The sequence below is a fragment of the Arachis hypogaea genome, chromosome 11 (assembly GCF_003086295.3).
Source record: "Arachis hypogaea cultivar Tifrunner chromosome 11, arahy.Tifrunner.gnm2.J5K5, whole genome shotgun sequence".
In the NCBI taxonomy this organism is placed as follows: domain Eukaryota; kingdom Viridiplantae; phylum Streptophyta; class Magnoliopsida; order Fabales; family Fabaceae; genus Arachis; species Arachis hypogaea.
In genome coordinates, this window is record NC_092046.1 from 15380333 (window position 1) to 15452421 (window position 72089).

General features: G+C 35.0%; 2 protein-coding genes and 1 pseudogene across 6 annotated transcripts; 1 reads left to right on the forward strand and 2 right to left on the reverse strand.

The window, feature by feature from the left end:
• The first annotated feature begins 25007 nt into the window (after positions 1-25007).
• On the forward strand, positions 25008-28851 carry LOC112720381 (imidazoleglycerol-phosphate dehydratase, chloroplastic). Of its 4 annotated transcripts, none has more exons than XM_025771310.3 (10): positions 25008-25455; positions 25746-25842; positions 25934-26217; positions 26315-26439; positions 26680-26784; positions 27050-27142; positions 27578-27652; positions 27858-27920; positions 28226-28335; positions 28608-28851. In XM_025771310.3, the coding sequence occupies exons 3-10, from the start codon at positions 25983-25985 to the stop codon at positions 28633-28635; spliced, it is 834 nt and encodes a 277-aa protein (XP_025627095.1). In that variant the 5' UTR covers positions 25008-25455; positions 25746-25842; positions 25934-25982; the 3' UTR covers positions 28636-28851. The 4 variants fall into 4 exon arrangements, with proteins under 4 accessions (XP_025627095.1, XP_025627094.1, XP_025627096.1 ...); XM_025771309.3 differs by having other exon boundaries at positions 25009-25455; positions 25928-26217; XM_025771311.3 differs by having other exon boundaries at positions 25009-25455; positions 25749-25842; positions 25928-26217.
• Positions 28852-29244: 393 nt separating this feature from the next.
• LOC112720382 (photosystem II D1 precursor processing protein PSB27-H2, chloroplastic-like) lies at positions 29245-30201 on the reverse strand (annotated as a pseudogene).
• Positions 30202-34775: 4574 nt separating this feature from the next.
• On the reverse strand, positions 34776-39510 carry LOC112720384 (protein NUCLEAR FUSION DEFECTIVE 4). 2 transcript variants are annotated; one of them, XR_011867342.1, is made up of 4 exons: positions 38866-39510; positions 36092-37023; positions 34902-35995; positions 34776-34809 (listed from the first exon to the last, which is right to left on the reverse strand). XR_011867342.1 is itself a non-coding variant. In XM_025771313.3 (3 exons), exons 1-3 carry the CDS (start codon positions 39205-39207, stop codon positions 35479-35481), a joined length of 1791 nt encoding a protein of 596 aa, XP_025627098.1. In that variant the 5' UTR covers positions 39208-39510; the 3' UTR covers positions 34776-35478. The 2 variants fall into 2 exon arrangements, 1 of the variants encoding a protein (XP_025627098.1); XM_025771313.3 differs by having other exon boundaries at positions 34776-35995.
• Positions 39511-72089: the final 32579 nt, after the last annotated feature.

A 72089-nucleotide genomic window follows, 5' to 3' on the forward strand; every position in this document is an offset into this window, starting at 1 on the left:
CTGTGCATACTACTTATTTTATTATCATTATTTGTCTTTCAAGAAAATGGCAAGGATATATAATGAAGATGTATGCCTTGCGAATAGTGCAAGTTCGCACACCATTCTCAAAAGTGATATATATATATATATATATATATATATATATATATATATATATATATATATATATATTTTACCCATCTTGTGCCAAAAAAAGAATATGTTAATACTATTATCGGCTCAGGCAATGTGATTGAAGGCTCCGGAAGAGCTATAATTTTGTTTCCTGGAGGAACAAAATTTATAATAAATAATGCACTATTGTCTACTAAGTCTCTGAGGAACTTATTGAGTTTCAAAGATATTTGTCGAAATGGATATCATATTGAAACAATGAATGAGGAAAATCATAAGTATTTATGTATTACAACTCATGATTCAAATAAGAAAGTTATATTAGAAAAGTTCCCCTCACTTTCATCTGGGTTGTATTATACCAAGATTAGTGCAATTGAATCACATGACATTGTAAACTAGAAGTTTACTAGCCCAAATAAATTCATAACTTGGCATGATAGATTGGGTCATCCGGGAACAACCATGATGAGGAGAATTATTGAAAACTCTCATGGACATTCACTAAAGAACCAGAAGATTCTTAAAACTAGTGAATTTTGTTGTGCTGCATGTTCTCAGGGAAAGTTGATTTTAAGGCCATCACCAGTAAAGATTGGATTTGAGTCCCCTGAATTTCTAGAAAGGATTCAAGGTGATATATGTGGACCTATTCATCCACCATGTGGATCTTTTAGATATTTTATGGTCCTAATAGACGCATCTTCGAGATGGTCACATGTGTGCTTATTATCTTCTCGCAACCTGGCATTTGCGAAATTATTGGCTCAAATTATTCGATTAAAAGCATAATTTCCAGAAAATCCAATCAAAGCAATTCACCTTGATAATGCTGGTAAATTTACTTCCCAAGCTTTTGATGCCTATTGTATGGCTAATGGAATAAGTGTTGAACATCCAGTAGCTCATGTTCACACATAAAATTGGCTAGCAGAATCACTTATTAAGTGCCTCCAATTAATTGCTAGACCCTTACTTATGAGAACAAATCTCCCAACTTCGGTTTGGGGGCATGCTATTTTACATGCCGCAGCACTTATTCGATTGAGGCCAACGAGTTACCATCAGTTCTCTCCTATGCAATTAGCATTTGGCCAGCAGCCAAATGTTTCCCATTTAAGAATATTTGGGTGTGCGATATATGTTCCCATTGCACCACCTAATCGCACCAAAATGGGACCCCAAAGAAAATTGAAAATATATGTTGGATATGATTCTCCCTCTATAGTGAGGTATCTTGAGATACAAACTGGAGATGTATTTAAAGCCCGGTTTGCAGATTGTCATTTTGATGAATCAAAATTCCCAACATTAGGGGGAGAGAATAAGCTTCCTGAAAAGGAACTTAATTGGAATGCATCATCCTTGATGCATTTAGATCCTCAATCAGGGCAATGTGAACTAGAAGTTCAAAAGATTATACATTTGCAAAGAATAGCAAATGGATTGCCTGATGCATTTTTCGATACAAAGAGGATAACCAAATCTTATATACTAGTGGAAAATTCCCCAATTCGAATTGATGTCCCAGCTGGACAAATTCCCACTGAAGCAAATACACGCCAGAAGCGTGGCAGGCCTGTCGGTTCCGAAGACAAAAATCCTCGAAAGCGAAAAGAGGTAAATACTATTCCTGTTGGAAAAGACATAGTAGAGACACATGCAGTTGTCCAAAACTCTGATATAATTTTAACGCCAGAAGACGTTCAGGTACCTGAAAATTTTGAAAATGACGAGATCTCGATAAATTATGTCTTTACAGGAGAGAAATTGGACAGAAATAAGACAATTGTCAATGAAATATTTGCATATAATGTGGCATTAAATATCATGCATGAAAGTAAGGATCTTGAGCCAAGATCAGTCGAAGAATGTCGACAAAGGAATGATTGGTTAAAATGGGAAGAAGCCATGAAGGCTAAGTTAGACTCACTTACAAAATGTGAAGTCTTTGGACCTGTAGTCCTTACACCAGAAGATGTAAAACATGTTGGATACCGATGGGTATTTGTGAGAAAACGAAATGAGAAAAATGAAGTTGTGCGCTACAAATCCCGACTTGTGGCACAAGATTTTTCACAAAGGGCCGGTATAGATTATGAAGAAACGTATTCTCCTGTAGTGGATGCGATAATATTGCGTTATTTGGTCAGTTTATCTGCATATCATAAACTGCATATGCATTTAATGGATGTGGTAACAGCCTATATATACGGCTCATTAGATCGGGATATCTATATGAAAGTCCCTGAAGGACTAAAGATATCTAAACCACCCAATGAATATTCGCAAGGGTTATACTCAGTCGAATTGCAAAGATCTTTATATGGTCTAAAGCAATCTGGACGAATATGGTATAATCATCTTACTGAGTATCTGGCCAAAAATGGATTCAAGAATGATGATATTTGTCCATGTGTTTTCATAAAGAAATCTGCATCTAGATTCATTATAATTGATGTGTACGTTGATGATTTAAATATCATTGGAACTCTTGAAAAGATTCCAACAATTATAAAAACTCTAAAAGAAGAGTTTGAGATGAAAGATCTTAGAAGGACTAAATTTTGTCTCGGCCTGCAGATTGAGCATATAAAAAATGGGATCTTTATTCATCAAACAACATACACAGAGAAGATCTTGAAAAGATTTTATATGGATAAGTCACATCCCTTAAGTACCCCAATGATTGTAAGATCCTTGGATGTGGAGAAGGATCAATTCCGTCCTAAAGAAGAGAATGAAGATATCCTTGGTCCTGAAGTACCATATCTTAGTGCCATTGGAGCGCTAATGTATCTTGCTAATAATACACGACCCGATATATCATTTGCTGTGAATTTACTAGCAAGGTATAGTTCCTCTCCAACCAGAAAACATTGGAGTGGAATCAAGCAAATCTTTCGATATCTTCATGGGACGGTTGATATGGGATTGTTTTATCCATATGGATCTAAGTCACAATTAGTTCGCTATGCAGATGCTGGATACTTGTCTGATCCACATAAAGGGAGATCTCAAACAGGATACCTGTTCACATATGGTGGAACAGCTATATCATGGAGGTCCACGAAACAGACGATTGCTGCAACATCCTCTAATCATGCCGAAATACTAGCGATTCATGAAGCAAGTCACGAGTGTTTTTGGATCCAGAGTTTGATCCAATATATTCTGTCATCACGTGGACTGATTGATCATAAGATAGCTCCAACTGTCCTGTTTGAAGATAATACAGCATGCATTGCTCAACTTAAAGGCGGATACATCAAAGGTGATAGAACAAAGCACATTTCTCCCAAATTCTTCTTCACTCATGATCTTCAAAATCAAGGGACAATTGATGTCCAACAGATTCGCTCAAGTGACAATCTGGCAGATTTATTTACAAAGTCTCTCCCAAAATTCTCCTTTGAAAGATTGGTACGTGAGATTGGGATGTGCCGATTTCGAGACATGAAATAATGTCAGTAAGAGGGGGAGACTGTACTCTTTTTTTCTTGGTCAGATTTTTTTCCATTGGATTTTTCTTGACAAGGTTTTTAATGAGACAGTCCCCATCACTAAAGGATATTGTACTCTTTTTACTTCACTAAGGTTTTTTCCCACTGAGTTTTTCTTTAGTAAGGTTTTAATGAGAAATAATCCTAAATGGTCATCAAAGGGGGAGTGTTGTGATAAGTTCAAAGGACGTGGATGCCTATTCAATATGGGCGGCTCATTTTCCCTATGAGAAATGAAGCTCCCAAGTCAAAATGAAATTAAATGAAGTTTTGAATGCTTGGACTTTTGTATCTATATATAGGAGGCTAAAGCCTCAGGAGACATATAGCAATAAGAATATTAAAATATTCTTCACTCTCTCTCTTTCTCCTATACTATTCTCTCTTATATTCTTTACTACAATATTATTAAATATATCTATTAATATAGTAATTCTAGTGATCATTACTACTACTAAAACTATCTAATTATATTTCTATACATTATATTTGTTACCTCTTTTTTATTTATTTATTTAGTTATTTTACAACAAATCAAAACAGTTCTACAAACCGAATAAAACGAAAATTACAATTTACAACACAAGTTGTCTTCACCAACCACAATTCGCATAATGACAAACCACCAAAGATTTCCCCACTATTTTATTTCTTCAAACTTCATACCATCACTGAATTTTGAACCCCCAAAAAACGGTAAATATAAAATCTTCGGCTCATTGAAATATTCAGCGTTCAATAGATCATAAGATTTAATTTCTGTGCATTCTTGGTTAGTTGTAAAATAATCTTACACAAATATCTAATAATGTATCATATATCCCATCCATGAAAATATTCGAGTTAACAATTTATTATTCTATACATAATATAAACAAAAATATTTAATTAGGTGATAATAATTTTTTGAGGATGTTTTCATAAAGATACAAAAAACATCTTTTTGTAAAGACGCTTACGTATCGTCATATTATTGAACGTTTTAATAAATTAATTTTTAAATTTTTTAACTAATTAAAATAAAATCGATTTTTTTATCAGATTGATTCCATTAAAAATTTAAAATCGGTCAAAAAACCAGTCGAACCGACGATTAATTGGTGAACTGTCAGAACTGACCGATTTTTTAAGAGTTTTTCGGTTTATTATATCCTCCAAAATGGTGTCGTTTCATAGTTTATTAAAAAAAACCCAAAATGGCTACCCAAGACTAGGGGTGTTCAAATCCAAACCGATCCAAATTAAACCGCTCATCCAATCCGATCCAAACCGAAAACCGATTAAAACCGCACTAATTCGGATTTGATTGGATTCTATTTTTTGCAAACCGCTGGATTGGATCGGATTTCGAATCAACTTTTTATAACCGAGCCAATCCAATCCAAACCGCATAATGTGTTATAATATTATTATTTTATTATTATATTTACAATTATTCTTATAACATGTTCAATTTGTTATACATTTTTTTATTATTCATGTATTATTATTATTTAATAAATATTTTATGTTCAAAATGTTATTTATTTATTTATTGTAACTAACCTATAATTTTATTTCTATTGTTATGTCATCGTTAGCTTTTTAAGATATTGTTAAGACTTGTTATGTCATTGTTGATTATTTAAAATTTGATGTTGAGACTTGTTATATGTATTTAATTTTTTATTTTTTATTTAAAAAACCGCAAATCCAAACCGATCCAAACCGCTTGTAATCGGATCGGATCGGATCGGATTTACAAAAAAATTTCATCCAATCCAAACCGTACCACACATAAATTAAGCGTTCGGATCGGATGAATTTTTTCCTTAAAACCGAACCAAACCACTCCCTCTCCCTCTTCCTCTCCCTCTCCCTCCTCCCTAGTCCCCTCCTCTTTGAAACTGAAGAAATTGAAATTGAAAGAAAAAAACCCTAGCCACCCACAGCCACCGCAGTCACCCACAGCCACCCAACCCGTGGCCACCGCAACCCCCACAGCCCTGCATCGTTGTCATCGTCGAACCCTTCTCTCCCTTCTCTCTCTGTCTACCTCTTTGTCTCTCTGTCGCTGGTCCTCGCCGTGGGTCGTCGTCGCCGCTTCTCTACTCCTCGCCGTGGGTCGTCGTCGCCGCTTCTCTGCTCCTCGCCGTGGGTTGGCGTCGCTGCTTCTCTGCTCCTCGTCGTGGGTCGTCGCTGGTACTCCCTTTCTCCCCAGCGTCGTTTTTGCTTCTCCCGTCCTTGTCCTTTCTGCGTCTCTTCTCCACACCATGTCTCGCTGTCGTTGCTTCTCTTTTCCGTGTGGTGTCTCGCAATCGCAGTTTATCTCCGGCCAAAATTTTCAAATTCTCAACCCTCTGGTCTCAAGTCTCACACTAACTATCTCTGACTCTATTCATCTAAAATCTGAAATTTATTTTGAATATACATATGTATTATTGATGATTCTGAGTTTTGAGATATTAATTTTTGAATTTTTATTTGACTTCTGTGTTGATGAGTTATAAATTCAATTGTTTAATTTATTAATTCTGCTGAGATTGATTTTTAAATCCAATCTGTTGTACTTGTTATTTTGGTGAATTGTTTTGCTGTTATTGATTCAAAATAAAAACATTGCCATAATTCTATCTTGTGTTGTTTATGCTGATTTATTCTGATTTTGGATTGGTGATTTTGGTTGCTGATTTTCAATCCAATCTGTTGTACTTGTTATTTTGGTAAATTGTTCTGCTGTTATTAATTCAAAATAAAAACATTGCTACAATTCTATCTTGTGTTGTTTATGCTGATTTATTCTGATTTTGGATTGGTGCTTGTGGTTGCTGATTTTCTGATTCTGAATTGTTGATGGTGTTATGGTGCATGCTTCATTGCATTGTGCTGGATGACTGGAATTTTTCTAATATTGAGATGTTTATGGTTGATTCTGACTGCTTTGCTTATGCTGGAATTTTTTGTTTATACTTTTTTTTTTATATTTTGTTGTTGAATATTTGTGAGTTTTTAATAATAAATTATGAAAAATTATATATTTCTGTTTATCTTCTTAGGCATTATTAGTACAAGAAATTTTCAAATTTCAACTCAAGATATGGTCCATGGTCTAAGACTTAACATAATGGGAATCTTTTTTGCTTTAGCTCTCTATCCGTATGTACTTATCATTATTATTCACTAGTCACTACAAAGTACAAACCAATTTATTTCTATCTCTGCAACTGTCTCTCTAACCGTACTCTCTCATTTAACTTTGCTTTTGGGTCCATTCTACCATGAAAAATGTATACAGAGAGAGTGATGATGGTTTATCAGTGGCTAAGAGAAAGGGGGGAGGTTGAATCTTAGCCCCCTTTTTTTTGCTTATTAACACTTGCTGGCCTTTGAAATAACTTCTGGAGACTTTTTGCTTTTTGTCTCATACCTAGCTAGCCACGAGACTTTTTCTTTTTATCTTGTAACCAGGCAAGAGGTATTTTTCAGTTTTATCTCCTACGCAGCAGAAACAGAAATGGAGTAGAAGAGAGAGAAAGAATCACACCACGAAGTATCCTGGTTCAGCTGCCAAGTGCAGTGCAGCCTACATCCAGTCTCCATCACAACAATGATGGAATTTCACTATAATCATCATGATTACATACACCAATTCTCCCTAGGAACTACCCTTCCTATTCGGGACAAGTCCAGAATCTAACCCCAATCCTGAACTTGACTTGGTCACCTACCAAGCTTTCAACTGCTAAGTGCTAACCCAACTTGCAAGGGGATTCCCACAGAATTATGAAACACAACACAGATGTACAAAGGACCTCTAGGACATCTATGGCTTTTTCTTTTAATTTTGTATACTCTGCCTTTTTCCGCTCTATGACTTTTTCTTACAAACCTCACTGTTTGCCTTTTTCCATGAGACTCAAGACAGACAAAACTAAACAGAAAAATTACAAAATGAAAAACATTGAAGGAGAAGAACTTCTGTTAGCTTGGGTAGCTATGAGAACTCTATGCTTTCACTCTTTTCTCCTTGCCTCAAGCCCTGGCTGTTCTCCCTTATTTATAGAAGGGGAAGCCTCCACGGTTGAAACTGTTAAACCAAGCTAATCTTCTTCTTCTTCAAACCAAAACCGGTTCAGCCAAAGAGAGAGGAGAGGAAACCGAATGCTATAACCAACATGCAATTACCTCTGTGTCTTCCCTTCTCACCAAGATCCATCAATCCGAGCCTTCCATCTTGACTTGCTCCCCAAGAAGGATTCCTAGCCCTTGATGAGTTCTTGATGCTTGACAGCTCCTCCTGCTCTTATCCTCTGCCTCATCCTCCACGTAACTACAGTAGCTACCTCCTGTGGTGGTTGAGCAAAGGTAGAGACGAGCCATGCTTCCAAGGGATCTTCTTCCTCTGACCGAAGTGGATTTCTTCCATTTTTGGGTATGGAAGACTTGAGACTTCTTCACTTCACCTTACCATAAGTGGCAAAGATCTCAGCCACACCATACATCAGATTTTCTTTTTCTTGATGCCATCATCACAATGGCCTTGCTACTAGCTTCTTCTTCTTTCTGATAGCTTGCCTTAGCTTCCATATTTTCTCTGTGAAGTGACCGAAAGTTTTGAGAGAGAAGAGAGAAAACTTTCAATGTAAATGAAGAATGAAATTAAAAATGAATTAATTTTCCACTTCCTTTGCTTAGTAACGTGTGAAGCAATAAAAGCAATCAAATCAATTTCAAACTTTCTCTTTCATCTTTCCAATGCTATTGATGCTAGTTGAATAAATTTGAAATCCACTAAATGATGAAGATGGATATCCGTTGCAAACATTCTTTGCTTTCTCTCTTAATTTTCGGACCAAGCTATTTGGTCTTGCACCAAGATTTATTTTTGGGCTTGTTTGCCATAATTCTGGCCCAATTAACAAAATATTGCTTCAACCATAACAACTTAAACATTTTTGCACAAGGCTGAATTTTTTTTTACTTCATATTGGGCTTGCTAATTTTTCTTTCTTTTGGCCCAATTATAAAATCTGCAAGTAACAAAATTATTAATTAGCAAATATGAATTAGAATTCAAATTAATAATTTTGTAATTAATTATGTTAATAATGTTTGATCATCATCAATTTAATTTGGAATTTTTCAAACTCATCAATCTCCCCCTTCATGACAAACATTATTAAAAATTGAAATGGAAAGAGTAAGGATTAAAAGTACTCCATTTGAAGATTAGGATTCCTCTCCCTTTCCAACTGTTACATAGCTCCTCCTTAATATATGCCTTTTTATCAAGAGAAGCATTACCTGTAATATTTTTATCAAGCCTAAAGCCACCATGTATCAACATATGGTATTTTGAAATGTTGAATGGCTTGATTTATGAGCAGAAGTAAAGTGATAAACAAAAATCATTTGTTATCATATAAATAATTTTTTGCTCAATAATAAATAAAATGCTTGAGTACAGAGTACATAGCAACCAAAAAAATACAATTGATAAATCCCAAACAATTTGCTGCCAAAAAATTTGATTTAATGAACAATATTTTCCAGCCATCATATCAGAGCAAAAATTATCAGTTTATAGCAAGGAAAATATTTTCAATTAAACATAATCATATCAGAGCGCAAAAGAAATTATCCAACATATCAAAACAATCATAACATTACTAAGTTCCAAATACAGCAAGCATTTCAACAAAACAGATCATTGGAACATAAAGCATGTTAGCAAAACATATCATAATCATTGGAACATAGAGATTATGCACAGGGGTGATCATAAATCAAAAATGATTTTAGCCCCTGTTTTTCAATTTTTCCAACTTTTTCTCCCTCTTTTGTCATCAATGGGGAACCTGCAAGAACAAATGATAATGATATGCAATTAAATAGAACCAGAACCAGAATATCCAAGAGTGTTAACAAAATAACAATGGTTCAGAGTATCCACCAGCCTAAAAAATACCAAAATAATCTAAACAGAACCAGAGTTTAATAAGAAACCAATAGATCAATCATCAGACAGATTATACTCAGAACCGTATGCATCATCCGCATCGGCAGCTCCCATCTCTCGTTCAAGATTCTGAAGCATCAGATTCACTCTCTCTTTGCATTTGATCCATGCTTTTTCATTCTCATACGCCTGTTTTCGAGCAGCCTTGGAGGATTGTATCATCAATGTTGACATATTGGAGAATTCAGTGAGAGCATCTTTGACGGTTTTTGCCACCTTTGCTGGCTCGGCAGGGCGACTTTTGAGATCACTATCAGACAATACAGTTGGTACAGAGCGTTTTCCTTTGTTGCCTTTCATAGAGCCCGAAACTCCTCCTCCCTTTATTGTGGAAATTTTATTTTCTACATCCTCATTTGTCAGATCAACATTAAAATACTCAAAGATGCATGTAAGAAAGATTCTATAGGGAAGATTAGCCTTTTTGTTACTTCTAACACACTCCCACATGTGTCTCACCATGAGATATGCAAAAGAGATAGGAGATGAAGTAATAATAGCAAAAAGTACTAAAGTATCAGAAACGATTACTCTGTGGTATGAACCACTCTGAGGCATCAGAATGTGAGTGATGATTCTGTGGAGAAGCGCTCTTTCAGGACCAAGTGCCTTGTGAGTCAGAATCGTGCCATCCAAAGCAGAGAAGTTTTCGCAAGTTTGATTCAAAGAAATCTGGTAAGTGACCCCTACTTGTGAGTCCCATTTTTCAATCATGTAAGCAACTACGCCTTCATCAACATAACCCAAGGCAGCGCTGATTGTTTCTCTGTGCAGAGATAGATGAACCCGCTTGACATACGAATGGATTGCACCATCAATAAGCCTCTTGTTCGCATAGAACTCGCGAACCAGGGCAGGGTACACAGGTTTCTGAATGCTGAACAAGGGAGTCTACTTCAGATTTTCAAATAGAGTAACAACGTTGATGCCTTTGGCAGTAAGAGATTCCAAGTTCACTATGTGGGATGCACATAAGTGACGCTTCTTCAGAACTTCATTATGGAGCTCATATGAGGCACATGAGTTAAATCTGGCTGGATCAAAGTGTGAGTGCCCTTTGTTGTATTTATTTTTGAAATCCAGTGATTCTAAATTCGGTGGTTCCTTGGTGTTATGCAGAACGTAACCTTTTGCGCACTGTGAACTGCGCCCAGCAGAGGGTCGATGGGTAGACTTCCTTGGTGGAGAGTGAGGTAGAGAGGACTGAGACAACTCTTCTTCTTCTTCCACAACCGGTTCTTTATCCTTTCCAATCTTTTTCCTGGATGAAGTTTTCTGAGCAATCACCTTTCTTCTCATAGTTTTGGTTTGTTTAGAGGAAGGTGAAGGAGATGAAGAAGATGTGGAATGTATGTGAATATGTGTGTGAGTTTGAGGAGTTGAAAATGGAGGATTTTTGGGTAGAGGGGTTCGGCTACTCTTCCTTGGAGCAACTTTCTTTTTCATGTTATGAAAAATGGGGAAGGGAGAGGGAAGATGGAGAGAGGCCGAAGAGATTGGAGAGAGGTGGGAGGTTATGGGAGCATTAAATGCTGAGTGGAGAGAGAAGATGATGTGGTTAATGACCATTAAGTGGCGCGGTTATCAACAAGGAAAGATTTAAAAATTAAAACTAAAAGGTTAGCTCCTAGAATCAAGGGATGAGGGAAGGGAAAATATTTGATTTGACAACAACTCCTTCCTACAAGATTTGATATGACAGCTTCCTAAAAGATATGATTAAAAAAATGAGGAATTTAAAAGAAACAAAATCGGGTCAGAATTATGGATGGACAAAGAGGATTTGGTTGGGCCCATGATCATTAATATCTGAATGAGTCTCTCCCTGTATCAATGCCAGTTCATCACGTCCTCAAATTTGTCTCTTGCTTTCCTACGAGACAAAATCAACAGAATCAGAAAATTCACAACTTATCAATAGAATTTAATTATATCATTCCCAAGCTGTTCCTGAATGAACAGAATCTATCCTCACACAAAGGTTTAGTGAAAATATCAGCAAATTGTTCTTCGGATTTCACAAATTGAATGTCAATAGTATCCTTTTGCACATGTTCTCTGATAAAATGATATCTAATTTTAATGTGCTTAGTTCTTGAGTGTAACACAGGATTTTTTGAGATGTTTATTGCACTCATATTATCACAAAACAAAGGGATACTATTGATTTTCAATTTATAATCCTCTAACTGAGTTTTCAACCAAATTAATTGTGAACAAGCAGAGGCAGATATATATTCAGCTTCGGCTGTGGATAGAGCTACTGTGGCTTGTTTCTTGCTTGACCACATATTAAGTGAGCTTCCAAGGAAGCAACACATTCCGGATGTGCTCCTTCTATCCACCCGATCTCCCGCATAATCTGCATCACAAAATCCTACTGCACAAAAGTCATCAGATTTTGGATACCATAACCCATAATCACATGTTCCCTTAATATATCTAATGATTCTTTTGACGGCTGTAAGGTGGGATTCTTTTGGTGAGATTGAAATCTTGAACATACACCCACACTTTGAACTATGTCCGGTCTAGTGGAGGTAAGATACATGAGTGAACCTATCATTCCTCTATACCGTGTTTCATCCACATCTTTGCCATCATTATCCTTTTTAAGCTTAGTGTTTGGATGCATTGGTGTTCCCATAGGTTTGGAATTTTCTAGGCCAAATTTCTTGATTAATTCTTTAGCATATTTTCCTTGGTGAATAAAAGTGCCACTAGGAGTTTGTTTAATTTGGAGACCAAGAAAATATGTTAGTTCTCCCATTAAACTCATCTCAAACTCACTAGTCATGAGTTTTCCAAACTCTTCACACAAGGATTCATTGGCCGATCCAAACACTATATCATCCACATACACTTGAACAAGAAGAATATCATCATTAGATACTTTAATAAATAAAGTAGTATCGGTGGTACCCATTTGAAAGTGATTTTTCAATAGGAAGGCACTAAGCCTTTCATACCAAGCTCTTGGAGCTTGCCTAAGGCCATAAAGGGCCTTCAAAAGTTTAAAAACATGGTTTGGAAATTCTTTATTTTCAAAACCGGGGGGTTGTGCCACAAATACTTCTCTATCTATAAAGCCATTAAGGAAAGCACATTTGACATCCATTTGGAATATTTTAAAGCCTTTATGGCCAGCATAGGCAAGAAGCAACCTAATTGTTCCATTCTTGCTACCGGAGTAAAAGACTCATCAAAATCAATACCCTCTTCTTGATCATAACCTTGGGCCACTAATCTAGCCTTGTTACGAACAACCTTACCATCCTCACCCAATTTATTTTTGAAAACCCACTTAGTACCCGTTACCTTCTTACCATTCGGATGAGGTACTAGTGTCCAAACCTCATTCTTGTCAAATTGAGCTAGCTCTTCTTGCATGGCTTTGACCCAAGAGGGGTCTTCAAGAGCTTGCTTCACATTATTAGGCTCCATTTGTGACAAGAAAGCAAAATTGCTTTGTTCGGCTTGCTTTTTGGTAGAGGATCTTGTTGTTACTCCTTGGGAAGGATCACCTATGATAAAATCGTGGGGTAACCCCTCATAGACTTCTATTCTCTTGGTTTTTGGAGCAAGGTTGAGCTTTGATGAGCTTCAGCAGGTTGTTCTGTTCCAGATTCTCTTACTGGCTCAGGAGACAAAACAGAAATATCTCCTCCATCCTGATGAGACAAAATTGGACGGACAGGTTCTTCACTTGGGACAGCATTGGGATTTTGTTGACTTGGTTGATGGTTCATTTCTGCTTTACTACCTGTATCATCATCTAAAGGGGCACTGAGAATTGAATTAGTATCACAAAAAGACACATATATGGATTCCTCTATGGTCCTATGTTCTTTGAGATAAATTCTAAATGCTTTGGTAGTGGTAGAGTATCCAACAAACATTCCTTCATAGGATTTTGGATCAAATTTACCAAGATTCTCTTCATTGTTAAGTACAAAGCATTTGCATCCAAAAATGTGGAAATACTTAAGATTTGGTGGGGTTCCTTTCCATAGCACATAAGGCGTTTTCTTTAAACCCTTCCTAATGATTGTCCTATTCAAAATATAACAAGCTGTATTTACAACTTCAGCCCACAAAAATTTTGGAACATCATTTTCACAAAGCATAGCCCTAGTCATCTCTTGAAGGCTTCTATTCCTTCTTTCAACCATTTTATTGAGGAGTTCTAGGACATAAAAAGTTATGTGCAATTCCAAAACCTTCACAAAATTTTTCAAAGTCTTGATTTTCAAATTCTTTTCCATGATCACTTCTTAAGTGGGCAATTTTCAAATCTTTTTCATTTTGAACTCTTTTACAAAGGGTTGAGAAAGCATGGAAAGCATCATTCTTATGAGCAAGGAAGAGTACCCAACCGAATCTAGAGTAATCATCTACCACTACCAATCCATAATGTTTACCTCCTAAACTTTGTGTTCTTGTTAGACCAAAAAGATCAATATGCAACATTTCCAATGGCCTTTTGGTAGAGATTCCATCTTTTGGTTTAAAAGAGGATTTTACTTGTTTGCCTAATTGACAAGCATCACAAGTAATATCCTTATCAAATTTAATATTAGGAATTCCTCTTACCAAGTTTTTCTTAACAAGCTTAGAAATTTGGTACATGCTTGCATGACCCAATTTCTTATGCCATAGCCATTTTTCAGATTCAAGGGAGGTAAAACATGTTAACTTTTGATCTTTTAAATCCTCAAGAGTCAAACCATACACATTGTTACATCTCTTAGCTTCAAACAAAATATTCCCTGATTTTTCAAAAATAACCAAGCAAACCAATTTCTTAAAAATGACTTCATATCCAATATCACATAATTGGCTAATACTTAGTAAATTGTGTTTCAGCCCATCAACAAGTAGAACATCATTTATAAAAGAAGAAAAGCTTTTACCAACTTTGCCTATTGCCACTATCTTTCCTTTGCCATTATCACCGAAAGTGACAAACCCTCCATCATATTCATCAAGCTTAATGAAGAAGGTTGCCTTTCCGGTCATATGCCTAGAGCATCCGCTTTCCATATACCACATATTGTCCTTCCGCTTGGATGCTAGGCATACCTACAAAGTGAGCTCAAGTGACCTTAGGTATCTAAATCTTCTTGGATCCTTTCACGTTAAACCATCTTCTTTGTCCCAAACCATTGTAATCAAAAACAATTTTGCAAACTTTGTTACTAATCATTTTTTCACCAAAGAAACATTGAATGGGAAAGTGGCCATTCCAATTGCATAATCTACAAAATTTTGGAGTTGCTGTTTTGCTAAAGCTTGTTGGATTTTGAAACCTTGTATCATTAGAAGATGAAGCCACATTTTCAAAAGAAGGTTTTTAACAAATTTGAAAGTTTTGTGAAAACCCAAGCTAGCTTTATCATAAAGAGGTTTTTGACTAGCCAAGATTTGATTTAGATTTTCAGAACTTTGAGTGAACTTGGCTAAGTCTTCTTTGAGCCTTTTGACCTCTTTAAGCAACTCTTCATTTTCTTTAAAACAGTTTAGATATGCAACTACAGAATGATTGCTTTCACAACTTTTAAGTTGAGCTTTTAACTGCTTGTTTTCTTCAACAAGTTCAACAGCAGTTTCAGCCTCCCTTAATTTATCTTTGAGAAAATCATTTTCAGCTTTAAGAATGGTGATTTGTGATTCAAGATTTTGGTTATCAAGCAAGAAGCATCTAATTTTTTCAAAAAGGTGGTCTATCATAAGATGAAGATCTTCAGTGTCAGGATTATGAAAGACTACCTGTTCAACGTGATCTGCCATGAGACATGGTTGGGACTTGGTTTCTGATTCTTCATCATCTTCTGAGTCATTTTCCAAGTCCTCCCAAGAAGCCATCAGTCCTTTCTTCTTTCCCTTCTTTGGCTTCTCTTCCTTCTTCAACTTAGGACAATCAGATTTGAAATGGTCAGTCTCTTTGCAGTTGTAACAGATCACCTTGTTGAAATCTTTCTTTTGTTTCCTTGAGCTGCTTTCCTTGCTTCTTTCCTTGAGTTTCACCATTTTCCTGAATTTTTTGGCAAACAAAACAAATTCATTTTCAGAGGAGTTATCACTGGATTCATCATCTAGAGGATTAGAAATAGATGTTAGAGCTATTCCTTTTTTTTAAATCTTTTTTCAAATAAATGTTTTCAAAAGAAAGTAAATTTCCTCTCAAGTCATCATATGTCATAGAATCAAGACCACTACTCTCAGATATTATCAATGCCTTTGTTTCCCACTCTTTTGTGAGACATCTCAAAACTCTCCTCACAAGCACAGATTCAGGATACTTAATCCTCATAGCATCCAAGCCAACAATGATGGTGTTGAATCTTTCAAACATTTCATCTATTGATTCTCCTTCCTTCATTGAGAACATTTTATATTCTCTGTTCAGCATATCTATCCTGGTCTTCTTCACTATGGTGGTTCGTTCATGAGTGACTTGAAGTTTGTCCCAGATTTTCTTTGTCGTTGTGCATCGTGATACTCGTCGGTATTCCTCGAAGCTGATTGCATAGTTGAGCAAGTTGATAGCCTTGGCATTGAGCTCCACCTTCTTTCTGTCTTCTTCAGTCCAACTGGCTTCGGGTTTAAGAGAGATTACTCCTTCAGCACTTGTGGTGGTTGGAAATTGAGGACCCTCTAGGATGATCTTCCACAGTCGGTAATCTACTGCTTGCACAAAAATCTTCATTCTCTCATTCCAATAGGTGTAGTTTTTTCCATTGAAAAGGGGAGGTCTGTTGCTTGACTATCCTTCTGTCAGATTGTAGGACACCAGGTTTGAGCCACTATTTTCTGCCATCAGGATCTTTTCTCCAAGCTGCAAAGCTTGTTCTCTTTGAGACCAAACTCTGATACCAATTGATGGTTTATCATTGGCTAAGAGGAGGGGGTTTGAATCTTAGCCCCCTTTTTTTTGCTTATTAACACTTGCTGGCCTTTGAAATAACTTCTGGAGACTTTTGGCTTTTTGTCTTGTACCTAGCCACGAGACTTTTTCTTTTTATCTTGTAACCAGGCAAGAGATATTTTTCAGTTTTATCTCCTACGCAGCAGAAATAGAAATGGAGTAAAAGAGAGAGAAAGAATCACACCACGAAGTATCCTGGTTCAGCTACCAAGTGCAGTGTAGCCTACATCCAGTCTCCATCACAACAATGATGGAATTTCACTATAATCATCATGATTACATACACCAATTCTCCCTAGGAACTACCCTTCCTATCCGGGACAAGTCTGAAATCTAACCCCAATCCTGAACTTGACTTGGTTACCTACCAAGCTTTCAACTGCTAAGTGCTAACCCAACTTGCAAGGGGATTCCCACAGAATCATGAAACACAACACAGATGTACAAAGGACCTCTAGGACATCTATGGCTTTTTTTTTAATTTTGTATGCTCTGCCTTTTTCCGCTCTATGGCTTTTTCTTACAAACCTCACTGTTTACTTTTTTCCATGAGACTCAAGACAGACAAAACTAAATAAAAAAAATTACAAAATGAAAAACATTGAAGGAGAAGAACTTATGTTAGCTTGGGTAGCTATGAGAACTTTGTGCTTTCACTCTTTTCTCCTTGCCTCAAGCCCTGGCTGTTCTCTCTTATTTATAGAAGGGGAAGCTTCCACGGTTGAAACTGTTGAACCAAGCTAATATTCTTCTTCTTCAAACCAAAACCGGTTCGGCCAAAGAGAGAGGAGAGGAAACCGAATGCTATAACCAACATGCAATTACCTCTGTGTCTTCCCTTCTCACCAAGATCCATCAATCCGAGCCTTCCATTTTGACTTGCTCCCCAAGAAGGATTCCTAGCCCTTGATGAGTCCTTGATGCTTGACAGCTCCTCCTGCTCTTATCCTCTGCCTCATCCTCCACGTAGCTACAGTAGCTACCTCCTGTGGTGGTTGAGCAAAGATAGAGATGAGCCATGCTTCCAAGGGATCTTCTTCCTCTGACCGAAGTGGATTTCTTCCATTTTTGGGTATGGAAGACTTGAGACTTCTTCACTTCGCCTTACCATAAGTGGCAAAGATCTCAGCCACACCATACATCAGATTTTCTTTTTCTTGATGCCATCATCACAATGGCCTTGCTACTAGCTTCTTCATCTTCCTGATAGCTTGCCTTAGCTTCCATATTTCCTCTGTGAAGTGACCGAAAGTTTTGAGAGAGAAGAGAGAGAAGAGAGAAAACTTTTAATGTAAATGAAGAATGCAATTAAAAATGAATTAATTTCCCATTTTCCTTGCTTAGTAACGTGTGAAGCAATAAAAGCAATCAAATCAATTTCAAACTTTCTCTTTCATCTTTCCAATGCTATTAATGCTAGTTGAATAAATTTGAAATCCACTAAATGATGAAGATGGATATCCGTTGCAAGAATTCTTTGCTTTCTCTCTTAATTTTCGGACCAAGCTATTTGGTCTTGCACCAAGATTTATTTTTGGGCTTGTTTGCCATAATTCTGGCCCAATTAACAAAATATTGTTTCAGCCATAACAACTTAAATATTTTTGCACAAGGTTGAATTTTTTTTTTTACTTCATATTGGGCTTGCTAATTTTTCTTTTTTCGGCCCAATTATAAAATCTGCAAGTAACAAAATTATTAATTAGCAAATATGAATTAGAATTCAAATTAATAATTTTGTAATTAATTATGTTAATAATGTTTGATCATCATCAATTTAATTTGGAATTTTCTAAACTCATCAAGTGAGTTCATAGTAACTCCACTTTCAAGTCCCAACCATTATACAAGAAAGAAACAGAAATTATTTTGAGTTGTATCTATAAATAAAATTAAATAATCAAAGGTTATTTTGATAGGACTAAGTATTTTTGCTACTTCATTTGCTGATTATTCTTTATTTCATCTAATGGATCGGAGCAAAGAATTATCACAACGAGTAATATTCAGTCACTTTCAAAGGTTTTTTAATTAATTAATACTAATAACTTTTAATTGAAAACTGTTATTTATTTCCCTTTGTTTATTCCATCTCATTAGGGTGCAATGGATGTTGACTTGGAACCACTCAGTTCACAAGACAACGTCGAAGATTGCATGATGACTGGTGTGGAAGAAAATGTTAACTGCACTTGGGATTGCGGTGGCAGCAGTAGTAAGTGTGTGTCTGTGACGGCCGATGAATTCACTTCATTGATTTCATTCAATTGTTTTTTTGTTTTGTTTATGTGTTTGTTCAATTTTTTTTGGTTCTGTTTATGAGGTTTAAAAAATTTTGAATTCTGTATTTATGGTTCCAGAATGAGGTGATTAGCTTTTAGGATCTTATATAGTTATATTTATACGCTAGTATGATTCAGTCATTCAGCTACATTATGGGTGTGATGGAAACACCCATATGTTTATTCATGTTTTTTAAAAACACTCCATGTAGGACATAGTTTTATGATGCAGAGATCATAATTATGGGTGTGATGGTGTTTTTAGCAGTTTTGGCTGAGAAATGCGACTCTTATATCCCCATACTTTATGATTTTACAGGATAAGATAAATAATCAAATTGAAGATTGTTTCTCATGTACAAGCTTAAACAGAGAAAGTTGGGGCAAATGTTCTTCTTTAGGAGGCAATGATCAAGAACCTTGTGCAGATTTAAGGGTCGATAACCTCCCTCAGGTATACGTATATTGCATACAGACATGTACACACGTGCATGCACTCACAATGTTTATATGTTTCTCTTCTTGTTCTTGGTTTTATTGATTAAACTAAAGGGTGATATTGAAAATGATGTGTAAGTGAAGTGAGATTCTAATTTGAATGTTAGTTGATATCAATGTGGTCTGTTGTCGTTGCTTCTCATGCTTATTTGTAAAGTTTGAGTACGTAATAATATCATTGATGTTAACAATTTCAGACTATAGTAGATGTATTTGCAACATCTTTGAGAAGCATGAAAGAAAAGTGTTCAGAGCCAAAAGAAGATGAACAGAAGCTCAAGAAGAACAAGAACAAGATCAAGAAAAAGAAAAAGAAGAAAGGCGAGACAGCTGACAAAAAGTGAAAGGGTGACAGGCTTGAGAAGTTGGAGGCTCTGAGTAGACGGCATTGCCTTCTAAAGGGATCAATCCATTGAAAACACTAGTACTCTTGAACATTTGTATCATACTGACTAACAGATAGATATTCTTCATGTCTACTTCTGATGTTCTTAGAGCATCAGTGTAATCCTATATTTGTTGCAGCCACTCCTTGGAATTTGGTTTTATTGATTTGTTATTGTAGGCAGTCAGTCTTTGTTAATGTTAAAGATTTTTTACTTTTATTTTTATAAAATTTTCTTTTTAATAATTAAATATTCTTACAATTCTTTTATAACAATTTTCTCAATAATAAATACCACCATTAAAAATACTAAAATAGCAATGAGAACCCAACTGAGAGCAAACTAATATTACTATTAAAGTGAAATCAATAATATGCTTATATTGAAAATTAAAACCAGTCATGAAATTAAATTACATGGAAGACCCTGCAAAAGCATATAAAAAATCCTAACTTTCTAGTCTCTCCAAGGAAAGACAATAGAAGCAGACATGGAAGACATATGAGTAATCCCTATAACTTCTATATAAAGCCAAACCCAAAATCTTATATACTAAAATACAAAGGAATCACCAACGAGATGAGAACCTAAGGGAATGAGATTCAATAACCACTAACCAGTAAGCAACTGTTTAAGGCTATACACCTATCTCCTAAACTATAATAATGTGATTTCCAACATAAGATTGATAGATAGCAACTCTATCCTCTACATACTTCTTTTGCCACCTCCTAAAAGCTGCAGAGTGCCACTGGCAGAATGTATTATTATATTGACGGGCTGAGATGATACAAATCCTCAATTGTAGATTTTTATCGGCTTCTTGAATGCGTGATGATTTTGCAAAATTGAGAACTAATCATTGGAAATGTCAAGAGACCTTCAAATAGAATTATATCCAGTGATGCATATTCTATGGATGATCTCAAGCCATTAATTTAAAGAATTTGATTTCAAATTGTCTTCATCTTTAAAAACTTGAGTAATATCTAGAGATCTTTTTCTACTGCTGACTTTTAGTTTTTCTATATCTGTTGTAAATACTCTTCCAACAACAAAAGAGAATATATGGACTTCAACTAACCTGTTCACCAACATAACAAATCAGTTATCACATTCCAATCACAAAAATTTGTAAGAAACTTTAGATTTAAAAAGCATTCAAATATATATATGCGAGAAATATATTGTCATATAAACTTTTTCTCAAGATCATTCAGTAATGCTATACCAATGAAACTAACCTTTAGATGTTTGAACAGTAAAATTGCGAAACTAAAATAAGAAATTCAGATCCATACTCGGCTCATCATTCTTAAATTATCCCCACAACTTCAATAACTATACTTTCAACTCCAATTGTCCAATCCAATCACAATGAACAACCACCACAATAGAAGAAATAGATACATGTATGCTAAGGTGTATTACTTCTAATTATAAATAAAAGTCACTGGCTTTGTTCATATCTATCGCAACTCAACAATCATGCATTCACTATAGTTAAATCTCACCAGTAAAAATTGGAGGCCAAAGAAGAAGTCAAATTCTAGAGACTGTGTTTTCAGTTCACTCAAATCTCAAACCTTGATAAGTAAAAAAAGGACTAACAAAAGCCAGTCAATTATAAATTGAAAAACAAAAGGATGGGGCATTGGGAAAAGGTTTCAAAAACTAAAAATCTTGTTTGAGGAACAGGGGCCTCTTTATTTTGATGAAACACTTGAGCAAGTGCTTGAAACAAAAAACCTGGTATCATAATCCGAAATTATTCATCGTTCTAGATTACAGAGCCATCATAATCATAATTTAACCAAAAAGAAAATGAAAAATCATGGAATTTAAGAGAGGAAGTGAAAGGAGCAGAAGAAAATGAGAGAAGAAGTTAATAGGTACTCACTAATCGATTTCTTCATTGTCGACAATCATACAAGCAAGGACGAGAGAGGAAGAATCGTTGCCGGAGATCTTCTCTATCGTTGTCGAATGGTTTCTTTGCTGGAAAAGCCTTCCAGCGGCAATCTCTGGTGAGCTTAAGATTGAGCCGGTGAACAAAGAAATGAGAGCTCGAGCTTCAGTGAGAAAAGGGAGAGGAAGGAGACGCTAGGGCTAGATTTGTTAATTTTTCGGTCAATTTGATAGATTAGTGAGAGATTAAGCTTGGATTTGAGCTTGGACAGCGATAAGGGATTAGGGTTAGATTTTTTTTAAGAACTTAATTGTATTTTTAAATTATTAGGGATTTAAATATTTGCAAAATAAAAATTTAAAGATATATTTGTTTTTTTATTAAAAAATTTAAATATAATTTGATTTAAATGGTGTAAATCGATCGAAAAAAATCAGATCTAATAATTATAATACGAACAATTAGATTTATTATTTTTGCTATAATAAATTGATTTTATTCTGGTTTATTAAAAAATAAATTATTAATCGATTTAATAAAGATATTCAATCATATTATGACATGTGTACATATCTTTAAAAAAAAATATTTTTTGTGTCTTTATTAAAATGGTCTCCAAAATTAAATGGACTAAATTATACAAATTTAATTATGTATTAAAATTTGTTATATATAAAATTTATACAGTGTCTTGCTATATAAAAAAATTTAACTGAATTCTCATCATAGAAAGAATAAATTTATGTTATTTCATTATACAGAATTTTTATTATTTTTTATAAATTTTTATTTTTGTTTACTTAATTTTTTTATATCTAATGTATTTTTTTTTTCTATGTGAAAGAGAAATACTTTTTTTTATACGATTTTTCATATTCTATTTCTATATCATTTTTTAAACTCTAATTTCAGCTAATTACTTCTAGTTGATGGTACCCATGTTTCACTTTTTTTGTTTCCATCTGATGTTGAGAAAATGGAAACTAGGGATGAATTTGTTATTAAGCCTAATATGGCTTGTAAGTTGGATATGAATTCCTTAGCTCTGGAAGATCCTCAATGAAGCGATGATGCTAAATTCAAATCCTGACAATGAGATGAATGATGACTCCAGTGATGCTTCTCAAGAACAGGATAATCACATTTTGGTCGACAGCACCAAATCTCTTACTGCTTTGCATTGGGTGAATGTATGTTCGGACCCTGATTCTGCAAAAAATCTGGCACAAGCTGTTTCTGATGGGAAATGTCACATGCATACTGATGACGTTAATCTCAAGTGGGAGATAATGGTTGGTCTTCTAAAGAGGTTGATATGAATGATGCCTGTGATGAGGTTCTTGAAGGTGGATAAAATTACCAAGGAGAAAAATGAAGTCGTGGATGTCTCTGGTTCTGTTCCCAATCATGCTGATGAGAGTTCTTTGCAAGTAAAATCTGATTTGAAGGATGAAATTGTATTGGAGGGAGAAAAGAATTTGGATAAAGACATTGCATCACGTGAAATGTGTTTGGATGAAACTGGCCTAAGTGCATCTGGTGCTAGTTCTGGTACTGCTGATGTTTTCTTCAAAAGATTCAATGCCTTGTAAGCAATCAGTTTTCTATTGATTTCAAGGGACAGATCAAATAAATTCATCCATTGTATCAACAATTATCAGCTTGTCTACATTTTGTTCTTTTTTCTTTCTGTAACTAATGTCAGAAACTTCTTCGTCATTTTGAGAGCTTTTATGTACATTTTGTTGCTCAAGAGTTGTCTGTTGGAATTTTGAAATGAAAAATGCTGCAGCTGCAGCCTGCAAGTGCCAATTCTGTGGAATGGACGCACAATGTTTATTGATAGATTCACAAATAGGATTCCATGACTTTCCCTGTCTTTTTCTTTTTCATTTATCTGTGTCTGGTTTTAACTTTTTAATAGAAAAAAACAAGAGATTAGAAAAGTTTTAAAATACTATAATGACATAGATAGATTTGTCATTTAAGGCTTTTCCTAATCTATGTTTGTATGGAATGATCTGAATATTTTTAAATTTTTAATGAATTAGAAATTTTTATTCCTTTTTTAAAGAAAAATTCCATAAATTATTAAGGACGTTATTTAGTAGAATTCTTATCTTAATGTAAATTGTTTAAAGCATAATTAATTGATAATATACTTAATGATGACAAGTGGACAACTAGAAATCCACTTGCAAATAGAGCAACTCAGTGAATAAATATTGAAAAGGAGATTTTATGGTACTGATCGTACTTGTCAGCATTGCATGCATGCTTTCATGTGGTGTTATGGTAAGGACGTGACGCGTGGAAGCTGAGGTTAGTCGGGGTAAGGGTTCTGTGCGGTGGTTCTGTTGGTTTACATTTGGTAATCTTTTTATTAAAATGGATTATAATAAAATAAATATTATTTAAATTACACTATTCAAAATTACTTTTAAATAAAAAATTACTAAATAAATATCAAATTAAATAAATTTTTTATATTATTCTATCATTTTAATTTAGATATTTAAATAAATATTATTAATTAATTTTATAATAAAATTAATATTTACTTACTAAAATAAAAATAATATATAAAAATTGATAAAATATATTTTTATATCAAAAACAAAAATAATATATAAAAAATATATCAAAATTTACTTTATTAAATTATATTACTTATAATTTTTTTAATATTTTCAGTATTTTTTTATTTAATATTATTTTAAACTATAAATTTTAATTATTCATAACTTTATTCTTAATTATAATTAGTTTTTTATTTATTTTATTCTTTTTAATGGAATCAATAATTTATATTATAATAAAATTATAATAATAAATTAATATACAAAAATTACATTTACAAATTTTAACAAAGTCAAACTAAAATATTTTTTATATAAAATCAAAAATAAAAATTTAATAAAAATTATAATTATATATTTAAAATATTTGAAAGAATTACAAAAAAAAAAGTAAAAGAATTGATAAAATAAAATAAATTCAATCCTAATGTGATTATCTAAACGCATAAGCTACAATTTCTAACTTCTTATAAACGCACGTTAAGTACTTAGGTTGGCGTTTAAAGAAAACAAAGCATCGAAATAAAAAGTGAAAGCATTTAATGCACTCAAACGTGCTCCTCTTCCTTCTAACACAAAACTAAACACACCCAAAGTTGTGAGAATCAGACAAATCCGGCCAGTCGGACCGGAAAACTGGTGACCCAGCACAAAATCAATCCGGGTAGATCAAAGGACCGAATAAAAAAAATCTGTAAAAACCAGTTTGACCAAGTCTGTTCTAGTAAAACCCGTCGAACCGGCCGGTTTTGGGAACCCGAACCGCTTCAGAATTTAGAAAAAAAACCTAGGCCTAGTTCAGTAACCCACCCCACCCCCATCTCTCTCACTCTCCCTCTCACTCTCACTCCCCACAGAGGGACAGCGTCGCCCCCTCCCCCAGCTCTCTCACTCTCACCTCGGTTCACCGCCATCGCCGCTCGCCTTCGTCGCCGCGCCTCTCGCCGAATTCACCGCATCGTGTGCTCTCGCCGGATCCACCGCAAGCTCGCGTCTCCTCCGCTCGTTGTCCCTCGCGTGCTCGTCGCCAGAGGTCTTGCTCCCTCTGTCTCGTATTCTGCTCGTCCCCCATCACTGCACCCAACGCCTGGTGTGCTCCACTGCTCGCGTCTTGCCTCTCTTCCTGCAGCTGTGCTTCCTGGTGAGTGCTCGCGTCTCGCCGTGCCGCGCTTCCGTCCCTCCCTCGCCTTTCTTCCGAGGGTGTTGGTGCCTGCACTGCACTGCTCGATTCTGCCGCTGCAACAACAGTCAACATGTAAGCTTTTTTGTTTCAGTTATTATAATATTCTATATTAATTTTTCATAGTTGATTCATTGATGTGATTTCTGTTAATTTTATTGTTGTTTCATTTATGAATCTGATTAGAATATGGCAGAGGTTGAACTTGAAATGTTGTTGTTAATTTTATTGTTGAATTAGTTTATGAGTTGCGCTATGAATATGCAGTGATTTTGTTGAGTGTTGAATTGGTTTATGAATTATTTGCTGATTATGAATGATTTTGTTGATTTTTGATTGTTCCCTGCGCTCCTCGTCGTCGGCAGCAGAGGCAGCAGGTCCTTGTGGGCTGGTCTTTGTTGTCGTCTTGTTGCCTCGAGCCACGCTGTCAGCTTCCCAGCTTCCTTTGCGCAACCCGATTTGGTGAGTTCCAACAAATTCCCCTATTCTTTCTGATTCAATTTGGTTGACGTAATTCATCACTGCACTCTGATTTTGTTGCTGAAAGTTGAAGTTGTGGCTGAAAGTTGAATGTGTCGGTGAAATTCGTTACTGAAATCTGAATGGAGCTGTTTGCACCTCCGTGTCTTCCAAAATGCCCTTCATCCCTGCTTCTCAAATCTAGGGTTAGGTATTTTCAGAGGACGCTGAACCCAACATCCCTACATTCCAAAGCTTCAATCTTTTCACTGAATCACCGCTGTCTCACCCGAATGGATCCTCCCATAAACCTTTCTTGTGCTGCTTTGGTGAGAGACAACAACTCTCCAGCTACATCAGCTTTGCCAGTTGACTCAGGTCAACGCAAAATCTCAAGCTTTCTTCCTTTTTGCTTTTTCTCTCATCAAGTAGTGGCTTTTCATTGAATTTGAATGTCTTAATTCATCATTTTCAGGTGCTAGAATAGGTGAGGTGAAAAGGGTCACTAAGGAGACTAATGTCTCGGTCAAAATAAACCTGGATGGTTGTGGAGTTGCTGATAGTAGTACTGGAATTCCCTTCCTTGATCATATGCTTGATGTTAGTAGTTTAAATTTATGTTTGCTTCATTGGTAGAATGTAATTTGAAATTTCAATTACTGGTCAAGCACACTTCTTGGTAGCTAACAACTTCAAGAACTGTTGATGAAGTTTTGTTCTAAATTTCATAGTTGATTTTGTCCATAAAAAGTTTGCTTCCTTCTAACTTGGAAATAAAAATCATGGCTGCTAAAGATGAGTCACAGAAACTAAACATGACTATGACTTGTGTATTTTCAGCAACTTGCTTCACATGGGCTGTTCGATGTACATGTCAAGGCTACAGGTGACACACATATTGATGATCATCACACTAACGAAGATGTTGCTCTTGCTATTGGAACGGTACTGCAAACACCAGCTATATGAACTGTGTTTTCATTTTTTTTGGTCTGTTCCTAGAAACTGTAACATGCTTCATTATATGATATTTTTCTTCATCTTTTCCTTGCACAATGCCGTCGAAATCATTGATGGCAACAGTATATATGTTAGTTCTCAGTTTCTTACCTTATAATAGTTAGGTTTATAATTATGCACTTTTTTTTAAATGATTTTTGCATTTAACTATCATGTTTAATCTAAGTGTTGTCTATTACTCCATCTTCAGGCTTTGCTACAGGCTCTTGGTGATAGGAAGGGTATTAATCGGTTTGGTGACTTCTCTGCTCCACTTGATGAAGCATTAATACACGTTTCACTGGTAATTTGCATACCACTTGCAGAAATGATCATTAAGCATTATTCGAAGTTTAAAATTTAAATATGTGAATAGGATTCATTATAGAACATGGTGATGTTAATCCATGTATCAATCCCATATAGTGGGACAACACTTAGTTGTTTCTTATTGTTAGGGGAGAAAGTGTGATTTTTTCTTTGCTTAGGCATATGATAATTGGAGTAGGTTTGGTATTACATTTGCAAATTAAACAATCCGAATTGTCATGCTGATTAATGTACATAAAAATAATTTGGACCATTGAAGTTCAGTTAGCTTTTGTATTGAGGCTCATGCGTTCTCAAGCAATAAATGCATACAAGGCTACTGAATTATGTTCCCATTTGTTGTAAGCTTATTGTCTCAAATAAATTTGTTCGTTCTAATACTTACATCCTTCTTCCTAACCTTGTCCAGGATTTATCTGGCCGGCCACATTTAGGTTATAATTTGGACATCCCTACCCAGAGGGTTGGGACATATGACACTCAGGTCTCACTTTCATTTGATTATTTCATCATTGAGCTTAGAATTTGCCCTTAGAATTTTATTGAATAAGTTTTAGACTGTTGAGCCCCTAATTTTTCCAGCATAGATGTTATTTTAATGGGACACTCTTATTGTATTTGCTGTTGGCTATACTTTTCCCTTTATATCTATTCTTCATTGATGAATACTCTTAGTATCCTGTATGTAGTTGGTGGAGCATTTCTTCCAGTCCTTGGTGAATACTTCTGGTATGACACTTCACATTCGGCAGGTATTGAGACATCAGCTCTTTGTCATTTTAATCAGCTATAGAAATTGCATTTGGAAGTATAATTCTGCATATTGTCACAGAAGTATAATTATTATAGATGTACTAGGCCTCTCAATTATTCCTTAGCTACATGGGTTAGAAAATATAGGTTCTTTTTGCCTCATGGCTCTTTCTATGGTCTTCATTTGTTGAATACATTTTCAAACTTAAGATTTCTCTGGTTTTATTCTTTTTCTAGTTAGTGTTCTTTTATTACAAGTCTAACAACCTGTTAACGGAATACATATGTATTCCTCTGTGAACAGCTTGCCGGAAAAAACTCCCATCATATTATTGAGGCAACCTTCAAAGCTTTTGCTAGGGCTCTTCGACAAGCAACAGAGTACGATCCACGTCGCCGTGGAACAATACCAAGGTCTGATAACTTTGAACTCGATTTTATTTTATAATGAAAATCTTATTTATCCGCTATATAACTCTGCTGGAATTTAGAGATCGTTACTTTCTGCCTCATTCTTTCATAAAATGATCATGCTCCTCTAAAGTGACAAAGAAAATTGGTAAAGTAGTGAATTAAAAATATGCTCTCAGTTCTCCGATCAATTGTACAGTTTTTTTTATCTGAATCAGAATATATCAAATTTACTTGTTAAATATGTTCATTGTGCATCCTTTTTATGTGTGCAGTTCAAAAGGAGTTTTGTCACGAAGTTAATTGGATTGAGCTACTACTAGATAAACGGACTTCCATAGTTCTTCACACACTTTCATCCACAATGAAGGTGCTTAGAATAGATGTCAGAGATGATAAGAGCCAGTACTGTTTGCCTGTACTTGTCATAAAAGTTACTGGCCTCTGTAAACCCATATTGTAGCACACATTTACTCTTGGATATAGAAATTAAATTATTCTTGTCTTGCTTTTTCTTAACCATTGCATTCAGCATACTCCTTTGTCTGTCGTGCTAGAGACTTGGTCTAGGCATAAGGGGGAAAAAAAAATGGGCATGAAATTGATTCCATTTTCCGCCCCCTACCTTAGTAACTGTAGATGTTAATCTTAACAAGGAACAATAAGAATCATCAGATATCTAAATAACACCCTCCTTATAAGGGTCTAAAATTAAAGTGACAATTTATATGCTAACTAATTATTTTCATGTAAAATTGATAGTTAAAAATGTTAGATAATTTTTTATACGTTTGACTATATTATCATTATCATCTAACTTTGACTATATCATCATTATCATCTAACTTTGACTATATCATCATTATCATCTAACGATTCTCAAAGTAAATATTATATACCATAAGGTGTCCTGGTTTGAAACAGTGTGATTTATTGAACGATGGTCTACAAAAATTCCTCAGTAATATTTAGGTTGTCCAATATCTCAGACTTAACCTCCTCTGGCAATGGTGCAGATGGCCCTGCCTTCGAGTAAAAACTCGCCAAAGATCTAATTGCCTTCTCCAGCATAACGTATGATTCCTGCAAGCAATCAACCCAAAACATGATAATATATTTGATAACGAGTAGTAATAGAATAACTTGTCTTTTGTGTAATAATTTGGGATGCATAATCTTATTAACGAAAGATCTACTTTTATACAAGAAAAATGAATCAATATAAACATTTTTCTTGTACAAAAGTAGATCTAAACAGAATGTACTTGAGAGTTGAAAGAAAGTATATAATTCTTGAACAACGATCTGCTTCCCCCTCCAACTCCCCAAATACTCTCTAATTGACTCTTTTGCTGTGTCTGCAGTTCTTCTAAATTTGGCAATGTCATCAGGTGGTTCATTCAAAGATTCACGCAGTGTTTTCACAACCTCTCTCGCTGACTTTAAGTAAGCCTTTGGCAACACCTTCCCTTTCTTTGTTTTCTCATTAGGATCAAATAATGATGTGATGGCCCCAACAATCCCCTTGTTATCATCATCCTCTTTGTCAGATGATTTCTCTTCTGCCCACACCATTGATGGAGATAAACCACACTGGCACGCCGTGGTAACCAATGAAGTACCAACATCGACTATAAGCTGCCTGCGACTCGACGAAGGTTCCGGAGGAGGCAGTGCAATATTAGATCTGGATTGCACTTTATCTGTTATATTGTAGAAGCTGTTAATAATAAATGAATGACCTATTGCTAGGTGCAATTATGTTGTTGAATTTTTAGCACATACATACCCACAAAATCAAAGGTTTTGATCCCATGAGCTGGTTTGAAACTTGTAATGGAACACGTTTGTTGCAAGGATAATTGCCATCCTCCTTTGTGAAAAAATCTAAGAAATGTTAAGCTACATCCACCAAATACACAAGCCCATAGTTATCAGAATCGAACCGATAATCAATCTGATCATATGACTAGGTTATTGGGTTACTGGTTTAACCGGTAGATTACTAATTGAACCGGTTGATCCAGTCATAATTAAAGATAAATATAAAATTACAAAAAATAAGCTTAAAAAGTTAAAATTAAAAATCCAAAAGCATGTCTTCACAAACACATTAATAAATTAAGTATCAATTCTTAAATATAACTAATGATACAAAAATAAAAAATAAACTAATCACTAGTATAAAATACTTTCTCAATTTAAATGAAAAGAACAAAATATAATATAATAAGTAAATCTAGTCCAAAGGTTAATCTCAAAATCGGCATCTATATCTTTATCCCACAAATTTGGAGCTTGACCAAATAGTGCCTATGTAAGAATCAAATCTATCAATACTAAGAATCAAATTTATTCTTAAAGCAACAAATTCAACTCATTGATAATTTTAACAACGAATTCACCTATGATAATTTTCATCCACCGAAAATTTAGCTCCAAGCCTCCAACGAATGATTTACAGCAACAAAAGAATTAGCTAGATGATTATTTCAGTAAGTCAGTAACAAATTCAATGTTCGGTGATGATACTCAGCAACAATTCAACTCAGTGATGATTTTCATTAACCAAAAAATTAGCTCATTGATATTTTCAGCAATAAATTCAACTTACAGCAACAAATTCAAGTTACAGCACAAATTCAACAAATCCTACTTCATTCATGATTTACAGCAACATTTAGTTCAGCAACAAGGCAAATTAATTGATTAGCAATTCAACATCTCAAAATACAGGGAGAAGGGAAATCTGGAAAAGACAGATCAGGGGAAGCGATGCCGCAGGGACTCACCAACGGTCCACGGCCACTCGGCAACGGCTAGGACCCAAAACCAGAAAACGACTAGCGACGGAAGGCGACGAAGCAAGCCACGACCCCACGACGGTCCACGGCGACGGCGAGGACCCGAAACCAGAAGACGACGAGCGACCCCACGGAAGGCGACGAAGCAATGACGACCCCACGAGTTGCTTCTGTCGCCGGCGACTAGGAGCTCAGGGAAGGCCGCAAGAAGTTGAGACGCCGGCGAGTGTGACTGAGACGAGACTCTAGTGGGCTAGTGGCAGTGGGAGAGAAGAGAGAGTTTGAGAATGAGAGTGACGTTCCTTGAGAGTCTGAGGGTGAGGATGAAGGTGAGGGTGAGAGTGAGGTGAGGGAGAAGAGTTAGGGTCATACAAACCGGCCGAGTCACCAGTTTACTGAAAACCGAACGGGTCGACCTGGTTTTTGGCGGATCTGATGCTTAAACGGTTCACAAGCGGTTCAGTCCGACTAAATGACCGAGTTTTTCTTTTGAACCGACTGAGTCGAACCGGGCTTAATAACCATGCTTCTCTTGAAGTCAATCAGATGTAAAGGAAGAATGAAACAATGGTGAGTGCCTGAGTGGTGAAAACCGAAAAGTGAAAAGGTAAAATTTGTTACTAAGAAAAGGTTTGGGTACGTTTTGTAAATATATGAGGTAATTACCATTTTGACATTGATGTTTGGATAAGCCATCTGATCTGGTTAGATGAAATAAAAAAAATAAAATCAAATCCGATTAACAAATCTTGGATATTCTGATTTTTTTTTTTTTATTTTATCTCGGGTGCGCAATACCCTAGATATATGTATATTTATGCATATGTAATATATTAGGGTGTATCTAAGATATTTGATTTTTGAATTCTGTTAGATAGACAATGGGTGCGAACAATATGAATAATGGACGTACTTCCAAGTTCAATAACCATGAAAAAATATCTCAATCTAATTTCACTTTTTTTTTTTTTTTTCGTTATCTATTTTCATCCACACCAAATCTTAAACCATATTTTCACCGTAGTCTCCCACCGTTACCTCCTCTAAAATGCCGTCCACCATCGCCGGTCAAGAAGCTGCGGTACGCTGCCATCACCACCTCGCCCAGAATGGAGACACCGTTTCGTCTTTCCTCCACGTTGCACCGTTGCCTCTCCTCCACACCACACCGTCGCATCTCCACCTCTCCTGAAGCCTGCGAAGTGCCATCGCTACCTCTTTCCTTGTTCCCCACAGTGGCACTGTGCGTCTGTTCCTAACAGCCGCGCGTTCCTTACGAGTGAGAAGGCTGCCCATCGCCCCACTGTTCCCCTACAATGCGCATTCCTGCCGAGGAAGAAGGCCGCCCGTCGCATAGCCGCACTGCGACGCCGCATCATCCCGTCTCTATTTCATCCTCCTCTTTTCGTCGCATCATCCCGTCTCTACTTCGTCCTCCTCTTTTGTTGTATATTTCTTTTTTTTTAATTTTTATAGTTGGATGTTTCTTTAATTTAGATGTATGTTTTTTTTATATAAATATTTTTTTATTTTCAGATGTATTAGATGTTTTTTTATTTTAGGTGAAAGAGTAAAGTATCGATTTTGTCCCCAACGTTTGGGGTAAGTCTTATTTGTGTCCCTAACGTTTAAATCGTCCTATTTGTATTCCTAACGTTTATAAAAGTGATTCAATGTTATCCTACTATCAATTATACTAACATATCAGATTATATTTTTCAATTATTCATACTTGGATGTATTCATTCTCAATTAGGTCTCACTTAGATGTGTTCGATTTTAATATTATACCCATTATTTGTGTTTAGATTCAATTATGCCCCTAGAAAAGTGAATTATGTGAATGTTGTAAGAATTAGTTTCAACTTTTGATGAACTATTTTTGGGAGTGAATCATCGATTCTATCCCAGACATTTGTATTCTAACTCCAAGAAGAGATTTTTAAAACTCAAACTAAAGTGCTAATGATGTATAATTGACCGCAGGATAACATTGAATCACTTTTACAAACGTTAGGGATACAAATAGGACGATTTAAACGTTAGGGACACAAATAGGATTTACCTCAAACGTTGGGGACAAAAACGATACTTTACTCTAGGTGAAAATTAGGGTGGAAATGCGACGAACGAAGCGACTGCGGTCTTTGGGGAGAGGGTGGCGGCGTGGCGCGATATGAAGGACTTGGAAAAGAGATTAGAGTTTTGTAGGGTTTTCTTTCTTCCATGAGTGAAATGAAAATGAAATTAGGGTTTAAATAATTTTAATTAATTAAAAATCTAATTTTTTAAATTAATTTAATATTTTTAATCTGTTGTTTATGTTGTTCAAAATGAATGTTATTCTCTTATACTTTGCCGATTAGAATAAAATGGTAGACTGCACCCATTATAAAAAGCAAAACAAAAAAAATAGTTTACTCATCGGCTACTTCACTATATATGTGTGCGTGTCAGTTTATTCTCTCAGAACTTAATTTCTCTCACCGTGATAATAACAAAATTAAAATAAAATATAAAAATAAAATAAAATCGGTAAAAAAAAAATCACATTAGTAATTAAGTTTCCAACATCTAATTAGGTTACTTAAGACTGAAAATGAGACGAACTGAGTCAAGTCTGGTTAAATTAAAAAAATTATTGGTATCTAAAAAATTTGTGCTTAATTTATTTAAAAAGTAAGGAATGAAAAGATAGATCCCATCTTTTATATTTATGTTATATAGTTGAAAAATTAGGTATAATAAAAAAGATTTAAACTCAAATTTATCTCACAAGTCACAACTCAACTTATTAATAATTAAGTCTATTTTTTGTAAAGTTTAAATTTAGACTCACCAAAAATTTACAAACTCATAATATGAACATAATTGATAATTCTATATATAAAAATTATAACTTAATATATATTATTTATCTATCAATTATAATTTATGTTTTTTATTATAATTATATACGAAAATTATATATGTGAATGGGTTTAAATTATCTATAATATTATAAATTAAAAATATAAAATACATAATATATGTATTAATGTAAATAATTATAATAAATAATATATAAACAATTTAGGCTCACGAGTTGACTTAGTTGCAGTGAGTTGTTTGTTCAACTTTCTGTCATCTTTTTCTCTTTGTTAAAAAATAGAAAAAAAAGATAATAAAACCTCTAACTATGGCTTTATAACATACGCTTCCTTAGTTAATGCAATTTAAGATTTTCACACAACCCACATTTTGAACAAAATATCAACCTCTGCAAAGATAGGATTTGATTATTAAATTCATTTATTGATGAATCATTGCAAAATAATTGAGACTGGGAATAGGTCCTAATCCTAGACAAAAAATAATTATATTATCAGACTACCTTTTCTGTGTTAACAAAAAAAACGTGTTCATGAAACAAACATTAAATTGTTGACTTAATGCATATCCATTATTAACACAGATCACGTGCCCTGATTCGGGTTGATCTTTTGCCTAGTCATATAAGCTATTTTGGCCATAAATTAATAAGGGATGTATATAAATTATAAACAATGATTCACTCCTTAGAAAATATAAATTCAAAAAATTAAAAAAGGAGCAAATATTTTGCAACCATGCTTCATCAGCTATAGCACACGCACATCCTCAGCAGAACCACTTGCACATAATATTTAGTTTTCTAAGCAACAAATTTAAGCCAATCAAACATTAGCTTCAAAAAGGAAAAACATACAAGTATACAACTCAAATAATGAGAAAAAGAATACTCACAAGTCACAACTATGGTATTCGGCCAAACATGGCTTTCCTGTTGTTAAACTCTCTCTTCTTTGGTATCCACCCTCAGACACCTTCTGTAAATAAATACTGAAACAGGCAGTCCGAACTCCGATTTTTTTTTCTTTGCGTAAAATATATATTTTTATTCATGAAATTTGTCAAAAATTTTAAAAATATCTATAAATTTTATTTTATTTTAATTTTATCTTTGAAATTTTTATTTATATCAAATATATCCATGATAGCTAAATTTTTAAAAAATTTAAGACTAATCCAATAATAATGCATGACAACTATGTCCAATTTATTTGTGTTGAAGATTGTTTTTGTAAAATTATTGTTGAATTGATCCTAATTTTTAAAAAAAATTAGCTATCAGAATATATTTGATGCAATTTAAAAATTTTTAAGACAAAATTAAAAGAAAATAAAACTTAATAATATTTTAAAAATTTTTTAACAAACTTCAAAGAAAAAACAAATACACTTTACTTTTTTTTTTTTTTTTTTTGTCTGAAAGCAAGAAATCAACACAAAAAAGTGGAGCTTATTACAAGAAAACTCTGATTTATCGGAGGTTGCGGGAAGAAGATTTTCCATATAGGTTTGCATAAACGATCCTTGTTCGGAACACAAGAATCATGCATAAGATTGCTGCAACGATGCAGAGTCCAGACATGATCATGGAAGTTATGAAAAAGCATATGGAGCCATTACACGTTAGTGGCTTGCCATCATTAAGCGCACGCGCCATGACCGATCCTAAATTTGGAAAATGATGATCTCCTTGAGCTTGCTGTTCTGCCTCATAATCATAGATTCTGCTTGCTATAAGACTTGAGAAGACAAGCGTTCCTGCAGGGTTTGCTAGAGTGATGAAATTGTACAATGCACCAAAGTTTCTCAATCCGAACAATTCAGAGGCAGTGGCCGGAACAATCGCCCAATGAGCTCCATAACCAAGTCCAATCAGTAGAGTGCTGATATACATTGACCCCGGCCATCCCATCGCAATGAAAAGATGGCCGACGGTCATAATAAGTTGAAATACAGCTAGTGCAGCTGGTCTTGGATAGACATGATCTCTGTTCAAGCATATATACAAAACGGAATTCAAACAACAAATTAAAATTCTTGATAGGGACATTAAATAGTTTGATCAGTGTAAAACCTGTTTGTACCTTACAACAAGCTCAGATATGTAGCCGCCTCCGACACGGCCGAGGAAGTTCCAAATACTGATGAGTGAGACAAAGATATGTGTATTGTCATATCCAAGAGACTGACTCATCTGACCAAGATTGTCGATTACAGTCAAGCCGGATCCCGAGCCCATGATCATGGAAATGAAAAGAAGCCAAAAATCTGCCTTAATCAAAGCTTGTCTCAAAGTAAAATCCTCCCCTCTGTGTGGTCCTCTCCTCCTCTTGACTCTCACTGCTCCTTCAGCAGCTGCTTGGAGTAGCTTTGATTGCAATTGCGCGATACGCTTTCGCCGCTCTGATGCAGGAAGCAAGTCCACTTCCTTAGGCTTCTCGTCTTCCAGCTCACTTAATAGCACTTCCTCGGATTCCTGTGGTGACTTTCCTAGATCTTTACTCTCTGGTTCTGGAAGCAGTGCCTCTTCCTCTGGAGATTTTTGCTCCGGACCGAAAACTAATGCGATAGGAATGATGAATGGAACAAAGAGAATCAAGAACAGGATGATTGTGAAAATCATGATTACAGGACTGCTCACATAAACTAGATCTTGGACAACCATGACTCCCATCAAATAAGCAGCCAATAGGAGGCACACTCCATAGACAAATGTGAAGCTTTTGCCGTCCGTCGGACGCACTTGTTTGTGACCTCCTACAGGTCTAACAATGAACATTAGACCTACTCCTACCAATGCTGGACCAACAGCAACCATAAATACCAATGATGCATGATCAGGGGAATGGATCACTGCATATATTTGTGTCAAGATTGCACCACTCAGTCCTGCAAAGCCCTTCAGAATTCCGACCACTGGACCCCGGCTTTTGGGGAAGTTTTGCACACAAGATACTAGAGAAACTGTGTTGAAGTAGGTTTCACCATTTGTTCCAATAAATATGAGAACACAAATCTGCATAGAAATAACAACTAATCATCTTATTTGGGTTATCTGATAAATAAAACAACTGAAAAAATATCTCTATGTAGTAAAGTTGTATACGCTTATGTTCTTTATATTATACAACATTTTGAAAGATTAACAGCATACAAATGAGTTTGTGCGTCAAGAGAAAAAAAAACCTTTATTGAACTGGAACAAACAAAATCCAAGCCTCTGTTTGACAGTATCAATCTTACCTTTATTATGCTCACAAAATGAAGAGCCAGTTTTTCAGTTGTAAGTTTTCTAATAAACCACCAAACTTAATGTTCCCATTACTAGCAGGATTCAATACTAATGTATATATTGACCATAAGTTACCAGAAAGCTGGAATGGGGATGTTTAAGTGACTCGTTTTCGGTATACAATTCACTACTTTTAGTAACTAAATTATAAGTATTCAAATTTCAGCTACTGCCACTTGCCCAACTTAAATTTTATGCAAGGTAACTTTTAAGCTTGTTCCCATGTTTGATCTCTATTTATTAATGATCTAAAGAAATCTTGGGCAATAGTTATGTCGAACTTAATGAAGATTGATGCATATGTATTTCTATTTTCTAATTTTGAGTACTCTAATGAACAGCAGCAATTTAAAGCCGTAGTACAAACATCTGAAGGTAGATCTGTTGTTATAAATATTGACCGATGTTTGTCATCATGTGTCACGTGCTCACATGTGAGACACAAGATACTTGACAGCTACAAGGAAAGAAATGATTATAAAATAGAGTCCGTTCAGCACAGATGCAACACCAAGACTCATGAGTTGCAAAATATTGGGTTAGTAGTTTAATCACCACATTTTTCACATCATACATCCCTTTCAATGTTTTAAATGCAAGTTGCAACTTGTAACCAATCATGCTTGCACAATAATGCTTTACACCCAAATTTAAAATCATGCATTGACTACAAGGTGACCACTCACAAGCGAAATTAATAGTTCAGAATCGTTCTTATTTAATCAAACATGTCATTCAACTGTTTTTAACTATTAATTTTAACAGACTTCATGTGAGTTTCCACCTTACTACAAAGCCAAATATAAAAAAAAATGAGGAAAAAAGAGAATGTAATGTCTAGTGTCTAGTATTACACAAAGGAGAAGAAGGAAAAAAAAAAGAGAAGAGAAGAATATATAAAACAATGAAGAAAAATTCCCAGGCCTTTCATGAGGCAAAAAGATGGAATATTCATTCAATAGGTTATGAGGTGTAAAGAGCAATCATAGACTTTGATTCCAGAATAGTCTAGAACCATCATCACCTTTACGATTAAAGTCCTTCCTTTTAAGATTGAAGAAACAGTATAGAACTTTACTCCAGACCATCCATGTCATAAAGTTTCATTTATGAAAAAAGTTGAATTTTAATAAGTGAAATGATACGATGACTCATACTAGTACCAATTTAACAAGAAAAAAAAAAAAAAGATAAATGGAACAAGAAACTGAAAAACTAAACATCACTCAATAAAACAAGATGGTTTCAATCAAAACCAAATCCAGTGGTTCAGATAATCTCAGTCCAAAAAACAAAAAATACTGATAGGTACTAAAAAAAGGAGATATATATAAGAAAAGAACAAATTTGAAGAATTTATCAGTATTTGACGACCAACTAATTTGATGATTGATCAAAACAAAAATCAAGAGAGAGACACCATGGTATTATGATTGACAGTAACATCACGAAATCAAACCAAACCAGAAAAAGTCAAACTAGTAGAAATGAAATTAGCTACTTGATGATCCAAAATCCAAAGGTGAAGAAGAAGAAAATAGATCGAAAGGGAAAGAAAAGACTCACAGCCCATAAGGGAAGAGTTGGAACTCTAGCAGTAACAATCAACCAAACCCAACCATAGCCAATAAGATTGAGAAGAGCACCAACTAGTAGAGAAGCCCAAAGGGGCAAGATCTCACAGAGGATTCCAGTTACAAAGCCAACGGAATCACCAAGGTCCTTAGCCACACCAACCATGGCAAGTTGCTTCTGGTTGTAGCTTAAGGACTCTTTGATCACTGGTGATATGCTCCCAAACAAGTACCCAATCCCTGCCCATGATTGTAACCACATTGCAGCCACAAACACCAGCCATCTGCTTCTGTATAAACTCACAAGCTTCTCCTTGAATTGACCCATCATCATCACTCACAAAAAGGTGTGTTTTTTGTTTTTCTTTGATGAGATGAACACCCTTCTTGTGCTTCAGGCTGCTGCGGCAGGAGACTTAAAAAGAGATATTATTAGGAGCAGACACAGATAGCGACAAAGTTGGTGTGAGTAAGTGGTGATAGAGTTTTCAAAATGTCAAGTGGGGGAGAGTCGAGTTTAACTTTAACAAGCTTAATAACCGGGTGTAATGTACCGACTCTATTTCTATAAGATAAAGATTAGAGAGTCAGTATTTTTATTAAAATTTATTCAGCATTTAATCATAAAAAAAAAAATGTATGTTATTAGATAAAATTTTATTAAAAATATTAATAATTAATTAATAATTATAAATTATAAAATTTATTAATTCCCTAACAGTTTTCTTTTGATAATACTGTATAGTGTATAGCAGTGTCACTGTGTCAGATAGATAAGTATTTAATAGGAAGTTTGGAATACATGTGGATTGTATTTTTATTAATAAAAAAAATTATTTCTTTATAATATGTCTTTTGCAGATTGATAATATGTCTCATGAAGATCGTATTTTTTAAATAAAAATATTTTATTTACAATACATTTTGATGAATTATTTGTGTCAGAGACGTCTCTATAAATTTATTAAATACTAAATCACTCAATATTAATTAATTTACTAACACTAAAATAATATATAAAAAAATATATCGTGATATACGAATAGAAAATATGTATGCAGCTATAATATGTAAATATTCTTAGAATTATTTAAAAATGATTGTAATTACTTTAATCTTAATTTTTTGCAATTCTTTCTATATATCAAATTAATTATAGAAGAAAAATATAGAAATACTAAAAAATAGATGTATGATATAATTATATAATACATATAATAAAAATTTATACATAAATAAAAGAACATACAATATATAGATTAATATGTTTTGTATATAACTAAGCACTATAGAAATAAAACAATAAATTTTAAAACACATCAATATTTTTTTCTATTAAATTTTATAACATTATTTACTATAATTGAAAGGAAAAAAGTTTCAATAACACTTGTCATTTCACAATAATTTTTAAGAGACATAAAAAATTTATTCCCGGTGGTTTCTATTGAAAAAGTTAGGTTTTAATTCCGGTGGATTATGTAGATTCGAAAATTAGTGACAATTATTTTTTATTCTGTTATTATGAAAGAACAACCTTATGATTTCTTCAAATCAAATAGAGGTATTCGATAAGGAAATCTTCTATCTTCCTATCTTTTTTTTTTGTGTGCAGAAAGTCTCTCCTTCTTGCTACACAAGACAGAACAAAAAGATTAATTCAGAGTCTTTAGATACATAGGCGATGTCCCAAGATCAACCACCTCCTCTTTGCTGATGATTCCATCTTATTCTGTAAGGCTAATCCTGAAACATGTTCAAACATCCTGTATTTATTAAATTCTTATGAAAGCATCAGTGGCCAGAAGGTAAATCTTAATAAATTTGCTGTATTCTTTAGCCACAACACTCGTTCCACTACTCGTACAGTACTGTCTAACTCTATGAATATTAATCATATTGGGGCTTAAGATAAATACCTTGGTTTGCCTTCTACAGTCTCTAAATCGAAAAATGTTTCTTTTAGTATGATCAACGAGAAGGTTCGGAAAAAAATCCAAGGGTGGAAGTGCAATCTTCTAGCGTCAGGTAGTAGACACGTATTGCTTAGGAGAAGCTATTTCTATTTATACATTGTCTTGCTTCAAGTTGTCTGATGGTTTAATTTCGGAAATTCACTCTCTACTTTCTCAATTCTGGTAGGGACAAAAAGGTTCTGAAAGATGGATGACTTGGATTAGCTGGGACACTATGACTCGCCTACGAAGAGAAGGAGGCCTTGGATTTAAAGATATCAGAATCCAAAATCTGACGCTTTTAAGCAAACAGTTTTGGCGACTCGTAACACAGCCTACTTCTCTATTATCCAAAATCCTAAGAGGTAAATAATTTAGCAATGGTAATGCTATAACGGCAGAAATTGGAGTCTTACCTTCTTGGAGATGGAGGAGCATACTGGAAGGCCAAAAGATTGTTGAAAATGTCTTAATTGGACTGTGGGTACTGGAGAGAATATCTGAACTTTTGAGGATCCTTGGCTGCCTCCTCCGTATCCTTTAATGATTTCTGACATGTCAAATAGACATGCTATTTCTGAGTTGGTTCCAAGAGTTAAAGATCTAATTACTGAAAATAGGAATTGGAATCAGAATCTCATTCAAGAATTATTTTCCCAAGACGTTACAAATAGGATTTTGTCAGTTAAAATTTATTAGAGTAGGAACAAATTGCAATGGAATTTGAACAAATCCAAGCAATATGATACAGCTTCAAGTTACAGACTTGGCTATTTATTTTACCATCCGCCTCTAGAGCTTTGTCCTAATTATATGCAGCAAAAAAAGCCGTGGATTGATCTATGGAAGTTGAACTTGTCTCACAAAATTAAGCTATTTATCTGGAAAACTCTCCATGGCCGGCTTCCGGTGCTTGCTCAGATTCATCATCGCATCCAATCTATATCGCCAATATGCCCCTGCTGTCATGAAGCAACAGAAACAGTCACTTATTGTTTGATCGATTGCTTTAGAATTAAAGATGTATGATCTTAGAGTTATCTTCATGACTGTCTTCCCCCTCAGAGTCCTAACGACTTTTGGACATGGTGGACTGCATCAACAGAGATGCTTAACCCGTTAAAGAATGTTGATCGTAATCCTCAATTGTTTGCCATCATTTGCTGGAACTACTAGAAAGCTCACAACCAGTTGATTTTTGAATGTTCTACTTCAACGCCATATGCCATTCTAGCAAGCTTTGTCAAGTTGCTACGTGAAATTCAAAGAACTCCCAGTTTAGATTGTCTTCTCCATGAGGCAAACTCTTAGTTTCATTCAATTTGATTTGTCATTCTTTCTTCTTTAAGATTTTTCTTCGTTTTTCGACCACGCACCGTTCGATGAATACATTCAGTGTAGCGTTTTCGGAAAATTCCCACCTTTTATTATGCTGTCTTGCTTTTGGACATCTTTGTATTTTATTTTTCAATAATTAATGAAATATACCCTACTATCTTTGGAAAAAAAAAATTTAACTCAAACAATTTAAAATTATCTTATTTAACATTCATTAATTATTGTTAGAATAATTATATAATTTTAAATGTAATAAATATATAATTATAGGTATTATATGTATAAAATTATAAATATTATATTATATGAGATAACTTTAGATATTATCTCACTAAAATTACTGTAAAATTAAAAAATCTAAACTTTAAATCCTATTTTTTTAAACTCTAAATCCTATAAAAATATCATAAAATAGCCAACACAATAAACACTAATAATTCAAATTCAAATATAAATAAAATCATAAACTCTAAATCCATCTTATAAATCTAAAAATATCCTGGGATGTTCAATATCATAAACTTCAATCATTTTAAAAAACTATAAATTCTAAATTCCTCCAATCAACCTAACAATATCATGAAAAAACCTAACACTATAAATCTTAATATCCATTAATTAATTGTTTGAGTAGATCAGTAGATGTATTAAAATTTACAATTCTAAACTTTGAAACTCTAAATCCTAAATACCTCCTATAAACCAAAAATATCATAAAGTAATGAATATTGATCATTCAAATATAAAGAAATCTTAAACCATAAATCTTCCTATAAACCTAAAAATGTCATGAAATGTTTGACACCCTAAACTCTAATAATTCAAAAAACGAAAATTTCAAATCCTAAATGCCTCCTATCAACCTAATAATACCATAAAGAACTCAACATCATAAACACTAATATCATTAGTTAGTGGTGTTTGAATACATTGTATCAAAATTAAAAAAATTCTAAATTTTGAACCTTAAATTCTATAAATCCAAAGAAATCATGGAGTGCTTAACACCGTAAATACTAATAATTCAAACGTTAAAAAAAAAAAAAACTCTAAATCCCTCTTATAAACTCAAAATGGTCATGGAGTGCTCAACACTACTGTAAGCTCTAATAATTAAAAAAAAAAAAAATTATAAATCCTAAATTTCTGCTACGAACTCAACAATGCCACGAAGAACACAACACTGTAATTAGTTAGTAATGATTGTACAAATACATTAAATTTTAAAACTCTAAATTTTAGACTCTACATCTCTCCTATAAACCCAAAATGTCATGGGTGATTAATATCGTAAACACTAATAATTCAAATATAAATAAAATCCTAAATCCCTCATAGTAACTATTAACCCAACAATATCATGAAAAATACAATATTGTAAATACTAATATTCATTAGTTAATGATGTTTGAACAAATGTATTAAAATTAAAAAATTTAAATTTTGAATTCTAAATCCTAAATTCTTATTATAACTTAAAAATAATATGAGATGTTCAATACTATAAACATTAATAATTAAAAAAAATCTTAAACCCTAAATTTCTCATGTAAACCTAAAATACCATCGAATACTGAACACCATAAACACTATTAATTAAAAAACACAAATTAAAAATCTTAAATCCTTCCTATCAATTTACTAATGTCATGATGAAGAACCCTATACAATAAATACTAATATCTATTAGTTAGTAACATTTGAACAGATGTATTAAAATAAAAAATTTTAAACTTTAAACCCTAATTTATATAAATTTAAATATAAATAAAATCATAAATCCTAAATCCCTCCTATAAATCTAAAATGTCATAGGATAGTCAATACTATGAACGCTAATAATTTAAAAGGTAAAATATATTTCTTTTTTCTTGAAATTTGTCAAAAATTTGAAAAATATCTTTAAATTTTATTTTGTTTTAATTTTGTCGAGTAAATCCCCAAAATGGTCCTTCAGATTGGGCCTGTGCACCAATATTGCCCATCAGTTTCTAAATGCTCTAAATGCACCATCCAATTTGAGCTCCGTGCGAAATCCTGGTCCTTCCACTCAATTCCGATATGACTCAGCAGCCGGAGCGCTGAGCTGGCGGTTCCACCACCTCCACGTAGGCTTCATCACCCTCCACCATCACCATCGTTCCTCTTCTTCTCCCAACGGAGCCATTACCCTTCTCTCTTCTTCCAATCCTCCTTTCCCTTTCTCCCTTCCTCAAGCATTGTAGCCTTTTCCATTGGCCTAAGGCTGACCACCACCGCAAGCCACCATAACCTCCACTATCTGTGACCACCGCGTCCAACCTCCTCCTTCTATCCTCTCCTTCCCCGTCAGGTCCAGAGACGTCGAGCTTTCTTCTTGGCGAACCACCTCCGCTGGGCCCGAGCTTACTGTCACCGTCAATCTGCCATTTTCATCACCCTCTTCCACGCACCGAACCCTAGCCCTATCGCAGTTTCTAGCATCTCCATCGCCACCACCATCACCTCCGGCCTTTACCCAGCGCTGCCACATCTTCCTTCCCCATTTCCTCTTCTCAGCTAAAGAGTCGGGTACCTTCATCTTTGTTCCTCATCACCGAACTACTGCTACCGCAATAGCCGCTGCAACCACTATTCTGCCGGTGTCCTCCCCTCGTCTGCTTCTCCTTGTCATTTCCATCACCCACGATGACTAACCCTCCTCTCCTTCCTCACGTTTCGGTTTGCATTTTTTTCCTGTCTGACCACCCCAACTTCCCCTATTACAGGTTTATTTAGAATTTAGTTTTAATTTTCACCAGTTTTAGGCTTAGTTTAGTTTAATTATCTATTTTAATTGATTTTAGGTGGTTATGATAGGTTAATTTAGTTTGTTGGATTCTGATTGTTGCTGAAAGTATATGAAAATATTCTCCAAGCTTGAGGAAGAAGAGAAAAGAAGAGAGCAAGAAGAAAAGAGAAAGGGTTGTGGCGATAGTTCTGAGATAGTGATCTGAAGGCTGGTGAACTAAGAGAAGGAAATGGCTACAATGCTTGAGGAAGGGAAAAGGGAAAGGAGGATTGGAAGAAGAGAGAAGGGTAGTGGCTCCCTTGGGAGAAGAGGAGGAACGATGGTGATGGTGGAGGGTGATGAAGCCTACGTGGAGGTGGTGGAACCGCCAGTTCAGCGCTCCGACTGCTGAGTTATGCCGGAATTGGGTGGAAGGACCAGGATTTCGCATAGAGCTCAAATTGGAGGGTGCATTTAGAGCATTTAGAAACTGAGGGACAACATTGGTGCACGGACCCAATCTGGGGGACTATTTTAGGGATTTACTCTAATTTTGTCCTTAAAATTTTCAATTTGTATCAAATATACCCTTGACAATTAAATTTTCATAAAGTTAAAGACCAATATCAGCAATAATGCATGATACTTATGTCTGATTTGTTTGTGTTAAAGGTTGTTTTTTTGAAATTGTTGTTAAATTCATCTTAATTTTTCTTAAAAATTAATCGTCAGGAGTATATTTGATACAAATAAAAAATTTCTGAGACAAAATTAAAATAAAATAAAATTTAAGAGTATTTTTAAAACTTTTAACAAATTTCAAAGACAAAAAATATATTTTATCCTAATTCAAAAATAAACTAAACTCTAAATTCCTTCTATTAACCAAAAAATGCAATGGAGTGCTCAACGTCATAAATACTAAATTTATTAAAAAAACTGAATCATGAACTCTAAATCTTTTCTATGAATCCCAACAATGTCATTAAAAATCCAACACCATAATTACTAATATTATTTAGGACATTTTACTCAAATAAAATATTTGAAAGGATTCTTTACTCAAATACAATATTTGCCATTCATTTATATGAGTGTCCTGTTTTATTATTATGTAAACCGTGGTAGGTAACTACAGTTTCCAATTTAAACATAAACCATGAGAGGTAGGGATGATTTACTTATAGGAAACGTTGAGCATAAACCGCAGTTACTTACCACGGAATATGCATAAAAAAGTTTGGTAGAAACCGTGGATGGTCACCACGGTTTATGAAAAAACATTGTGAACATAAAATCCCGTTGGTTACCACGGTTTATGGTTTGAGTAATATAAAATTATGTGACAAACAATTAATTTTTTTTTGCAATATAATTTAAAAAATTAATAAATGTCAAATCAAGTACTCTATATAATTAAATATCAAATTCAATACTCTATATAATTAATAGTTTAGATAGTTTAGAAAATTAATATATTAATGTTTTTAAACGAACTTTCTTGCGTCTTATATATATGTCAATCAAATAAATTTGTCAATATTCAAAACAAATAATATTGTAGTAGACAAAATTAATAATTTAATTTAGTTTCAAAATAAATATTTATGTACTCAAATATCAAATATAATACTCTATATAATTAATATTTTAGAAAATAAAAAAATTATTACAAAGCAATTTAAAAAGAAAAAAATTAACAAAATATTTATGGAACTTTTTTCATTTAATCGTTAATAGGTAAAGACATATCAAAAAATAAAAAAATCGTTAATAGGTAAAAAGATCGTTAATAAGTTAACTGAATATTGTACACTTTAATAGTCGTACAAAATTAACTATTTTTACTTATATTTTAAATTATTACATCATAGATACTAATTTATAAAACATTTGTGGAATAAAAAAATTGCTAATTCCATGAGAAATTGGAATTTATAACTTAGCCATATTATAAAAATTATTTAGCTCTAATAATTACCAAATTGTAAAAGAATATGTGCTGACGTATCTATTGTTTTTATTCATAAATGCTAATCTAGTGAAACATTGATTGAAGATCCTAAAAGTTAAAATTGAAAAAACAATAATGAAATGTTAAAGAATGAAAATACATTGTTTAGATTTAGCTATAATGTTCATTTATATGATATATAAATGTTATGTTTATATAGATTAAACTATAATCATTAAAATATTTATATTATTTTATATAAAATTAATGAAAATACACTGTTATTTTTATAAGTTTATTTTTTAATTCTATATTATTGTTGGGATTTTTTATTTTAATAAATAAAATAAATATAATATTTATCAAAATAAATATTTTTACGCGTATTTATCGATTTAAATTCCGTTGCCATATCTCGTTTACAGTGTAAACGAGATATAGGCTCAGACGTGTAAAGCTGTAAACGATATATATATATATATATATATATATATATATATATATATATATATATATATATATATAAAAGACAAATATGCAGCATCTATAAAAGAATGTGTAACCCTTTGTATTCTTCACACACATTTTATATCCTTTCTCTGTCTCCTTTTTCTCTCAAAAATTAGTAAAAAACAAAGCTGAATGGCCAGTAACAATCCATTCATAGTTGTGCTTCTTTATCCCAATTGTCGTATGAGAAATGGCGACAACAGGGTGACATTTGAGCGTCAGGATCCGATATTGTTTCGCACTCAGCGTGTGGAGACGTTGTCGGATTTGAAGAGTTTGATATTGAGCAAGCTCGGTGGGACATAAGCGAGGGAAATCGGAAGGGTGGCGTATAGGTTGCTGGCACTCATGGGAAATGGAGTCTTCCAGTTTTAACTATTTCGACTTCACGGGGACGAGCATGTGTGACTGATATTCGACATTCATGGGAGGATCATGTGTGAACAGGTAATGGAGCTGTCTGTCGAGATGGGTCACGGTGGTAATGGGGGTTCCGTACACAAAACCTATGTGCAGGACGACCGACCTCTCGCACCACCGCCAATTCAAGTCGCGATTCCGGAGGGTAAGGAGGAGTCGAACGAGGATTACGTGGCGGACAGCGCGGACAGTGAGTTTTCTGATGATGGCGATGAGGATGAGTTTGTGCCGGAGACACCTGCAGAGGCTGTGCCGCGCCATGTGCTGCCTCCACCTCACCCAATTCCAGCGCTATCGACTGTGCCAAGTCATTATCACAGTCTAGATCTGGACGCCATGCATGAGAGGATCCTGGTTTCTGACACTTGTGGAGTGGATTACAACCTAGATGACGGTGTGGAGTTTCGGGTAGGACACAGGTTCAGAAGCCGAGAGGTGGTGCTTCAAGGTGTGAAGAACTACAGTATTCGCAGGAGTGTTGAGTACCAGGTGATCGGCTCCGATCGGTTAAAGTACCAGGAGGACGTCTGCGCGGGACCTGATGCATGCTGGTCCTCCCCGATACCAACCTCCCTGCCTGTGCGGAACTGCTCAGCTATCCGATCCATAGTCACTGGCGGGGCGGTGTGAAGATGGAAGGCATCATCAATGAGGATCTCATAAAGCATCTCCTCCTCCTCCTGATGGGTACCGGATGGACTACCCTCATGCCAACCAGGAGGTGATTGATGACATGTCATCTTGTGCATATTTTCTATACTTTTTCATACAAGAAATTGATGATTAATGCTTAAATATTGAGTGTTTTAGTGCTTAAATAGTATATTGCTTTGATCTTTTGATTTTACAAACTTTGTAGGAAATAAGCGGAAAAAGAAGCAAAAAAGCACAAAATAAGCTAGAAAGGAGAAAAGAGAAATTTTGGGGTGCATTTTGGAGTTTGGACACACTTTGGACTTTAGGCCACGCTTTTAAAAGCGTGGCCCATGATTTAAACAATGAGAGCGTTCTTGGCGCGAAAATGCCACGACGCGCACGCGTACAAGATGCTGACGCGTCGGGCAACAACTTTTGAAGACCCACGCATACGCGTGCATGACGCGTACGCGTGGATGTAATTAGCGCTCATTTGCAAAGAAAGCGCTACGTTGCATGAGTGAGCATTTTCGAGCAAATCTAAATTTGGAATGGAAGTTCAGCCATCGACGCGTACGCGTGCATGACGCGTGCGCGTGGATGTGACATACCTGAAGAAGCACGCGCAAGCGTAGGCTGAGCGGCAGCATGGAAGTGGCATGATTGAAGACCCACGCGTACGCGTAGGTGACGCGTACGCATGGGGAGCGCTCAATTAAAGAACGCTATGCTCACTTAGAGAACGCTGCAAGGGACGCGCACGCGTACATGACGCGCACGCGTCGATGTGCCAGATTGCCAAGGCTCGCGTACGCGTGGAAGGCCCAAAACGCAAAAAGGACGCGCACGCGTAGGGACGCGTACGCGTGGGTATAAAAGCGCTCCGTTCTCCATTTGAACGCTACGCTCTCCTGGAAGTGAATTTTGGCTCAAATTAATTTGATTTCAAGTCCACTTGTACTTCAAGCAAGGAAGCCCACTCAGATCACTCAATCAAGGCCACAAGGAGCATTTAGAATAGGAATTTCATTTGATTTGTAATTTGTTTGCAATTTGATTTTCATTTTGAAAAGCCTATATAAAGGCATCAGTTTCATTTCATTAGGAGATCTGGGAGAAGGAGCTCGGACAGTAAGCTGCATTAGTAGTAGGCAGCAGTAGTAGTAGTAGTAGGAGTAGGAGTAGAATAGAAGGCTCTCTTGAAATACTTTTATTTTTTCGCACTCTTACAGTTCAATTCAATTTAGCTTATGCAATTTCAGTTTCTGATAATTCTCTTCTGCAAATTTTCCTTTCTGCAATTCTACAATTCAGTTTACATTCAGCTTGATTTACTTTCTTGCAATTCTGATCCTCTGCAATTTTACATTTGAAGTTGCTGTGAGCGTGAATTACATTTCTATGCAATTTAATTTCCATGCATCCAATTCTCTTTACATTTGCTGCAATTTACGTTTCTTGCTATTTAATTTACTGCCATTTACATTCTGCAATTTATAATTTTCTGAAATTTACTTTCTGTTGCTCAAATCTCACTCAATTCACCACTGTTAGCTTAACTAGACTAATCACATCACTAAAGTTGCTTGATCCATCAATCCCTGTGGGATCGACCTCACTCCTGTGAGTTATTACTACTTGATGCGACCCAGTACACTTGCCGGTGAGTTTGTGTGGAATCATTTTTTCCCTCATCAAGTTTTTGGCGCCGTTGCCGGGGATTGATATAGATCGACAATGATTAAGTGGGTGAAAAGTCTAGATTAAGCATTTTCTTTGTTTTTGTTCTTTTAAATTTTCTGTTTAAGTCGATACCAAGGTGTTTGAGTTATTGCCTCACTAAGAAATTCTCATCTGTGACATGAATTTCAATTTTCATTGGTGATGTGTTTTACAAAATTCAGATTAAGTTCAACTCATCTTTTGATCAAACAAATTTTATGGGATATTGCCCACCATCACAATATGATTCAAGTCGTTATCCTAATGATGGCTGGGAGTATCACCAAGAATTAACAGATTCTGAGCAACCCAATCAATGGGGATATGCTTCAGAGCCACAAGATGAGCAAGACTATTCCATGAGATATTACCCACCACCACAAGATGATTTAGGTCATTCTCCTCATGGTGGCTGGGAATATCAACAAAGAATGAGGGAGTATGAACAATCAAGTGAAAGGAACTACTTCCCAGAGCCACAAAGTGACTCATACTGTTATGACACGCACACAAATTATGGCTGGGAAGGAAATTTCAATGATTCATATTCTAATCATTCAGAGGCATTATCACTTGACTATGCTGTCAATACATACATAGAAGATTGCTCCCCAATGCCACAAAGTGGTCCACACTGTGATGAATTCAACAATTACCCAAGTTGTGGGTGGGAGGATCAAAACCAAAGAGAATTCAATAGTTCATACTCCACTTATCAAGAGCCATCATCACTTGAGCATACCTTTAATTTATTTATGCAGAATTTTCCAACCTCACCTCCCAGTTGCTCATCTGAAAATTCTTCATCACTTGATTATGCCCCAACACAAAGTTTCCTCCAAGATCCATACAACTCATTTCACCAACTACAAAATTCATTCCACAATTCACAAAATTCCCTCCATATCCCTCAAAACAACTTCACCACAACACATCCATGTCCACAAAATTACTCTCAACCTTCATCTCTTGAGCTAGCAGAGGATCTCCTTCAAAAGTCCAGAGAATTATTAGAAAGACAAGAACAATCCTGGAAAAGGCAACAAATCCTCTTCAAGAAGATGGATGGGCACTTAGAGCAAATAAGGAGAAACTTAGAACTATCAAACATTGAGGATGAAGACCAACTTGTGGGTGAGGAAGTGGAAGAACAAGAAAAAGAGGTCCCTGTGTCAAGATAAATTCCAATAAAGAATGAGGTTGTGGAAGTATACGAGCCTAGGATTCCATATCCACAGAGGCTAATTGAAGTGACATTGGAACATGAAGATTCCCTCCCAAAGGACTTAATGGAAAATCATGAAGAAGAAATGGAGGAAAACAATCAAGGAAGTCCACACTTAATTGAAGCAGAAAGTTGCATAGAAGAAGGGTTCATGGAACTACCAATGCAAGAAGCTTCTGAGGAAGAAAACACTCCAACAATTATACAGCAACCAAGTCTTGATATCCAAGAAGTGAAGGCAACCAACAACAACACCGAGAAGAGGATTGTGACCAAGCCAAAATTTATCATATCTAAGAAGAAGAAAAGGTCAACTACAAGCAATCCAACCCCTGATCCAGCAAGCAAGTTCAATCAAGCAAATAATAAAAGGAAGCTTGCTGAGAGAAGACCAAGAAAGGGGACACTGACTGGCTTTTCTTTTCCCTTGAGGTCATTCCTCTTAACAAGCTGGAAGAAAAGGAAGAAAGTGAGAACAACATGTCAAGCTAATGACACTAAAAGAGCGCTTGTTGGGAGGCAACCCAACCTTAGGTAATATTTCATTTCTCTGCTTTGTTCATTTTCTCTGTCTGCTTTGTTTATTTTCAAACAAATTGGCATATGATTACATTCTAAGTTTGGTGTTGCCCTGCAACAATCTGTTTTCAATCTTTCTGGATGATTGCATAAATCTAAAATGAAAGTGTCTCACTAAGATTCTAAGATTTTTCTATGCAATTTATCCAGCAACACCACTTGTCTGCATAATCATAATGCCTTGGCAGTGTTATCTTTCTTCTGGTTCGACGTGTTTTTATTCTCCTTGTTTTAGTCATTTCTTTGTTTTTAATACTTTCTTTTATTTTGCTCCTTAACTGTTTTTGTTAATATCTCACCAAGAAATCCGTACTGGTGACAAATGCTTCGCTTGGTGATTGAGTTATTAACATATAACACTTTTCTTTGTTTAGTTTTAGTTCAAATAAATTGACACGTGATTGCATTCTAAGTTTGGTGTTGCTATGCAACAAGATTTATTTTCAATCTTCACTGGATACTTGCATCAATTCCAAGTGAAAGTGTCACACTAAGTTTGGTGTGCCACTTATCTTTTATGCAATGTATCATGCACACCCTCTTATTTTTGCAATCACAATGTCTCTGTTCCTTGTGCCTTCATTGTTATTTTTCATTTTGATTGCTTAAACACATGTACTGCTGACATTTCATTGTGTAAGACACTCATGATCCATCCTAGACCCCATCACCACTGTTTTAATTGTTGCTTGATGATGAGCAAACACTCTAAGTTGGTATGGGAAGGGGAAGAATAAGAGGAAAAGGACAACAATAGTGAAGATAAACTACAACGTGGTAACGTTCCTTTTTCCTCCTACTTATTTCCAGCACTGTAACTTGCATGATTGTCTTCATTTTATCTGTATGCATGTGTGTTGTGAATAAGCATCGCTTGATTACTGAATTATAACATGTTGCTGTGACATTATGGCTACCAATTTGAATTGTGTGAGTTCAAAAGCAATAAAGTATCATGATCATAAACAAACAAGGAATTAAAGAAGAACTTAGCATGAGCTTATGAGTATTGGAAAGCTAGTATGGTTAATTGTTGCTCAATTGCATTAGATTTTATTTAATTGAAGTTTTCATCTAGGACATTTTATGAAATTTTTTGAAATCATGAAAACCTTGAAGAAAAAATTGCAAATTAAGGCAAGAAAAGAAAAAGGGAAAGAATGAGAAAGCCAAAGGCTCTGAGTACCAATGACAATTCAATTGTTAAGTACTTGTGGTGTTTATGTATCACGCAAAAAGCTTGAAAACAAAACACTTAGAGTCAAGGTTAGGCTCAAGTGCAAAAGCACTCCCTCAAAGCTCAAGGCTCTGAGCATCAATAATTAGAGAGTAAAGAAAATAAATAAATGAGCTTAAAGAAGTCCTCTAATTAAATGCTTGTGGTGCTTATGTATCAAGTGGTAAAACTTGAAAACAAAGCATTTAGAGTCATAGCTTTGTTATCAACTCATGGGGCAAAGCACCTAAAAGGAAAAGCTAATAAGAAAATGAAAAGCTCGTTTCAAGGAAGAAATATAAGGAAAAGATTTCATAAAATGAGCTAGATAAAAGCATCAATCATTTATATTTCTTTTGTGATTGTAGTATGCATATAAAACTAGCCAACCATGAACATCAACTTGCTATTCTTCTTAGCTTGGTTTGTCAAAACTTACTGCATGATTCTTTTCTTACTTGGGGACAAGCAAGGTTTAAGTTTGGTGTTGTGATGACATGTCATCTTGTGCATATTTTCTATGCTTTTCCACACAAGAAATTAATGATTAGTGCTTAAATATTGAGTGTTTTTGTGCTTAAATAGTATATTGCTTTGATCTTTTGATTTTATAAACTTTGTAGGAAATAAGAAGAAAAAGAAGCAAAAAAACACAAAATAAGCTAAAAAGGAGAAAAGAGAAATTCTGGGGCACATTTTGGAGTTTGGGCACACTTTGGAGCCTTAGGCCACGCTTTTAAAAGCGTGGCCCATGATTTAAAAAAGGAGAGCGCTCTTGGCGCGAAAAAGCCATGACGCGCACGCGTACAAGACGCTGACGCGTGGGGCAAGGATTTTTGAAGACCCACGCGTACGTGTGCATGATGCGTACGCGTGTATGTAATTAGCGTTCGTTTGCAAAGAGAACGCTACGTTGCATGAGTGAGCATTTTCGAGCAAATCTAAATTTTGAAATGGAAGTTTAGCCATCGACGCGTACGCGTGGGTGTGACATACCTGAAGAAGCACGCGCAAGCGTGGGCTGAGCGGCAGCGTGGAAGTGGCATGATTGAAGACCCACGTGTACGCGTAAGTGACGCATACGCGTGGGGAGCGCTCAATTAAAGAACACTACGCTCACTTAGAGAACGCTACAAGGGACGCGCACGCGTCGATATGCAAGGGCTTTGGCAATCTGGCATATCGACGCGTGCACGTCATGTACGCGTGCGCGTCCCTTGCAGCGTTTTCTAAGTGAGCGTAGCATTCTTTAATTGAGCGCTCCCCACGCGTATGCGTCACTTACGCGTACACGTGGGTCTTCAATCATGCCATTTCCACGCTGCCGCTCAGCCCACGGTTGTGCGTGCTTCTTCAGGTATGTCACACCCACGCGTACGCGTCGATGGCTAAACTTCCATTCCAAAATTTAGATTTGCTCGAAAACGCTCACTCATGCAACGTAACGCTCTCTTTGCAAACGAACGCTAATTACATCCACGCGTACGCGTCATGCACGCGTACGCGTGGGTCTTCAAAAATCCTTGCCCCACACGTCAGCGTCTTGTACGCGTGCGCGTCGTGGCTTTTTTCGCGCCAAGAGCACTCTCCTTGTTTAAATCATGGGTCACGCTTTTAAAAGCGTGGCCTAAGGCTCCAAAGTGTGCCCAAACTCCAAAATGTGCCCCAGAATTTCTTTTTTCTCCTTTTTAGCTTATTTTGTACTTTTTTGCTTCTTTTTCTTCTTATTTTTTTACAAAATTTATAAAATCAAAAGATCAAAGTAATATACTATTTAAGAACAAAAACATTCAATATTTAAGCACTAATCATTAATTTCTTGTGTGAAAAAGCATAGAAAATATGCACAAGATGACATGTCATTAGTGATATATCCCAGTCTCCCAAAGGCTGTGCACCACCGATCCCAGATGCATGCCAAGCTCCATGTCACAGGGGAGGAGGAGGTGGTGGACCTGAGGCCTCTCTGTGCTGTGTAATGTCTCCATGCTCCTCCTGGTGGGCGTACTCCGCCTCCTCATCAGACTCAACTCCGACCCCCAACCGTCGTGGGCGGGCCCTCTCCCTCCTCACCGGCTCGCCAGGTCGACGCTCTCTGTGGCCTCTGTCCCTTCGAGCAGGTCGTCGAGTATCATCCCTACCCTCCCTCACATGTCGACGTCGATCCGGCACGCCCCGAGGAAGGGCGAGATCGTCCCTGGGCTGGCTGGCAGTGGGTTGTACGTCCGGGGGCAACTCCGGCAGCCTTAGGTCCTCCAGTACCTCTTGCCTCGATAGATGCCTAACACGGAAAGCCCCACGCCACCAGTCATAGTACTCCAGGGTTGGCCTCGTATCAAAGGTGTGGTGCATAGTGATCCGGCGACTGGGCTCAAACCTTTGGTGCCATATATCGTACCACTCCTTCACCTTGAGCGGCCACCATACATCCTAACCTCGACCAGTGGTAGTCAGGTACCTGTCAATGAAAATGGTGTGTTAAATACTTCCTTACGTCATAATAACTGAACTCTTTTAATAGATTAAGTAAGTCAAAATATAACATCAATTTCACCTATCAAGATTTACCGGAGTGCCTGGTACCTGCTGCTCTCCATTGAACTGCCGTTTCACCCGATCAACGTGGTGAACTCGGATGATATTGAAGCACAATAAGGGAACGGCTGACAACCATGTCCCCCACTCCTCCTCCTTAAGAAACTAGGGAGGACACAAAGCCTGCATGGCGGGGTCATCGTAGACTCCATGTAAACTGAAGAAAGAAAGTATCCATATAACACAAACACAATTATTATACGAAATCTATCTAATTATCCATATAACAAGCATACTAAAGCATATGATATCTATCTAATTATCCAAAATAAAAACATAAGTATTTTACAGCTATCCTCGTCGAACCGTAGCCGGTCGATCGAAACCCTCCAACGCAGGACCCTGGCCTCATGCTGATCCTTGCTCTGCTGCGATAAACCAACCAACCTAACACATCACAGGAGAGCATATACAGTTCATCACATAACATACCAAAAGGATTGACAAAATTATTTAACTCAAATACATAAAAGACATTTCTCACCTCGCAGCCAGAGGATACTGGTAGATGCCTCTATCTGGTGGATACCACTGAGAAAATCTCTGATAGATCCAGGACATCAGCAGCGGAGTGTAGCCAGCGATATCCGTGATGCCTTGCTGAGCCGCCAAATAAAGGGACTGATACGTCCAGGCCAGCACAACTGAACCCCAGGAAAATGCTTTACACTCCTCAAAGTCCCGGAGCAACGGTAGCCAGGTGCACCAGATTGTTGGACTTGTTGGTCATCAGATACCCTCCGATCAGTAACATGATATAACACCTGGCGTACTGTCGGAGGGTCTCGGGATCGTCTATCTGGGGCATCTGGCGGACACGATCCCGTAGTCACACAAGCTTCAGCGTGAAGTACTCCTTCCTCTACACCGCCTGCTGTGCTGCGACAGGAGGCCTGGCGCCGAGGAGCTGCTCCACCAATGCCCACGTCTCCGTATGGTACCACCTACCAAAGTCACAGAGGCACCCCCGACGGGGTTACCGTGTGCGCGTAGGCCTAGGTGGTATGCCACGTCCTGCAGGGTGATAGTGACCTCACCCCACGAGAGATGGAACATGTGCGTCTTTGGATGCCATCTCTCCACCAGTGCTGAAATTAGAGAATTGTCAAAAGTAAAATCCTTGAGGGGCACGGTGTCGCCGAATTCGGCCTCAGCCAGATACGGGACGATGGCGTCCGGTGGAGGTAAAGTATGGCTCACTCGCCGAGGCTGTAGGAGGCAATGCCTCTGAAGAATGAAAAACAAAAATCCTTTAGCCTTAAGAATACAATATTTCAACTATCTAGCCTACACATGTCTCTACATTACATATTCGATAATAGCCAAATCCTAACTACAGCGTTATAAATGCTAACAACATAGCACATGAATAACAGAGTTCCAAACTAATAATAATTATGTCATACCAACCTAGTACAAGCGGATAGAGTTCTAAATTAAGCCTACAGACATAACTCCTAACTCATATACCAACGTTCCAGATCTTAATGACCACCCTAACAATGGCAACATCATTAAATTTAATAACCATAACAAAACTAACCTCGAAGTCGGCCACCCCGGCGTAATGTGTCGTCTCATTCAGCCTGTTAATGTTCTCGTCATTCCCCGCTTGGCGCGCCATCACTGCTTCGATCAAAGGTATAGTCAGAAAGGGTTAAAAGATGGGAGAAAGATGTTGACAAAGTCAAATTGGGGCCTGGAACTAAGCAGTAAACGACTTCTATATATAAGCACGTACAGGTCATATCTCATTTACAGTGTAAAGAAGATATACACATGTCACGCTAATGTGTCATATCTCGTTTACAATGTAAACGAGATATATGCATTATCATCTCGTTTACAGTGGCAAGAGAATTTAAATCAATAATTTCTCGTAAAAATATTTATTTTGGTTAATCTTATATTTATTTTATTTATTAAAATAAAAAATCCCTTATTGCCCATTTTATTTTATTACCAATAACCAATTAATAATTTGATTTAATCTAATTAAGATCAATAATCAAAAGAATAAGAATATAAATTGTGTTAGCTGATCATTAATGGTAATTAATTTACTTTTTTGACAAAAAAAAAAAAAAACACATTAAAACATATTACTATTAATTTGGGATAAGGTTGTGAAAGTAATGACTCTTTTACAAATCTCACAACGTCCCACTTGCCTTGACTGACATTTCAATTCATTCGATCACTCCATGGCTCATGCGTCGTGGTATGACCATTATAGCTTTAATTTTATTTATGAAGAATGATTTGGAATTCACATTAAAAAAGTATAAATAGACAATGAAAATATTAAATAATATGAATAATAGATATGTTAAATATTTAATTTAATAGGTATGCAAATAATTATGTTTATTCTTTTTAATTAAATGATTATTTCTTTTGATTCGATTTACTCATGCACAATTAATAATAACTGGATATTCAATTCATTAGGTGTGCATATAGTTATCTTAATGTTAAGATTTATAAGGTAATTTAAAAATAAAATATTTTTTACTTTAATTTATTGGGTCAATTTTAGAATTCATTATTCACATTATTTATAAAAGTCATTATCTATTTATAACAAAACCGATCCAAATTTATTCTCCAAATTATCCTCTTAATTTATAAATAAAGAAAGTTTTTATTTTTCTATCTTTTTGATCTTTTAAAAAATATTATATATATTTCAATTCTTACTCACGTTTAAATATTAGAAAAATAAATTAAGACTTTTAATTATTATTCTTTATTTATATATTTCTTTTTTTTTTCTTCTCTTTGTAGAAAACTTTATTGAAACTAATTATTTTTTATGAAAGTGAGATGAATTATATGTTTTAATATTGTAATTTTTTGTATTTTCTAAAATTATGGAAAGAATCAAAATTGGAGGGGTCAATTTTTATACCTCAAATTTATTAATTTTTTTAAAATAAAAATAGAGAGTTCAATTTCTGCATTCTAAATTAAACGATACTTACGAAAAAATCACTCATTCAGTTACTCTTGAAAAGTATAGTTAAAAATGATAAAAAATGATGTCTTTCACAAAGACTATACTTATTTAGCTTTAAAGACACTTTAATAAGGGTTGCCTGTTTGAGCATTGTCTATTCTCAAAGACATCGCTTTTCTATATAAAAAACTATGCTTTTGAAGATTAGAATAAGTTACGCTTTTAAAATGATGCGCCAGAGAACTAAAGACTATGGTTTTCATCACTCATACTTATTACCAGGGAAGAACTCAAGGGGGAGAGGCAAATGGTGGCCTTGGCCCCCACCTCAACAAATTTTAAACTCATATACTATTATAATAGATGCATTATATAGAATAAAATTTAATAGCGTAGTAATAATAAAAAGAGTTAATATTCTTTATATATTAGAGTTTAAATTTCTCTACATACATTTATATTATTTGTATTTTTTTTTTATTTAATTTAAAGTTCTTTTACATTTATTTTTTTAAAATTAATTTTAACTTCTATAATCATATAAAAAATATTTTAATTTTATTTATAATAATATTATTCTTTTTTTAGTTGGCAATTTAGTCGTTTCTTTTTTATTATTTTTTTATTACTTTTTATTCCTATTATTATATAAAAATACTTTAGTATATTTTAAATTCACATATCAAAATTGTTAGTGAGATTAATTTATATTATTTTATGTCATATTTTATAATGATATAAAACATAAAAATTTAATTTGCGGCACAAAAATACTTACTAAAATAAATTAATTAACAAAATATTTAAAAATAGATAATTTTATATTTGATTAGATGTAAAATCATAAAAAATTATGAAAAAATTATAAAGATTGAGATAATTCTTTTATTTGAAAAGTATTTATTAATTTTTTAATTAAAAAACTAATTATAATTATATCTATTATCAAATATATGATATTATATTTGATTATACAAAATTTTAATTTTCGGCCCCTACATAGTTAAATTCTTAGATCCGTTCCTGCTTATTATATTATTAATTTCAAAAAAATAGGCTATACTTATCTTTACTAATACATCACCTTAAAAACATAACAATATTATATATCTATAACTACTTTGTATAAACGTAGCCTCATATTCTTCACTTTTTTTTATTTTTATTTTCAGAATTAAATTAAGAAATACTCATGGTAATCATTTATTTTCCTTGCTATTAAGCCGATTCTTGCAACTTCTGCGCTTTCCCGCTCTTAGCAGCTCTTATGCGCGACTCTTTGTCTTGGAGGTGTTACCGGCTGAATACAACTTGGTATATATATATATATAATAATCTTCTTTTTAAAAATCTAAGATTCTTTAATATTTAAAGATACATCTTAGTCAGATGACTATGCATATAATGCTATATTTTTAATTAAATTTGTCAAATATTATAAAATAAAAATAAATACATAATAATATTATACATTATTTTTTAAATAATAAAAATCATCCTTAAACAAAGTATATTTATAATGAACTAAAAGTATTGGAATGATGATCATTTTAAATGTTCATAAATCTTACACTAAATAAATCAAAAATATTTGATAATAAAAAATAAATTAGTAAAAAATAACCAAAACTTACTTTATTTAGTTTTTATTAATTGTTGCAACAATTAATGAAAGTTAAATAAGGCAAATTTTGTCTATTTTTTTGTCTCTCTAGCATTACTGAATATACTCATATCAAAATATATATGAGACCACTTAGAGTTTACTACTAATAAACTACTAAGACAAACCAAAACATTACAAGAAAAATGCAGAATATAGTTGAAAAAATGAATAAAATTTGACGGTAATTTAAATACCGTTGAAAACAATTAGATAGTATAAATCTCGCCGGTAAATATTTACTGTCAGATTTTTTTGTCCAACGATAATTACCGTTGGACTATGCGGCGGAATATAGTAAGTGCGAAAATAGATCGTATTGGACTTTACTGTCAGAAATTTTCGACGGTAACATTGGCGCCACCTCGTTCTTTTTCCTGCTATATTATCAACGGATTCATCCGATGGTAATGCTGACAAAAATATTTTTTAATTTTTTTTGAAAAGTGTTACTGTTGGAATAGTCGACGCACATCTTCTATTTTCCTTTCTGTTTCTTCACGAGTACCACGTTAGCAAGCCATAGCAGATATTTTACCTCCTTTATGAATCTGGCTTCTAACAGCGCCTAGACTTGTTCTTCTATGACTTTTGCTCTTTCAAGGTTAAACTTTCGTCATTTTTGCTGGACAGGTCGTGAGTCCGAGTAAACAACAAGCTTGTGGCTCATGAGGTCGGGGTGGATTCCAGGCATGTCATAGGCTTTCCAAGCAAAGATGTCAAAATTTTTTCATAGGAGTTTAATGAGCTCTTGCTTTAGCTACTCTTCTAGGTTAGCCCCTACGTTCATTGTCTTTTTGATCTCATCCCCAATCTGGACCTCCTCGATCTTTCTTTTAGGTTGGGGTCTCAGTTCCTTCCGAACAGGGACACCTCTGAGTTCTATGGTATTTATCTCTTTTTCTTTCGTGTATCCTTGTAGGTTTAGCCTTTCATTATAACACCTCCTTACTAGTTTCTGTAGGGGTGAGCACGGGTAGCGAGTACCTGATTTCCTGAACCGAATCTGAATCCGAACCAATTAAATTGGTTCTAGAACCAATGGGTAATCGGGTCCAACTTGAACCAAACTAATGGCTCTCTTTAGTAATTGGTTCGGATAACAGTTCTAGCGGTGCGGAACTCAAACCAACCCGTAGACTCGACGATATATTAATTAAAAGATTATTCCTTTGAAGGATAATTTCTATTGCACTTTTGTATTTAGTTTCTAATGTGTTTGGTGTTTAACAAGTTTGGATTTTAATGTGTTTGGTGTTTAATATGTTTAGATTTTAATGTCTTTAGTGTTTAATATGTTTGGATTTTAACGTGTTTAGTTTTTAATGTATTTGGTATTTAACATGTTTGGATTATTTCTATTGGTGTTACATGTTTATTATATTTACAGAATTTTTAACATAAAACTTTTGTTTTTTTATTTTTTTTTTATAAATTTCTGTTTCATCGGGTACCCAATTACTTAAACCGAACCAATCCGTTCTTAATCAATTTGGTTTGGTTCGGGTACATACACAAAAAAATATAAATCTGAACCAAATCGAACCAATTATAATTCAATTGGTTCGGTTCTAATTTCACTTTAAACTCGAACCAACCCGGCCCGTGCAAAGGTAAGGGTTACGTTGGAGATTACTGCAGGAGTAGGAAATTTCATGCAAAGGTAAGGGGTTGGAGATTACTACGGCAAGTTGATCTAACTTTGTTTGACCTATCAAGGCGTTGTAAGCCGATGCCACGTCGATCACTATCTAGTTTATGCTTAAGGTCATCGCTTTTGTACCCTTACCAAAGGTGGTGTATAAAGAGATGAAGCTTAGAGGTCAGATATGTGTGTATCCCAAACTGAAAAGAGTGTCTGGGTATGCTCCCAACACTTTTTTCTCTAAACCCAACTTGTCAAAGGTTGGTTTAAATAAGATGCCGGCTGTGCTTCCTTGATCTACCAGAATTCTGTGAAGGTTTGCATTAGCAAGGATCATTGTGATCATGACCGGATTGTCGTGTTCGGGCACTACCCCTTGGGCATATTCTTTTGTGAAGGTGATTGCAGGTCGGTTGCGCGTTTCAGCTTCCTCGCTAACCTGATGGACTTCTTTCAAATGTCTCTTGCGGGAAGATTTTGTTACTCCTCCTCCTGTAAATCCTCTAGCAATTATGTGGATATGTCTTCTAGGTGTTCGTTGTGGCCGATCTCGTCTATTCCTATCTTCTTCATCTCTTTTCCTTTTACCTTGATCGTCCAATCTTTTTGCTAGATATCTGTTTGACCGAGCTTCTCTGGCCAATTTTTCGATTACACTTTTTAAATCATAGCAATCATTGGTGGAATGGTCATAAATCTTGTGGTATTTGTAGTATTCTGATCGACTTCCAACTTTTTTGTGTTTAATTAGTCTGGGAGGTAGAATATTTTCTATGTGGTAGATCTCTTTATAGACATCGACAAGAAAAATCTGCAATGGGGGGGGTATAATTATGATATCTTTGAGGTTTTTTCGAGCTGTATTCTTCTTTTTTCTTTGATTCTTTTTCTTTGCTTTGAGCCTGATATTGATTGCTCTATTTTGAGATAGGTTCCCTTAGTGTTGTCATATCCTCCATGTTGATATATTTCTCTGCCCACTTTTGAACTTCATACAAAGATATTGGGTGTTTCTTTGATATGGATTAAGAGAACGAGCCTTCTTTGAGGCCGTTAACTAGTCTCCTAATGACCACTTTCGTAGGTAGGTTCTATCTCCAAGCACGCTTTGTTGAATCTTTTCATATAGGCTCGTAGATATTTTCCGATCTCTTGTTTTACTCTCAAGAGACTCGGGACATGCTTGATCTTGTCCTTCTGAATAGAGAATCGGGTAAGAAAACTCTTCACAAAGTCGTCAAAGCAAGTGACCAACTTGAGTGGTAGACTATCGAACCACTTCATTACTGCCTTGGTTAATGTAGTCGAGACAGCTTTACAGCGAGTTGCGTCTGATGCGTCGGCTAAGGACATGCAACTCTTGAAATTGCTCAGGTGGTGTTTTGGATTAGTAGTTCCGTCGTAGAGGTCTATGTCTGGGCTTTTAAAGTTTATGGAGGCTCTGGCCCGCATGATTTCCTCTATGGATGGATCTTCACCTCCTAAAGATGTTTCTTCACGATCAATGCGGGATCTCCTACCCCTAAGGTTGGACTCCAGCTTCTCGAGCTTTTCTTCTAATTTCCTACGTCATCATACCTCTTTTCTCATAGCTAGTTCAGATTCGTGTTGTCGTTCTAGCTCCTGCTCAAGTTGTTCCAGTCAACCTTGATGCCGATGGACAATCCCTATAATTTCTGTAGGATCTTTTGCGCCTGATCCTCTGGATCAGTGGATTTTTGAACTTATCTTGTGTCCTTCCGGGTATGATTGATATGCATCTTGTCTCACCCTAACTTTTAGCACCTTATGATCGCACTAATAGTCCGGGTGTCACCTACCTCTACTCTTTTAATTTCATACTATATTTATTTAATATTGAGCCTTTGCGAGTACAAATCGAAACTTTAATCAAGAAAATGAAATAGTTTTTACTTTTACTTACTTAATCACAAAGATATATACATATATATATATATATTCACATAGCATTATATACATAGACTTAAGCAATTATTTTCAACTACAAATCCTACCCCTCTAAAAAACTAAAAATAGTAAACGATGAAGGGAAAATAAATTCTAACAACTTAACTCGAGAATATAATCTTCTATGTTCCTGTAGCTCCGCACTAAATCTTTGCACCTGTAGCTGAAAGGGGGTGGAAATAGGGGTAAGAACTGGGGAGTTTTTAGTAGGATCGATGTTAGGAGTTAAGTTAGGATTATCACAGTTCAATTAATTCACAGCCAGATATACAAAAATCACAGAGAAATATCTAGTCACAACAATTCAGAATACCATTAAGGGATGCACAAACACAAGAAGTCATTCGCAAACAATTTCACATACAGTATCAAGTAAAATGGAAATGCACAACATGGATGATGCATGTCTATCCCTAGTGCAGGTAATGAGCTCATTTGTTGGTTTCGACCCGCACCCGACGCAATCCGACTCGCAAGTCAGATAAGGCATTCCAGCGGCATAGCCTCTACAACGTTCCAACTTCTTGCAGGCGCTGATTCTCTAGCTAAAGTATACCGAACATGACCTCTGCAAGCATGCGACCCTTTCTCCTGGAAGCCATTCCATATTTACAGGAGTCACCACACAATCATTCACATACGAAGCCCATGGCTTAACATTTTCACATTTAGCATAATAACTATTTACTTTTCGTCACCCTCTCGTAACCTTTCAATTATTCTCATAATCACACGTGTCGATTTATCTTTTCTTTTTCTTTTAAAACCAAAATCACCTCTTTATGACATTCTCCAAAACCTTTGAAAACCATTTCACTTAAGCCAATTCTTCTTTCAAAAGACAAAGAGAAACTATTTATTAGTTAAACTCCTCAGCATGGCTTCTAGATTTTAGGAGAGCAACAACCAATCTCATTTCCTTAAGTTCATTAGAAATTCTTAACAATAATTGTTTTCTTAAATTGAATTTAATCAAATAAAGTTTCTAAATCAAATCAAAACCAAATCATACAAATCAAAAGTTCCGAACCAATTTTAAAACCAAAATCAATCCCCGTTTCATCCTTAAAACTAATTCTTTAACTTTTTTCAACATGTCACAAAACAAAATCATTCAATCAAAATTCAATTACTTTTAAAGTTCACTAAAACTTCTCCGAATGAAATCCTTAAGTCCAATTCAAAACGTAAGCCCTTTTCATATTTAAATCAATCTTAAAATATAATACATTTCTTAAATAATTTAAAATCGTAAAATAATTGTTTTCTACATAAATCGAACTCAAAACATATACTTTTTTTAAATGAATTAAACTCGAAACATAACTATTTTCTTAATAAATAAAAAAAATAAAATAATACAATTTCTTAGATCCAATCTTTTTCTAAATAATATTTCAAACAAAGTCTTAAATTTTATAACAAAATTTCGGCAGCATCTCCCCTAAAACTCGGACTTTGCCACCCTTTTTGGGTCCCATCCAAACAATTTCTCAAACTCTTTCAAATCATTTTCAATAAATCAAAACCATTTCTAATATCAAAATATTTATAAAATCAAACCAATTAAAAATCAAACTGCTTCCAAAATCAAACCATTTTCATATCTCAAATTATGTCATTAATTTATCAATTCATTTTTTATTAAATCTCAATGTCATCATCAAATCCCGCCAATTCTACTTGATAACCAAGAACATTCCAGCCTCGAATTCATTAAAATAATTTGGTTCTTGGCTGCACTTAAACTGTCCAAATTCTAAACTAATCAGAAATATCAATATATCACAAAAATTCAACATAAATTCAGTCAAATTCAATCAACAATAAATCAAACGAACATTTACTCATCAAATTCACATTCAATTATTATAAAATTACCAAACACTACCTCCATACGAAATCAAAACAACGAAAACTCCACAAAAACTTTTTGATCGAGCTGCTGAAGAAGAAAACGTCAGAAATCGTCTGTGCCTCCTAGAACTCCAATTGGCCGAACTTAAGGGAAAGGGGAGCTATGTCACCATCAACTTCTACCAAACAAAAATAACGTCAACGTGAAGAGGAAGAATATATAAACACTTTTATTGAATTATATTTTTTATTAGAGTTACAGATCTCAAGAAATCAAGCTCAAAAGCTCGAAGGTGCTATGGTTTCTTTCATTTTCTCTCACGGTCTCTTTCTCTCTTTCTCATCCAAATGAACCGCATGGCTGTTTTGATGATTAATGATGAAGAAGTATTGGTTAAATGACACATGGGGGTTGGGTGTTTCATTATAAGGTTGCTGAGTCAGCGCTTCAAGTTATAAATATCTTAAATGGATAATTATGAAAGCTAGATATATTAAAACACAAGTAATAATATATATGACTTACTAATATAAATGACATTAGCAACATAATAAAAAAAGATATATGGTGAAGCATTAGCAAAACTACGTTTACCGAGAAGTACCGATATTTACTCATATCGGCGAATATCGAACTTGATAATAATATTATTAACTAAACTTTATTTTTAAATTAAAAATATCAATTAATTAAATTCAAATATATATATTTTTCATTATTTATAAATTAATAAAATTATAGTTTTAATTATGTAAAATATTTTATCATAATAAAAATATATATAAGAATCTGAATTTAATTGAACTCAAATAGTTATAAAATTAATTTAATTACTTATAATAAAATAATTGTGGGTCGTTACACGTCTCTGGCAACACCTTTTCCTTTATCGGCTTGGGAAGGTATAATGATGAGCGGATAATTTATACGCTTTCTAGTATTGTTTTTAAGTAGTTTTTAGTATGATTTAGTTAGTTTTTATTATATTTTTATTAGTTTCTATTTAAAAATTATATTTCTAGACTTTACTATGAGTTTGTGTATTTTTCTGTGATTTCAGGTATTTTCTGGCTGAAAATGAGGGACCTGAGCAAAAATCTGATTCAGAGGCTGAAAAAGGACTGCAGATGCTGTTGGATTCTGACCTCCCTACACTCGAAGTAGATTTTCTGGAGCTATAGAAGCTCAATTGGTGCGCTCTCAATTGCGTTGGAAAGTAGACATTCTGGGCCTTCTAGCAATATATAATAGTCCATACTTTGCTCGAGATTTGATGGCCCAAACTGGCGTTCAAAGTCAGCCTAAAATTTTTAGCGTAAAACACCCAAACTGGCACCAGAATTGGAGTTAAACGCCCAAACTGGCACCAAAGCTGGCATTTAACTCCAAGAAAAGCCTATGCACGTGAAAGCTTCAATGCTCAGCCCAAGCACACACCAAGTAGGCCCCGAAAGTGGATTTCTGCATCATTTACTTATTTTTGTAAACCCTATGTTACTAGTTCATTATAAATAGGACCTTTTACTATTGTATTTTCATCTTTTAATCATGTTTTGATGATTAAACCCTCTTTGGGAGGCTGGCTATTCGGCCATGCCTAGACCTTCTTTCACTTATGTATTTTCTACGGTGGAGTTTCTACACCCCATAGATTAAGGTGTGGAGCTCTGCTGTTCTTCATGAATTAATGCAATTACTACTGTTTTTCTATTCAATTCACGTCTACTTCTTATTCTAAGATATTCACTCACACTTCAACCTGATGAATGTGATGACCCGTGACACTCATCATCATTCTCACTTATGAACGCGTGCTTGACAACCACTTTCGTTCTATATGCAATAGCTTGAGTGTGTATCTCTTAGCCTCCTGGTTCACGATGCATGGTTGCCTCTCCTGACAACAGAGCCTTCCATTCCGTGAGATCAGAGTCTTCGTGGTATAAGCTAGAATCAATAGACAGCGTTCCTGAGATCCGTAAAGTCTAAACCTTGTCTGTGATATTCCGAGTAGGATCTGGGAAGGGACGACTGTGAAGGAGCTTCAAACCTACGAATGTGGGGCGCAAGTAACAGTGCGCAAAAGGACAATGGTCCTATTCCGACGCTAGCGGGAATCGACAGATGATTAGCCCTGCGGTGACAGCGCATATGGATTTGTTTTCATCCGAGAGGATCATACAACTTGCCATGGAAGGAGGTAACGCATGGTTGGAAGAAGGCAGTAGGAAAGCAGAGGTTCAGAAGCAACAAAGCATCTCCATACGCTTATCTAAAATCCCACCAATGAAGTACATAAGTATTTCTATCTTATTTTCTGTTTTATTTATATTTTAATTATCAAAACTCATAACCATTTGAATCCGCCTGACTGAGATTTACAAGATGACCATAGCTTGCTTCAAGCCGACATTGATCGACCCTTACTCACGTAAGGTATTACTTGGACGACCCAGTGCACTTGCTGGTTAGTTGTGCGGAATTACAAAAGTGTGATTGTGATTTTGTGCACCATATAACTAACACTCGGTCATCATTGTATTGCTCTTTTTCTTAGGCTTTTGAATCAGAAGCTCTGTATCCATCTTTTGGAATGTCATCCACCATCGTACAGTGTTGATTACCAGGTCCCTAGTAACGACGTCAATGTTCAAAGGGTTACTTGAAACAGATGAATTTGGGTCTGAGAGTGAGGTCCAAACTCCTATATAGGATTATTCTGATGTCTTCTTTGGTGAAGGAAAGTCGGCTGAGTTTTTTGTAAGAAAAAGGTGGTGGGTAGTACCTGTAAAGGACTCTGATGTTTAAGTTAGTAAGGATTTTAGGCAAGTTTTTAGTAGATTAGAATTTGAAGAATACCTGAGGATGTCAGGGTATTTATAAGTGTAGATGTAGAGTCAATAACCACATTTGGAGTAGTTCCACCTTTGATGGTGGGTTTATTACCCCCTTTTGTTAGAGAAATTGTTGAGATTTTCTTTTTCTAGATGAGCAGGAGAAATTGTAGGAGTTAGTTACTTATTTACACTATTATATCAACAGATTATACCGCTAGAAAATATGACGATAACATTGTTGCCGTTGAGTCTTATTTTCGCACCAACAGTTATAGTCGATTTTGCAACCGAAAAACCATTCTGACGGTAACCTTTTACGGTGACGAATTTCACTTTCTTTCCGTTGAAAAATCCAACGGTACATCTGTCAGTACACCTCGACGCTAAATCTGACGGCAATTCCGATGGTACTCAATGTTTTTTTGTAGTTTTTCTAGATGAGTTGCAGAGATTGTAGGATTTAGTTACTTGTTTAGATAAGTAAGGCTATGCCTATATCGTCGTGTTCGACCTCTATGAGGTTGGGTAGAACTGAGTTTTATTCGTAGAGTGTTGATTGAATTTTATTCTTTTTGGGTCTGACTAAGTTGCGGGTCAGAGTATGAATAATAATAATAATAATAATAATTTTGTATAAAGAATTATTTGTAGAAAAGTAAAATTTCGACATTAAACACTTAATTAATATGTGGATGTATTCTATTTATAGTCTGATGCATGAGAATTGCACCGGTTCGAAATTTCTCAATAGAAGAATAAGCAATTCGTTGCAAGTATAGACCAAATCGGCAATCAACTCCTACAATCAAAATATAATTTGTTTGTCACAATACAAACCCAATAAAAATAAACCGAAGTATTTAAATATCGAGTTGTCTCTCAAGGAATTGCAGGGAAGTATGTTACTATTGGTTATGGAAAAGTATCTTTTTGGGTTTTGAAATAAGGAACAAGTAATGTAAATAACAAGGAAATAAAGTAACAACTAAGAAAAAATTAATTAATGATGACAAACATTAATTTATTGAAAAAATTAACTAATTAAGTTTTGATTATTTTGGTTAAACATTGTAGGCCACAAATCAATTCAGCAGCCCAATTGGATGAAATGAGAACAAGGCTGGTGGGCTGATAATACAAGCGAAGTCCAAAAGGAAACAAAGCTAATCAAAATGGGTTGCCAAATGAATTGATCCAATCCAAACCCGTTAGCAAAGCAAACCCCTCCCATGTGCTTTCACCAAAAGCAACATACACTTTCTCCCTCTTGGTCAGAACTCAGAAAAAAGAAAGAGAGAGCTTCTTCCCTAAGCTATTCACCAAAGAAGCAAGAAAGAGAAAGTTAAGCAAATGGTAGAAGTCTAATCACCCACATCAATCTGTATCAAGAAGAGGTCAGAAGCTAAAGGTGATTTTATTTTCTTCTACATGCATCTCATTTTCTTCTCTTCTTCCCAACTCTCTGCCAGTCCAAAAATAGGATACAAAGGAAAGTTGATCTCTGCTCTAAACTGATGTGTATCTACGGTCACAAGTGAGTCTTGGGGACCAAGTAGCTTCTCAACGGCCAAGATCTGGATTTATCATTGAGGATATTTGTTTTCTGCTTTCTTATGGTTTTTGGTCAACAAGAGAAGGTCAGAAGCAAAGTTTCTATTCTGAGGATTAATGAGAAAAAGTAAGTTGGTGGGTTGGTGTAGCACAAGGCTCAAGAAGTTGACCTAGGGAGGACAATTGATAAACCACTATTTTATAGTTTATCTTGTGCTCAATTGAGTGGATTTTATCAACTCTTTACCCACTTATTCATAATATTTGCATGGTTTTATATTTCCTTCCTGATTTTGTGCTATGATTGAAAACATGCTTCTTTGATCTTATATTTGCTTATTATTAATCCTCTCTTATTACCATTATATGCCTTGATATGTGTGTTAAGTGATTTCAGAGATTACAGGGCAGGAATGGCTCAGAGGATGGAAAGGAAGCATGCAAAAATGGAAGGAATACAAGAAGTTGGAGAAATTGCTAAGCTGTCTAGCCTGACCTCTTCGCACTCAAATGGCTATAACTTTAGCTACAGAGGTTCAAATGATGCGGTTCCAATTGTGTTGGAAAGCTAACATTCGGAGCTTCAATTTGATATATAATATGCTATTGTTTCCCTGACGCTAGGCGACGCGACCGCGTGCTCCATGCGGCCGCGTCACAGTGACGGAAATCCAGCGTGATTGAATTCGAGACCAGCGAATTCTGGGCTGTTTTTGACCCAGTTTGCGGCCCAGAAAACACAGATTAGAGGCTATAAAGTGGGGGAATGCATCCATTCATAAAGAGGCTCTCATAATTCACTTTTCATGTTTTAGATGTAGTTTTAGAGAGAGAGGTTCTCTCCTCTCTCTCTCTCTTAGGAATAGGATTTAGGACTTCTCTTAGTTTTAGGAGTGACTCTCGACCCCAGGTTCAATGTCCCTTTCTATTTACTTTCACTTCTATTTTTATTGACTCTAATGCTTTTATTTGTATTTGATTTATGTTGCCCAATTGGCTTATGAACTTTTTCATGTTAGATTTTACTGCTTTGAATGTATTTTATTTGAGGTATTCCAGATATTTATGATTTTAATTTAGCTTTCTACATTCTTGGCTTTGGTTAAGAAATTAGTAACTCAAGAGTTATCTTAACTTAACATAAGTGATAATTGTTATCTTTGCTAATTGAACTGAACTTCGATAATCCCAATCTTTCCTTAGGGATTAATTAGGATTTGAAGATCAAACTAATTAGTCACTTGACCTTCCCTTGCTCTAGTAAAGGTTAACTAAGTGGAATCAAGAGTCAATTTTTATTATTGTTGATAAGGATAACTGGGTTAGGACTTCCAATTTCTCATACCTTGCCAAAAGTTTATTTTACAGTTATTTATTTATTTTAACTGCAATTTAAATTACTTGCTCCCTATTCTCAAAACCCCAAATTTACAATCTCCATAACCAATAATAAGAACATACTTCCCTGTAATTCCTTGAGAAGACGACCCGAGGTTTAAATACTCGGTTATCAATTTTAAAGGGGTTTGTTACTTGTGACAACCAAAACGTTTGTATGAAAGGACTTTTGAAGGTTTAGAAACTATACTTGCAACGAGGATTTATCCGCAAATTTCTAGACCACGCAAAAGTTCTCTCATCAAAATGGCGCCGTTGCCAAGGAATTGCAAACGTATGCCTTATTATTCGTTATTGTAAATATTTAATAAAAAAAATTCTTTTGATTGTTTATTTATTTTTTGTTTTTAATTTTTATTAATTACTATGAATTCTCACCCCTTTGGTTTCAAGTTTGGTTCCAATGTTGTTGTAAGGAATGGAAACTATAATGAAAAT

Bases quoted from the DNA above. Each gene is read 5' to 3' on its own strand.
- LOC112720384 (XM_025771313.3), bottom strand. From the start codon at position 39,207: ATGATGATGGGTCAATTCAAGGAGAAGCTTGTGAGTTTATACAGAAGC. The intron at 37,024-38,865 runs GTGAGTCTTTTC...ATTTCTATGCAG, and splicing joins CAACTCTTCCCTTATGGGCT to ATTTGTGTTCTCATATTTAT. The intron at 35,996-36,091 runs GTACAAACAGGT...ATGCTTGAACAG, and splicing joins ATATCTGAGCTTGTTGTAAG to AGATCATGTCTATCCAAGAC.
- LOC112720381 (XM_025771310.3), top strand. From the start codon at position 25,983: ATGGAGCTGTTTGCACCTCCGTGTCTTCCAAAATGCCCTTCATCCCTG. The intron at 26,218-26,314 runs GTCAACGCAAAA...CATCATTTTCAG, and splicing joins AGCTTTGCCAGTTGACTCAG to GTGCTAGAATAGGTGAGGTG. The intron at 27,921-28,225 runs GTATTGAGACAT...CTCTGTGAACAG, and splicing joins TGACACTTCACATTCGGCAG to CTTGCCGGAAAAAACTCCCA.